The sequence below is a fragment of the Cervus elaphus genome, chromosome 13, assembly GCF_910594005.1.
Source record: "Cervus elaphus chromosome 13, mCerEla1.1, whole genome shotgun sequence".
In the NCBI taxonomy this organism is placed as follows: Eukaryota; Metazoa; Chordata; class Mammalia; order Artiodactyla; family Cervidae; genus Cervus; species Cervus elaphus.
Window position 1 is genome coordinate 15,200,378 of NC_057827.1, and position 72,089 is coordinate 15,272,466.

At 37.3% G+C, this 72,089-nt stretch overlaps 1 long non-coding RNA gene across 2 annotated transcripts; it reads right to left on the reverse strand.

Moving 5' to 3' along the window:
- Nucleotides 1-37,995: 37,995 nt before the first annotated feature.
- LOC122706726 lies at nt 37,996-56,930 on the reverse strand. 2 transcript variants are annotated; one of them, XR_006344446.1, is made up of 4 exons: nt 56,500-56,930; nt 55,214-55,348; nt 43,484-43,650; nt 37,996-38,374 (listed from the first exon to the last, which is right to left on the reverse strand). It is a non-coding gene; the product is annotated as an uncharacterized LOC122706726 (long non-coding RNA). The 2 variants fall into 2 exon arrangements; XR_006344447.1 differs by lacking the exon at nt 55,214-55,348 and having other exon boundaries at nt 56,500-56,928.
- Nucleotides 56,931-72,089: the final 15,159 nt, after the last annotated feature.

A 72,089-nucleotide genomic window follows, 5' to 3' on the forward strand; every position in this document is an offset into this window, starting at 1 on the left:
ACCATTTGATAAAACTTGATGTTAAATTAGTCCAACGCATGAAAAGTTAGCTTGAAAATCACTCTTTGGCTTGCAGATATTATTGAAAAATATGATTTCTATGAGAAGCTTTTATTGGAGGGAAGTATATGATTTGAGAAGTATGGCTTATTTTGAACACACACACGTGCACACACACGCACATGCACGCACACACATGCACACATGCACACATGCACACACACTCGCACACACACGCACACACACGCACACACACACACACACACACTCCTAACAGGGCCACCTGCACAGCCTTGCAGGCAACTTGCAAACATCTCTGTGATCTCACCCTCCTACTTGTCAGGAAGACTGTCCCGGCCACGGCCATGTGCATACTTTACAGGAGCTTAGCATAGAAAGGATGTATTTAACAGTTTATAACTGTCTCGGTGACAGCAAGTTCTAATTTAAAACTCCTGTGTAATACTTGTTAGGAAGTTTTAATATCAAAAGGCCAGCCAAGGTCTTTCATGAAAAATTTCTAGACAGTGAAAGAAACTAATTCTTTTTAGTGATGTTTGGCTTCTCCTAGGCTGTAAAGGATCTTGATTTCATATTTTATATCCATGGTTTGTTAATGAAATTTTCTCACAGAACAACCAGGGAAAGGAAAGATAGCATACTATATGATAAATATTTGATTGAGATGTTTACATAGAATGCAAAAACTATCACTAAAATTTTAGAGTGCTTTCTGTTGTGCTTTTTGGGAGACCTCTGCTGATTATATTCTTTTATACAAGACAAAAGGTGAAGGGGAGACGGAAGATGAGATGGTTAGATAGCATCATTGACTCAATGGACATGAATTTAACCAAGCTCCGGGAGATAGTGAAGGACAGGGAAACCGGGTGTGCTGCAGTCCATGGGGTTGCAAAGAGTTGGACACGACTTGGTGATTGAACAATAACAATACAAGGAGTGAGCTGTCTGGCTGACACTGGACTGCTTTTTGGATTTACATCGCTTATAAAAGGATTGGCATGTTCCCCGGGCTCCTGGCTCCTCTTCTCAGCTGACCTGGATAACCTCACCTCTACACTTTTACATATAAGGAATCCCAGTGCTTGTCACAATTACTGTGGAGGTGTGGTCACAGGTGAGGACACATATTTCCCTCTCAATGATCAAATCCTGCTTGGCAAAGGGCCATTCATCTTGGCAAAGGGCCACTGTCTTGGGGCAGTACTGGGTTGCACACCACAAAAACTCAGAAATGTGATAGCCTCCTTCCGCAGTTGCCTTCTGGGAATATCTTTCTGTCTCCACAAAGCAAGCATACATGTATCTATAGGCACTGAAACAGAAGCATATGCATGTGTGTGAATAAATGTGAAGATGTGTGAATAGAACCAGATAGACATGCACAGACAATATTCCAGTGAGGTTTTCTCGTTAAAAAATTCTTATTATAATTCTTCCATGAACTTGTGAAAATGACCTAAAAGATGGAAAACAGTTATCCAGAGTATTTATTGTTTTTGCAGTAATCTCCAACTACTTGATATCTTATTGAATATTAATCTTTCCTAAATGAATTACCTGGGCAAACATTACAGGACTATTCACAGGTTGATATCTAGAGAGTCCAACTAGATTATAGAATTAAAGGCAATCACTATTAAAACATGATGTATTCATTGTTCCTTTTCTCATTTATATGACATGCTATTTTTAATAGTAATATATGGCTCTCTGATTTCTATTTTTGTCTTAGTGAATTGTATGCATTTTTGGTAAGCTGTCTCAACTATTCTTTGAAAGGAATTTTGTGTGGGGGTGTGAAAAGATTGCTGGGAAAAAGGATAGTAAATAAACAAATAACATCTGATCTGTGTGGAACACTTCAATTTTTTAGACGATGCATTTGACATCATGTTAGTTCAATGGATGACACACATTGATATGATTACCATTTTCCTTCTTTCTCAATATAATGAAAAATGGGAATAATCTTTTATACTAATGAGTTTGTGTTTAAAAGCCTTATTGATTTCTTCAAGCTAAGACATTGCATTTCTTTATAATTCATGCTTTACTAAGATTTATTAACAAATACAGTAGAAAATGGATTTTCCAGACACCTATTAGGAGGTGGATGTCAGTCCAGAGCACACAGCCTCTTGAAGTTTGTGTTAGGAGAAACAGTGATGATATTTTTGGCTGAGTGATAAGTGATGTGCAGCTGAGAAGTTAAACCTGGGATCTTTGGCTGTTCTCTTCACCATGGGCATCTCATCGACGGTAACTGTTCTGAAATCTCCCACGGCGCCCTCCTCATGGTGCTTTCCCCGTCGCGGTATGTTAAATAGGCAGTGCTTCTCCCCTTTCCTCTATGCCCTTCTGCCCTCCCTCTTCTCTCCCGAGCCTCCCCTGGCCACACAACGCACTGTCCCTGATTCTCCGTGTGTAACTAAAAGACATCAGAATCATAGACATGTTTCTTCAAATAAAGATGTCACTACTTGACAGAATTCCCTCGTGTTGTGGCACTTGAGGGCAATGGTTACATTTTCGCAGCTGGACAAAGTACAGATTTCTCCACATGTGGACAGAAGGTCACGGCGAGCTGCCCTTCCCTCTCAACTGCTCTGACGTTTGCTGCGTTTCTGAAGTCAGCCCTGACGACTCCAGCGTGGTCTCTCTCGTTCCACTGGGTTTGCCCAGAGTCCACTGCAGGCGTCTGGGCAGCTAGCGATGACTGGGGTTCTGTCCTGCCCCTTCTCTACGTTACTTATGCCCCTTCCTGGGGGGGACGAGAGTCCCCGCACTCTGACGACTGTAGCACCCGGCCTGTATTAAAGGCCTGCCAGACTTAACATTCTGAATAAAGTGACATGAGGCTCAAGGGGGATTAACATTTTTGAGCACTTAATATTTTTCAGGAACATCATTAAACACTTCACATATGCTCTTTACTACATCCTCAGAACAGCTCCAGGCATGGGTGGTCTTCCTCCCAATTTATGGATGAGAGCATTGAGGCTCAAAGTTTGGTAGCTTATAATTTGAAAAGATACATGCACCGTAGTGTCACTGCAGCACTATTTACAATAGCCAGGATCCAGAAGCAACCTAAATGTTCACTGAGCGATGAATGGAGAAAGAAGATGTGGTACATTTATACAATGGAATATTGCTCAGCCATAAAAAAGAATGAATTAATACCTTTTGCAACAATGTGGATAGACTTAGAGACTGTCATACTGAATGAAGTCGGATAAAGCTAAATATCATATGATAGCATTCATATGTGCAATCTAAAAAGAATTGTACTAATGAACTTACTTCCAAAACAGAAATAGAGTCACAGATACAGAAAACAAACTTTGCTTTCCAAGGGGGATGCAGGGGAAGAGATAAATTGGGAGATTGGAATTGACAAATATACACTATTATATATAATATAGATGACTAATAAGGGCCTACTGTATAGTACAGGGAACTCTACTAAATGGCCTGTAATTACTTTTATGGAAAAATAATCTAAAAAAGAGTGGATATATGTATATGTATAACTGATTCACTTTGCCTTACAGCAGAAACTAACACAACATTATAAATCAACTATACTCCAATAAAAACTAATTAAAAGAAAAATTTTGGTAACTTGCCTAGAGTTGGGCTGCCCAATCTCGTCTGCCCAATCCAGTCCATGTCACTATCATGCTTACCACGGAATCACAGTGCCTTGAAGAAACAATGTTTAGCATAGTAGTTTGCCCATAATTACTCATTACTGTCAATTGGATAGGAGCAGCCAGAATAATTTTGGCAAATATAAAGTAGGTAACACCATTCTCAGGTTCAAAGCCCACCAATGGCTTTATATCATACTCAAAAAAAAAAAAAAATCCAAACTCCTTAATCCAGTCTACAAGACCGAGCTTCCCCTGGCGTCTGACTACCTCTCTGACCCACATCCCACCTGTCTGGTCTCCCCTTGCCTGACACAGGCTGTCTCCAGCCTCAGCCACAGTGGCCTATGTGCTGCTGCTGCTGCTGCTAAGTCGCTTTAGTCGTGTCTGACTCTGTGCGACCCTGTAGATGCCAGCCCACCAGTCTCCACCGTCCCTGGGATTCTCCAGGCAAGAGCACTGGAGTGGGCTGTGGTTTCCTTCTCCAAGTGACCTACATATTATTCTCCTAACACATCAGTTGGCTTCTTTGGTCTTCCAAATCATTGCCTGGATTTCTCCTTCACTTAATTAAGAACTCTGCTGAAAAAGGATTTCCTTGACGTTTACTGTCTGTAATAGTCCCTTCCATCTTTCAGTCTCTATCCCATTACCCTGCCTTGATTTGCTTCTGAGAATTTTATCACTACCAGATACCACTTCATGTGTGTATGATACTTTTATTTCCATATGACTTATGAGCACTGAAGTTTAAGGACCTTATATATCTTATTTCCCACTGTACCCAGGATCTGGAACTTAGTAGGTTCTCAACATATCATTAAATGGGTATTCAATAAACTGACCTTCTGTTAGAGCCATGTGGTTGATTGATGGTTAGTTTAGGTCTTGATGCTGAGTTGTGTTGTTCTTGTTATATACTCAAGGAAGAGCGTCAGGGGGCATTCACTGGACTGCTATATAGTTGAACATCTAGTCAGGACATATGACCCAAGAATGTGTAATTTCATTTAATGGGAGAGACTGTTTGAAATGGATTCTCTATGGAAAGCCTGAGGTCTAAGTTGTTTCGCGCATTGCTCAACTCTCGCACGTGGGACAGATATCACATTGTGAGTCCCCAGGTTCCCGTCTCTCAATATATAAGTAAGCAAGAAGCCACACAATAAAAGGAAACTAACATAGATTGAATGATGAATAACAATTATCTATATATCCTAAACATACTTCTTCATTTGTCTTCCCTAAGATATGTATTTACCGTCCCCCTCTACAAATAAATCAAGAGCCTTCAGGCTACAAAACTTGCCCAAAGACAAACCTACTGAGATTGGCAGATGGGACATTTTGTACAAGATTGTCAGCTGAGGCATAGAAGTCAGGATCTGATCCAGACCCACACACCTCTTTATCAGATGTCGCAACTCCATTCACTTTCCCCCAAGTCACTCCCCCTTCTGAGTCTTCCCCCGCCCCCAACTCCCACACAAAAAGGTACACACACAACAAAGCAACCTCAAATCTGTGGAGGACAGCCAAGGATTTGAGGCTGAGGTTTCCTGTGCCAAGAGTTGCCCCAGTAAGCCGAGAATATAACACCTCCTTTTGGCTTCCGTAAAGCTTCAAGACAAATCTTAAACCAGATACACTCCTTTTAATCCTATTGTTACCATCTCGTGTGGTGCCAAAGTAAAGAAAAGACATGCCTTTAAAATGGGGACTCTAAGAAGATATAAGTAGGATACAGAAAACACACACTCAGAGCAATTCCCAGGAGGGTTAAAGCATGATCTCGCCTAACCACACTTCCTCCTTCCCATCACCCCCTTCCTGTGCAGTAATAAGTAAATAAATACACCAACAAGCTACACTCTGCTGTCTTCTTTCAAGAGCATAATATAATGCAAAAGTTTAGTTGTTTCTTTCTGCTTTCTTTCAAGGGAAAATAGTGCACTTACTGTGACTCAGACCTGAGGGCAGTTCCTTTCTATGTATTATTTCATTTATCTTTATCATAGCCTCTTAAGGGCAAGCATTAATGACAAATGGACTGCAGCTCAGAGAGGTGAGTTTATTTAATGTCAAACAGCTAGTAAGTAGCTCAACTGGGATTTGGATTCAAATCGGATGATTCCAATACCCGCATTTTTTTCACTTTCTTCTACATGCAGTACTGAATGAATATGATGTGTATGTGTGGGTTGGGCAGAGAAAGGTGACTGCAGTTGATTATTATTATAACAAGAGCTCAGACAGAATTCTTTTTTTTTTAAGTCAGGGACTGATATAGATGGCTGTGCTGAGCACACATGGTGTTAACATGACACGTGTTGAGATGTGCTTGTTGGAAGGTGAATATCTTTGTGTTTTACCTGCTTCCTGACCCACTCATGCAGGTCGGCAAGAGTTGACACAATCAAGCAATAAAGAGCCTGACAGGAAGTGGCCTGTGTGCAGTTCTGAGCTCTCTGGCTGGGAGACAGGACTTCCTGGTGAGCAAAGCTAACAGCGTATGAATTAGTGCTTTTTATCAGCAGGAGTTCCAGACCCCTTCGTTTCTGAGGTGAAACCACCAAATACCAACTCAATCATGTCAGTATGATGACAGTCCTTTGTCTACACAGCGACATGGGATTTCTGGGGAGAAAGCTAGAAAGAAGCCGATATGCAAAAATGTTTATTAAAGCAACAGGAGAATAAAACAGTTAATTCTTTTTCAAAAGTACCTGACATAAACAACTGGAACCTAAACTACAGAAAGCTGAGAATTTCATTAACTCTGTTGCAGGATTTCTCAAACCCAAACGACTCCCAAAACCAAGCAGCCATCAACAGCACAGCTCTCTTCTAAACCGCCACTGTGGAATATCAATTACCTTGACGACACGGAAAATCAGGACTCAATGTCCACCCCTGAATGCACCTAGATTCAGAATGACAACTTGAGAACATAACTTACAGATTCACTTCTACCTTGATTTTTCAATGAGAGGTATTTTAGGCACGTAAAAAACATTCATTTTCCATTCCCATATTTCTTACGAAATGAATGTTCCTAGGTATGCACTTGATTCTCATTCTGGTGTCAAGAACCCAGTGCAAATGTCTCACAGGGTAAACTTTAGAGTCTAGTCTATTTTTTTTCCCTCTCAACTTCTTGCAATATGCTTCACTAGGCTAGAACTTTATAATGTGATTTGATACTATCATTTGTCATAACTACTGAATCTGAGTGATTTCTTTGATTGAAGTCTGCAGACTTCTTAGTACCAAGTGTAGAGATGCTAAAATGGCAACCTTGAGGTCAGATATTAAAACGTACAACCTCTTCTCCTCTTGTAATGCTTGGTTGATAAGCAGTTATTGTCCTGAAAGCCAGTCATTGGAGTTGAAAGATAAATATTATTCCATATCTTATTGAATAAAATATATTATATCACAGGTGATGGAGACAGATTGACTCAATAAATTCTAATAGTGTATGCTGAGAAATAGTGGCAATAAAAATGCTGATGACTTGACACAGGGAGAATATTGAATGTCATTAACATGCTATTTCCCCTCTTCTGGGCTCCCTGTCATGTTCTTTACACTGCTATAATCTCTATCGCTGGATTTTCTTTGCTTTATCAGTACGAGAATACATGGCATGTTTAGTACTTTAAGTTATCCAGTACTCCACTGATTGCAGAAATGAGGCAGTAGCCTAAACACAGAAAATTAATATAAAATTTTATATTTAACCATTTCATCAGCCTATATTTGAGCATGCTGCAAGAATGTGAGCTGCCACTGAGCACAACTATGTGGTCCTTCCACAAAGTTTTGTCCAAACTCTCATTTTGTGCTGATTTTCATTAAGTGAATCACTTTAGAATAATGAGTTAGAATTTACTTCTTGGATTTTATTTTAAGACAGTTTAGTGACATGGATCTTATTTTCTGAGATGCAGTAAGGTGCAAGGCATGAAAATTTTAAAGCTTATTTTAATCTCAATTGTTTTTGTACATTGTTTAGGATGGACAATAAACACACACACCATTTGTTAATAGAATTTAACTTTTGAGTTACAACTCCTAAACTGATATAAAAAATGTGTATTATGTTAGGAGAGTGGTGGCTCATCATTAATGAGAGAATATCCTCTATGAGGACCTTTCAGAGGCTTCTTACTCAATTTGAGTAAGACTTCCCACTCCAATTACTCTGTCTTCTCTGAAGAGTTCTGGATGAGATGCTCATATTTGGCATAGTTCCTTAAATTGTCCACAAATACTCTAATCTCAAAATATCTTGAACTGACATTGTCTTTTTCCGGAAAAGCCTTTTCCTCTCCCTGTCCTATTGCAGTGAGTGATATCACTCCCTAATCTGTACCCCCAAACCAGACTTTCACATCCTCTCTGTCCTCTTCTTTGCCCAAAGCCTCAATAAGCAAGCAGTTACCAAGGACACAGGTGTTTCTTTCTGACAGTGTTTAGAATGTATCTAGTTCTCCAAATCCTGTTTCTATTCTCCTTCAGGTCAATGTCATCTCATCCTCAGATTGCTACAATAGTCTCTGAATTCTTCTTCCATCTTCTAAACTGCTCACATCCCCAACCCCCAACCTGTCAGTCATTCTCCATAGTGAGACAAATCTGATCATGCCTTATCTTAGTGCAAACCCCTTCAATGGTTCCTCATCATCAACAGCAGCTTATCCCCAGGGGCACCAATATGTCTTGTCTTTAAAGGCTGTAAAGGGGTGTATTTTATTTACTATTGTTATTGTCATTAAAGAAACTAGCAAAATATTCCTTCCTCAAAATTGAAATATACTGAGAGCCTCCAATGGTGACTTTAAAGTCAAATATGACTGATATTGGTGGATTTCCAACTGGTCTGCTCATGGTGTCATTCACACCTCCATCACATTGAGCAACACCCTGGAGTGCTTCGGCTGTCATCGTGGGCAGGTGAATTGTTTTTCATTCTTAAACTTATTTATTTATGTTCACAAATTACATGGTCAAACCCTTAATACCATGGTTAAAGAAAGGAAGCCGAGAAATACAATGTTAGAATATGAGTTAATAAGCAGTATTAAAATTGGGTGATGAGTGTCAATGGAGCCATAATGCTCATTTCATTTAATCATGATATGTATAAACTATAGCAATATATGTACAGTAGTCAAAAGATGTCTTCAGTAATCTTGATGTCTCCAGTAATCTAGTTATCAAAATCAAATGTTAGAAAAATTAGGAAAAATACAATAACATTTTCCCATATATTTTTAGAAAATTTTGTCTTTTAGCATATTGAGAATAAGACAGTCTATCTGTACACATGATCGAATATCACCTGCCAGTAGCATCCTGAAGTTTATAGTTTAGAAGCAAGCCATAATATTCATAAAACAAATTAACCATGTGTATGTTTGAGTGTGTGTGTGTGTGCATGTGTGTGAGGGAGTATATAAAAGGGACAGAGAGACAGAGATTTCAAAACCCCTAAGTGCCAATTATTCCAAGAAAGCAGTTTTATCCACTCCTTATGTTGTAAGAAATATTTCATTTTAAATCTACATTGTATTTTGCATTCAGTACAAAAAATTATGTGGTATACACATCTTGAAAATTATTTGTTCACAATTTTTCACTTAATTAATTTCTAGTAAATAGCAAGAGTGGCATTTGTTCTGGGAAATAGTAAAATTGGTCTTTACATATAATTACTGTTAATAATATTTTTTAACAGGATGTTAGAGATTTTTTCCCATCTCCTTTTCAGCCAAAGCCCCAGTGGTTGATGGAGAAGGAAATGGAAACCCACTCCAGTATTCTTGCCTGGAGAATCTCACAGACAGAGGAGCCTGGTGGGCTACAGTCCATGAGGTTGCAAGAGTCGGACACAACTTAGTGGCTAAATCACCACCACCCAGTGGTTGAGAAAAAATATAATGTTCCAAGAAATGTCCCAGCATAAAGAGAAGAGCTGGTCTACCATGGCAGTCTGAGATAAAATTTGCTCTGCCAGTTATTGACAATCCATTCCCAGGTCATAAGAGTAGGTGGGTGAGACAAAAAAGGAGCACATCTTCCACAGCACAGAGAGGCGCTTTTCTTATCTCTGCGTGAGCAAAAAGCCTTCAAGTGGCCTGCTTCTTAGAATTCATTGGTGTGTTACCATCACCTAGAGACTACTAAAGGCAAATTCAGGGACATTCTGAAACTTCTGCAGATGACTATGATGGTATGTATCTCCCAAGTACCAAATATGGACCTTTGAGAGGGAGCTTGCTAGAACTTCCCAAAAGAAAGAACACTTGGAAAAAAATGGGGGGAGGGGACAGGGAACTTCCATGGTGGTCCAGGGGTTAGGGTTCCACCCTTCTACTACAGGGTGCATGGGTTTGATCCCCAGTTGGGGAACTAAGATCCCACAAACCATGCAGTGTAGTCAAAAGAAAAAAAAAAGAAAGAAAGAAACACCACTTGGGAAGGTCACCTGGACAGGTGAAGAGACCCAGAGGAGGATGGCCATTTTACTTTCTGAAATGATTGCTCTTATGTCTAAAGAGGACTAGAAATGTTAAAGACCTGTATGATAATGTCATCTAGGAGTGGGGAGTGACTAACCTTCAGAACAAGTAGTGAGAGAATAAGATTATTTCTGCTTGGTCCTAATCAAGTCCAGTTTGATCATTTATGTAGTGATTACTAGTAAGAGTTTTGTGTTTTTTCAAGTTTGATATCATAAGTCAAGTTCCCGAGAAAGCAATGAACCAGATATCTGTGGACTGGAAAGTTTGGGACATTTTCTGGGACATTCTTTCAGGATCCATACTTGTGGGGAACTAAAGGAATCAGGATTTAACAGAAGGAGAAGTTAGATTGTGATGCATACATAGAATAAGTCTTAGTTGGGCTGGGATCCTCCTTCGGATTTCTCTAAAGTTAAAACAAGGAACAGAGCTTCTTATATAGACTAGGCATTGCACGGGCTTTACTCCAAGGAAGGGCATTGAGCTTAAATGAGGCAACATTCTTTGTTCTAGGAAACTCACCCTGTCAAGATGGAGGTAGTGTTTCAGCAGCAACTGAGTCATTGGAACTGCCAGTGATGGGGAAAATATGTGATTCAATCCTATAGAGTGTGTTTGGCACCACATAACATTTGTTACAATCTATGTCTTATACTACTAAGATCTACCTGCTTCATATAAGCTTAGGGATCATGTTTTTCACAATATGGTGGGCTCCTTTCCTGAAGAAACCGATGGGAAGAAATACACAGACCCCACACCGACACTGTTCATGAGGTCATGTAACCAATATTCACTATTTCATTTTTGAACTATCCATTCTAGTTTTTCTTCATTTTAGGAGGATCCATTTGTTGGTCTAGGCAGCTTACCTAGGCAGCAGGGTAGGTAATATGTTCTTATTTATGAAAAGTGTGAGTGTCTGTCACCATGCTCTTCTCAGGCTAGGCCGCTGCTTTTGCCCATTTGCTATCACATCTTAGGCACAAGAATAGTAAGACATCCCCAAGTAGTGACTAAACTTATTCTTCTCTGCCCCTTTTCTGTAAATGCATGTTAGTTACACCAGTCAGGGTGGCATACTTCCCAACCACTGGTACCATATTATCTGCCAAGTCTCATGGCTCAATGTCAGGGCTATTTGCATCATATCCTGAGTCTGCTGCAAAGCTCTTTCCTTCCCCTGACTCTTCACAAAACTGACAGCCTTTTAAGTGATTTGGGACTTCATTATCTGTTTCCCATATACAACCACACTAATAGTTGGGCCCATGAAGATGTTTTAGAATTCTGAATATCAATGTCAGCTCAAATACCGTCTACAAAAACTCTCATAATGTTGAGACATTTTCTTTTTTTTAACCCAAGCAAGTGGCTCAGTTTTTAAAGAGACCAAGAAAACCATTCATACATGGTTTTAGCAATACCACTTTCTGTGGTGTTGCTATAGTTTTTTCTGATTCTTTCTTCAGTCAGCCGGTTCTGAACTATAAACTGGGTCACACGCAGTATCTGAAGAAGGAAGTGGATTTTTGATTGGAGTGGTTGTCTTGAACCATATACAGTTTGTATTTCTTTTGATCATATAGATGGCACTCTTGTTAATTGCTCATCAATCTTTTTCCCAGGAAGGTGGGATCTATTATCTATTCTCACAGTTATCTGTAGGTCCATTAATTCCAGTTGTCTTTTTAAGTTTCTAACTTATTATAATCTTTGTATAGAACTTGCCCTGGTGGCAAAGTGTCATTACCTATCCTCTAATATTTCTGAATTCCAAGATCCCATTCTATCATTGAGCCCATTTCTATAATAGTATCTGCTATTGTCAATGCTGGTTCACACCACTCAGTCACCACTGAACTTCTCCATTCCTCTCATCAGTTTGCTTGCCAGTTTGATTAGCAAGGTGATCTCTGATCCCTTCTGCAGAACACAGTCAAATGATGGGTTTCCCAGTCTTATACACAGCACCAACTTTAGCACGTCCATTCTCTGAGCCCTTTGATCCCCTATTGTATAATCTGCAATGGCAGTTCTGTCAGTTCTGCTTAGCCTCCTGAGGGTAATTGATTTCCCCAAGCTTCTAAGAGACATCCTAACAATGTGTTAAAATCACCATCTGAGGTCTTTGCCAGATTGTTGTATCCAATATTTCGAATAGTGATCCCATTTTGGTAAACTGTCCAAAATTATATTCTGTCCCACTTATTTTCAGTACCCTCTGAATCCATTCTCCATATAATCACTTTGTTTCTGACAGTACATGTTGACTATCTCTTATAGCAAATTCCTTTCCTCCCTTGGTGGGCTCATAGATTCCCTAGCTAGGTATCATTGTGACTCATCCCTAGTTAAAGGGGTCAGGAAAGAATAAGAGGCAGATCCTGAAAGGCACACGTTTTTTTTTTTTTTTACAAGACAGAAAACCCTTCATAGTCTTCACAAAAGACATGGGCTATAGGTTTTAACAGGGAGGAATAGATCATTTCCATTGGCCTAGATGGATTTGGAGATTCAAGGTTTTTGATACAAAACTTCAGATGTTCCTATCCTGAAAGTGAAAGTCACTCAGTCGTGTCTGACTCTTTGTGACCCCATGAACTGTACAGTCCATGGAATTCTCCAGGTCAGAAAACTGGAGTGGGGGTCGTCTTTCCATTCTCCAGAGGATCTTCCCAACCCAGGGATTGAAACCAGGTCTCCAGCATTGCAGGAGAATTTTTTACCAGCTGAGCCACAAGGGAAGCCCGAGAATTCTGGAGTGGGTAGGTTATCCCATCTCCAGAGGATATTCCCAACCCAGGAATCAAACCAGGGTGTCTTGCATTGCAGATGGATTCTTTACCAACTAAGTTATCAGAGAAGCCCTCTTCCTATCCTAGTTCTTACTAAATATACAATAGCATTATGCCTTAAAATTTTGCATACCTTATTTAAAATATAATTTATTGATAAAAATGCTGTCATCTGAGTCTTCAGTGAATCATAATCCTTTTGCTCAATGATGATGGCTGCTGACCGATCAGCATGGTAGTTGCTTAAGGCTGGAGTCAGTTCAGTTCAGTTGCTCAGTTATGTCTGACTCTTTGTGACCCCATGGACTATAGCACGCCAGGCTTCTCTGTCCATCACCAAGTCCCAGAGCTTGCTCAAACTCATATCCATTGAGTCAGTGATGCCATCCAACCATCTTATCCTCTGTCATCCCCTTATCCTCCCACCTTCAATCTTTCCCAGCATCAGGGTCTTCTCCAATGAGTCAGTTCTTCACATCAGGTGGCTAAAGTATTGGAGTTTCAGCTTCAACATCAGTCCTTTCAATGAACATTCAGGACTGATTTCCTTTATGATTGACTGGTTCAATCTCCTTGCAGTCCAAGGGACTCTCAAGAGTCTTCTCCAGCACAACAGTTCAAAAGCATCAATTCTTTGGCACTTAGCTCTCTTTATAGTCCAACTCTCACATCCATACATGACTACTGGAGAAACCAAAGCTTTGGCTACACGGACCTTTGTTGGCAAAGTAATGCCTCTCCTTTTTAATGTGCTGTCTAGGTTGGTCATAGCTTTTCTTCCAAGGGATAAGCATCTTTTAATTTCATGGCTCGGATGGCTATAGCAATTTCTTAAAAGATAACCTGAAGTTTGCCACAGCAGTTGATATTTCCTTTTCTGAACTATTTTTCTGTAGTATGCAATACTGTTTAATAGCACCTTGCCCTCATTAGAAGTTTGTTCAATATCGGAGTCAATTCTTTCAAATCCTTCCACTGGTTTATGAAATAAATTGATGTAATATTCTAAGTCCTTTGTTGTCATTTCCGCAATCTTCACAGCATCTTTGCCAGGAATAGATTCTGTCTCAAGAAACCACTTTCTCTACTCATCCATAGGAAGCAAGTCCCCATCCATTCAAGTTTTACTGTGAGGTTGCAGCAATTCAGTCTCATCCTTGAAGGCTGGAATCATCTTCTGCCTAACTCCTGCTAATGTCAATATTTTGACCTCTTCACGTGAATCACAAACATTCTCAAAGATATATAAAATGGTGAATCCCTTCCATAAAGGTTTCAATTTACTTTGCCCAGATCCATCAGTGGAATGACTATTTGAGGCACCTGTAGACTTTATATAATAAGACTTGGAATTTGAAATTACTCTTTGATCCACAGGCTGTAGAATGGATGCTGTGTTAGCAGGCATAAAAAACTTTAATCTCATTGTTGACTTCCGTTAGAGCTCTTGAGTAGTCACATGTACTGTCAATAAGCAGTAATGTTTCAAGATGAATCTTTATTTTTTTTTTTTCTGAGCTGTAGGTCTCAACAATGGGATTAAAATATTTAGTAAAGCATATTGTAAACAGATGTGCTGTCATTCTGGCTTTGTAGTTCCATTTATAGAGCACAGACAGAGTAGATTTAGAGTCCATAGTTTTAAAAAGTCCACTGGGAAGACCCAGAGGAATCGGGTGGAGTGGGAGGGGGGAGGGGGGATCGGGATGGGGAATACATGTAAATCTATGGCTGATTCATATCAATGTATGACAAAACCCACTGAAAAAATAAATAAATAAATAAAGGGGAGAAAAAAAAAAAGAAGGAAAAAATAAATAAATAAAAGTTGACAGCCAAAAAAAAAAAAAAAAAAAAAGTCCTAGAACTCCTAGAGGAGAACATAATAGTAAATGAGAAACGGCTCTCCTTGAAAGTCACCAGCTACAGTAGCCCTGAACAAGACAGTCAGCCTGTCATTTTGAGAGTCAGCCTGAAATTTTGAAGCCAGGCATTGACTTCTCCTCTCTAGCTATGGAAGACTTAAATAGTATCTTCTTCCAGTGTAAGGTTGCTTCTTCTACACTGAAAGTTTGTAGTTTAGAGAAGCCATCTTCATGGCTCATGGTTTTAGTTAGGCCTTCTGGATAACTTGCTGCCAGAGGTCACCGTTTCATCTTGCTCTTTCATGTTATAAGGACAGCGTCCTTCCTGATACCTTATGAACCAATCTCTATGAGCGTCACACTTTTCTTCTGTAGTTTCCTCACCTGCCTCAGCCTTTCTAGAATTGAAGAGAGTTAGGGCCTTGCTCTTAATTAGGCTTTGATTTAATGGACTGTTGTGATCTACCCAGAGCACTCAGAATTTTCCCCAATCAGTAATAAAGTGGTTGCTTTTTTTTTTTTTTAAACCATTTGTGGGTTCACTGGAGCAGCTTCAAGAAACTTTTCCTTCATGAACTTTTCCTTTGCTTCATAAGTTGACTAACTCTTTAGCTTTCATACTATCTCAGTTCAACATGTCTTCCTCACTAGGCTTAATTATTTCTATCTCTTATTTAAATTATGTATTTATTTTCACTTGAAAACTTAGAGGCCATTACAGGATTATTAATTGGCCTAATTTCAAGATTATTGTGTCTCAGGGTGTACGGAGGCCTGAGAAGGGGGAGAGAGACTGGGGAACAGCTAGTTGGTAGAGTAGTTAGAATCCACCCATCATTTATGTATTAAGTTCACTGTCTTACATGGGTGCAGTGCATGGCACCACAAAACAACTGCAGTCATAACATAAAAAATCACTAACCATCATTGTTGTTCATTATTCAGTCAGTAAGTCATGTCCGACTCTTTGAACCCCATGGACTGAAGCACGCCAGGCTTCCCTGTCCTTCACTGTCTTCCACAGCTTGCTCAAACTGATGTCCATTGAGTCAGTGAAGCCATTCAACCATCTCATCCTCTGTTCGCCTCCTTCTTCTCCTGCCCTCAATCTTTCCCAGTGTCATCATATTGAATATAACAGTAAGGAAAACGTTTGAAATTCTGTGACAATTATCAATTCTGTGAGAATTACCTGTGACACAGAGACACAAAGTCAGTAGATGCTGTTGGAAAAATGGCACCATTGCTCCATGCAGATCGCCACAAACTTTCAATTTTTTTAAGAAAAGAATTGCAATTATTTACAACATACAGTAAAGCGAAGGATAATAAAAGAAGCCATGCTGGCATTCATCCTTCAGAACTGAGGCACTCATACACAGTTGCTGGAAATATTACTCTTTTGACTCCATCTTCAGGAATTGCCCTCAGCTGAGGAGAACTACTGAGCTCAAATCTGTACATTTCCCCCGAGTGTTGGCACAGACCCTCTGGCTGGTAATATAGAGGCCAAAGGTGCAGGCTTCTTGCTTCAAGGCAGGCACTTTTGAAATGATGATCCATCTCCAACACTCTCCAGGGCATTCTGGGATTGGGTTGATACCCTCTAAATTGCATTACTTCCTCTGTGCAGTCCTTCCTTCCCTCCTCCACAGGACTTGGTCTTGCAGGCACTTCTCAATAAACTTCCTGCATAAAATCTCTGTGTTTCTTTCAAAGGACTTGGTCTAAGATAACAAACATACTCTGTAGTTACTGGACTTTGAATATCATTAGAGATTGTTTCAAATATTCTTATCCAAAGTGAAGTATTTATTTTACTTGGAAATGTTATAATAAGCCATGGAAATTGACAAAAAGATTGGAAAATTTTTCCCTCAGAGTTTCGGAGATTATGCTACTGTAAAATGAGTTTGTAAGTCTAAGTTGGTTAATGCTAGACTATAGGATCATTTCCTGTCACTTGCTTATCACATTCTATCCTTCTCACATCACACGTTATTTATTTTCTCCTAATTGTATCTGTTTACAGGTCTTTTACTATACTATTTGCTGTTCCCTCTTCCTTCACATAGCTAAGTGAAGTGACACCAGAAGTGCAGCTTTTCTAATAATTTTATATTGAAGTATTGTGCTGGGAAGGGACCATCTCCAGAACCAATTAATTAGTATGGTGTTATCGTGCTGTTATAACTCTTATTATCATAAGCTTGTCCTCTTTAGTTATAACAGCAGGGGCTCAGGTCGGCCAGATTCAGAGCTTCAACTTCAATAGAAAAATTATGACAATGGTGTGAGAATCAATAAAGTAATGTCTAGAGTACTCTCTAGTTGGTTTATAAATTTTCTGATAAGTATGAGTGTAGAAGGTCAAAGCCAGACTTGAGATGTCAACCCAACTCACCTCAGCTGCTCAGGGTTTATTAGGGAGGTTCTATTAGCCATAGGCTTCAGAACATCCTTGAAGTTGGATAACTAGCTCAGGACTGTGAGACACAAAGATAACAACATGAATAAAAATTTCTTTCCTCTTTCTTTTATCAAAAATAAATGTCTATACATGTCAAAATTAATCACATTGCACACTCTCTAATTGATTCAGGATTATGGCAGCAGAATTTAGAAAACGACTGGAAATGCTCTCCACCAGCAGTTCCCAACCTTTTGGGGAACAGGGACTGGTTTCATGGAAGATGAACTGGGGATGGGGTTGGGGGTGGGGAACAGCTATAAATGCAGATAAATCTTCACTTGCTCACCTACTGCTCAACTCCTGTTGTGCAGCCCACTTCCTAAAAGGTCACAGACAAGTACCGATCTGTGGCCCAGGAGTTGGAGACCCCTGTTCTGAGCCACCCTAAGGAGTGAGATTCTTTCCTTGAAATGGTTCTGTAACAACAAATGACTTTTTGCTGTTGTTGTTCAGTCACCAAGTTGTGTCCGACTCATCTCGATCCCAAGGGCTGCAGCATGCCAGGCCTCCCTGTCCCTCACCATCTCCTGGAGTTTGCCCAAGTTCATGTTCTTTGCATTGGTGATGCCATCCAACCATCTCATCTTCTGTCACCCTCTTCTTCTTCTGCCTTCCATCTTTCCCAGCATCAGGGTCTTTTCCAATGAGTCAGCTGTTCACATCAGGTGGCCAAAGTATTGGAGTTTCAGCTTCAGTATTAGTCCTTCCAATGACTATTCAGGGTTGATTTCCTTTAGGATTGACTGGTTTGGTTCTCTTGTGGTCTAAGTGTCTCTGAAGAGTCTTCTCCAGTACCACAATTTGAAAGCATCAGTTCTTCACTGCTCTGCTTTCCATATGGTCCAACTCTTACAACTGTACATGACTGCTAGAAAACTTTGATTTATGATTTAGAAAAGGCAGAGAAACCAGAGATCTAATTGCTTTTTGTGTGGAGATAAGTATGGGATTTCTATTTAAAAAATCAGAAGCTCTAGTGGAGTATGTTTATAGCTTTGATTGTACTACCCCTATAAACAGATTTGTGAACAACAGATTTAGTTCCAGAGAATAAGGCACAGCTTCCACCCAATGATTTTAAGAGAATCAACCCCAAATGTGCTATATGTAGTACTGTCAAGTCAGTTTGACAAATGCCTTCTGGAAGAGCACTATAATCTCTCCATAATGGAATTTTGTTTTTCAGAAGACATTTGGTGGACACATTATTTCTATTTTGTCAATATACCATCTTTAGGTATATCACTTCTCTCTACCCAATGTGGTCCTGGTTGGCCCTCACTCACCATGTCCCACAAACTCTGACCACTTTTTCTGACACAGGGTTGGTTTGTGATACAGACTGAGCCAATAATTAAACTCCATCTCCTTAGAGAGAGTACAAGGGGAATCTTCCCCGAGATTGCCTCATGCTTATTGGAAGAGGCAATATCTCTTTATCTCTACATTATACAGCTAAAAAGAGGTAAGCCAGAGATGGCCAGTGGTTATCTTACTCACATAGTAAAAGAAACCTTCATTTCAAAGAAATGAGAGTTTAGAAGGAGATGCAAAGAAAGATTACTGACAATATTCCTGGTGTCCATGGGTCTGATTGAACATTTAACTGACTGTTCTGGACATCTTTTAGTGAGTCAATGAAATTCTGTTCCTGCCTGAGATTGTTTGAATTATTTTGCCACTTTAAAAACATTCAGCCTATTTTAACAAATTATTTGGATGAATTGTATTTGAGTTGAATCTACTACTACTTAATTCCTCCAGTCTACATTCTCCACACCTAGTTTGAGTCAGGATAATCTAGGATTGCTGCATATAATTGCATTTTTTGTTTGTTTGTTTGTTTAACCAGAGACATAAAGTGACAGTGAAGGTCACTCAGCCGTGTCCGACTCTCTGTGACCCCATGGACTATACAGTCCATGGAATTCTCCAGGCCAGAATACTGGAGTGAGTAGCCTTTCGCTTCTCCAGGGGATCTTCCCAACCCAAGAATCGAACCCAGGTCTCCCACATTGCAGGTAGATTCTTTACCAGCTGAGGCACAAGAGAGATATAAGTCAGGAAGATTTTCCTACATCAGTGTCTTTAAGTGAAGAATCTGCTATGGCCAATAGCTCAGAAAATGCCCACTGGATACAGATATACTGGATTAATAAAAATGTAAAAGTACTAGGTAAATAATTTCAATGTTATATAAGTGATGATAAAACTAAGAAGACAGGTTTCCATTCAGTTTTAAAAAATCCCAAAGAGGTATGTGATGAACAAAGACTATAAGAATATGACTAAGGTAGCCTTGTAACTTCATTCTTATGAAAATAGAAAGGATTTCCTTATTCATTAATGATCTACTTTTCTAAGTAATATGTAATTTTTGCCTCTCTGCCAATGGGCATGGCTAAATATTGATGCAATCACATAGGGTGGAATATCAGTGAATAGGAGGCAACATTTTATATTAATACTATATTTCTCTGGAGTCAAAAACCAGTAATACCCTGGGGTTTTAGGATTTCTTTTCTCAGTTGTGAGCATAACAGCATGAAAATGAATGAACAGGGAGGAACTGGGAGAAGGATGGGGTGGGAGACTGGGGTTAGCAGATGGAAGCTATCATATGCAGAACAGATAAACAGCAAGGTCCTACTGTACAGCACAGGGAACTATTTTCAATATCTTGTTATAAACAATAATGAAAAACATTAAAAATGTATACAAATGTATAACTGAATCACTTTGCTGCATAGCAGAAATTAATACAACACTGTAAATCAACTATGCTTCAATAAAAATAAGAAAATGAATGAAGTTAGCTGTAAGATTACTTGTATTTTACCTGATTTTCATCTAAAAAGTGTTCATTTCATATGGTTCAACATGAGCATTCAGTGATTTTAATTCTAATATTATTACAAATGTGACATGAACATTACTAATGAAAGAACACTTACTACAAAACAGGAACTGGAATAAGTCCTTAATTTACTTACAAACATGTGAATTTTCACAGCATTGACAGTTGTAAAGTACCAATGAAAGAAAATGGAAGTGAAAGTCACTCTGTTGTGTCTGACTCTGTGACCCCATGGACTATACAGTCCATGGAATTCTCCAGGCCAGAATCCTGGAGTGGGTAGCCTTTTCCTTCTCCAGGAGATTTTTCCAACCCAGGAAAGGAAACCAGATCTCCTGTATTGCAGGTAGATTCTTCACCAGCTGAGTTACCAGGGAAGCCCAATAGGTGTAAAGCCCAATTGATAAAGTTCCAATAGGTGTAATTATTTTCTTACTATACAGATGAGGAAAATAAGTCTCAGAAAGGTTAATTAACTGGCCAGTGTCACAGAGATGCATATATGGTAGCCAGGACTTGAACCCAGTGAATCCAGTTCCTGAGTCTTCACCATTAGCTGCTGTGTTATATTATGCCACAAAGTAACACTCCAGGTTCCAGGCTTATATTTCTCCTTTTCCAGTCATAATGCAGATACAATAAAACAAGGTAAGATTTCTTGAAGCTTTGTATTTGTCCTCCTCTGATTTCTCATTCAGGACATCAATGAAATGAGACCACTTTTGGTGTCAGCACGTTCAGGACTTCTCTGAAACTCTGGATGATCCCTGGGTCAATGGAATAACAAGTAAAACTCATTACTTTATTTAATGCCATTGTTGTTTCAGATATCTCCTAGTGGTCTTATTTCATGAGAGAGGGATTTCTACTCTAGGCTTTTTAGAAAGGCCGACAAAAGTCACCTGACACTGGACAGATGAGATTGACAGCAATTTACAAATCACGTGAACTCTCAGCTTGGGGGAGAAAGACGGTGCCTGCCCCACAGGGCCACATGGAAGCTGCATTTAGGGACAGAGTGAAAAACTAAGTCTTTGGGAGTCAGTCTTTGTAGCATCAAGAGGATGGGGTGACCCATGGTGTCCATGGGAGGATGTGATTGGCAGGAAAGTAAAATCTGCTAGTCAGAGATAGGCAGGAACTGTGTCTGGTCCTCTCAGAGAGAGGGTTGTTTGGCTAAGGGGGTTCGTCCATGAGAGCATCGTGGGGAGGAAAATCTGCAGTTAGGTCATTTAAGGCCCTCTCAGCTTCCCTGGTACTTCCTTGGTGGCTCAGACGGTAAAGCATCTGCCTGCAACTCAGGAGACCCAGGTTCCATCCCTGAGTTGGGAAGATCTCCTGGAGAAGGGGAAGGCTACCCACACCAGGACTCTTGCCTGGAAAATCCTATGGATGGAGGAACCTGGTAGGCTACAGTCCATGTGGTCGCAAAGAGCTGGACACAACTGAGTGACTTCACTTTTCAGTTTCCTTAGAAATCAAAGCAGCAGAGAATATTGGGCCTTGATTTTAGGCTTTAAATGCTGCTGTCTGGATTGATGGTTCTAGCAGGAGAAAAATCTAAAACAAACAAAACAAAATAGTCCTTGATATGTTTGGATAAAACTGAATGTGAGAAAACATTTTCTCTATCCAAAAGAGGAAGGAGGCTGACTAATCATAAACAGTGGTCAGAGGCATTGCTTTAGTACTTTGTAATCTTCAGGTTCTAACTTGTCCTTAGGTTTTTATAAAAGCACAGATGAAATGATAGATGAGAATTTCCAAATCATTTATACAGATGTTCATATTTTTAGGATAACAGACAAGACAAAGATATTTTTAAATATTTTAAAATGTCTCCTTTGAAGGTCCTGTAGCATAAGCTACACAGCTACGCGATCTTGGGCAAGTTGTCCCATTTTCTTAGGCTCGATTGCTTGTCTCTCAAGCAAGATCTAATAATATCCATTTCAAGGGATTACATGGAACTTGAATAAAACAACATATGAATGGGCTGCCACTTCAGAATACTCAATAAATATTAGTCCTTTCTTTCTTCCCCCTCCACTTACCATTTGGTTTTTGTCTCTTTATATTATTGACAATTATTAGATGCTGCCTTACTTTCTGTGGTGTGCAGATGCAGCTGTAATTGCTAGATCATCTTATCAGGCCATTGTAAATGTAATATTTGAGTCAATCAAAGGCATCATCTTAGCATTGAGTACACAACTACGTGTACATATTACTTCTATGCCATGTCATCCATGAAATCTCCAAAGTCTCAACATTGAAAACAAGAAGCTACCAGAGTGGAACAGAGATACCTCTGCTTTCAGTTGTCTGCAGATTGCATTTGTGATGTTTAAATCCTAAACATTGACTAATGGTGCTGGTGGGAAGTGAAATGTCAATACCTCCAAGAGTTAATCAAATGTTTCGTTGCTAGATGAAGCAGAGGAAAAAAGGAAACATACGATCATGGCCTATCTTTAGAATCCAAGAGAATCCCATGGCACCTTTCTGCTAAAGTTAAATTTTAACCTAATTTGTTCATCATATATAGACTTCCAGATGTACAAGCTGGATTTAGAAAAGGCAGAGGAACCAGAGATCAAATTGTATCCTCTGTTGGATCATAGAAAAAGCAAGAGAATTCCAGAAGAACTTCTGCTTCATTGATTACACTCAAACCTTTGACTGTGTGGATCATAACAAACTGTGGGAAATTCTTCAAGAGATGGGATTATCAGACAACTGTACCTGTCTCCTAAGAAACCTGTATGCAGGTCAAGAAGCAACAGTTAGAATCAGGCATGGAACATCAGACTGGTTTAAAATTGGGAAAGGAGTACATCAAGGTTGTATATTGTATCCTTGCTTAATTAACTTTTATGCAGAATACAGATGCAAAATGCCAGGCTGGATGAAGCACAAGCCAGAATCAAGAGTGCTGGGAGAAATATCAATAGCTTCAGATATGCAGATGATATCACCCTATGGTAGAAAGTGAAGAGGAACTGAAGAGCCTCTTTATGAAGGTGAAAGAGGAGCATGAAAGAGCTGGCTTAAATTCAACATTTAAAAGTTGAAGATCATGGCACCCGGTCCTATCACTTCATGGCAATAGATGGGGAAACAATAGAAACAGTAACAGACTTTATCTTTTTAGGCTCCAAAATCACTGTCGATGGTGACAGCAGAGCTGTGAAATTAAAAGACTCTTGCTCCTTGGAAAAAAAGCTATGACAAACCTGGACAGTGTGTTAAAAAGCAGAGACATTACTTTGCTGACAGAGGTCTGTATAGTCAAAGTGATGGTTTTTCCAGTAGTCATGTATGGATGTGAGAGGTGGACTGAACACTGAAGGCTGAAGACTGAAGAATTGATGCTTTTGAACTGTTGGTGTTGGAGAAGACTCTTGAGGGTCCCTTGGACTACAAGAAGATCAAACCAGTCAGTCATAAGGGAAATCAGTCCTGGATATTCACTGGAAGGACTGAAGCTGAAGCTGAATCTCCAATACTTTGGCCACCTGACGTGAAGAGCTGACTCATTGGAGAAGACCCTGATGCTGGGAAAGACTGAAGGCAGAAGGAGAAAGAGATGACAGAGGACTAGATGGTTGGATGGCATCACTGACTCAATGGACATGAGTTTGAGCAAACTCTGGGAGATGGTGAAGGACAGGGAAACCTAGTTGGGAAACCATGGGGTTGCAATGAGTTGGACACAACTGAGCAGCAACAAACACCTGTTTTATGCTAGTAATTCTATCAACTTCTTACTAAACCTCATGATAGCCCATGGACACCCCAAACTTAACATGTCCATGATGAAATTTCCATCTTGTACCCATTCCTCACATTCTTTCTCTTCTCTCCATTTTAAGGAAGGGAACCGCCGATGTCTATCAAACTGAATCAGAACTAGGGCTTCATCTGGGGCCCCTACTCTCTCTTATCCTTCATAACCAATCATTCCTATTGTCCTGTCAATTCTTACTCTTAATCCACTTTGGTTTTTTATCCCATCACCACCTTTATCCAGATTACAACATTCAACAACAGCTCTGTTGTCCTATGCATGTTTCACATAGTAACCAACTACCTTTTCTTATTTAAAAGCATTTGACACAACAGGAGATAGGACAATATCAACATGATGGTGAAGATCCTCTCTAGCCTATTCTTCCAACTAATTACAATTGAGATCTTTGGACAAAATACAAAACTGACTATTAAAGGGTTCTGAAAAATAAACAAAGCAGGTGTAGTAGAGCCAAAACTTGGAGAAGTAACTCTATAGAGCTGTTTCCTGGCATTTCCCTCCCCCCTACCCTATCATACATGATCTCTCAGCAAGGCAAGAGTAGTGGAGTCTTAAGCTAAAATTTTAAGTAAAATTCTGTGTTTCTGGCCAAAGGAACAAAGAAAAGAGGACTCTTAAGGTGAGATGTTATTGAGAGATGGATGCTCAAAGGAAGAGATAAGGAGCTTCTAATTCTCCTGTATAGGAATATGCAAGTGTTAGTCCACACCTTGAGTTCGTCTTTGTAGGAGAGACCAACAGTAGCTTAACTAAGGCTTAGATGAATGAAGAGAATTGAATGACACACACAAACCTTTTAGTGCAGTCCCTGAAGAGTATACATATGGAATAAATACAAACCAAAGATGGTGAATGCTTGCAGAACTCAACTGAACTCTGCACAAATTCTAAATTTGTGAGCTGTTCAGCCTAAGGCAGAGTCAAATCCTCATAGCAAACACTTAGAGAATTTAACCTAATAATTGAGCCTCTTCCCACAGAAGAGAAGGCACAACCTAATTAGACTGATTGCTTGCTGAAAGGAAAATAATAATACTTTTCAGAGAACTTTAACAAAGTACAGTGCCCAACAACTTAACATTTCCAAAATTCAGGGTGTAATCCAAAATTAATTGATTCAAAAACTAAACAAATTTCTACAGTAACAAATAATAAAATGTGACAGAAAATAATAAAATGTCACAAAATTGTAAAGGTAAAAATAAACATATGCCAAGCCTGAGGTTAGTCCAAATGCTGGAAAAATCAGACACATGCTTTAAAACATACTTTAAATTTTATTGATATTTATGTAAAGAAAAATACATTGAAATGCATAATAAAAATGAGAAATTGTCAACAGAAATAGGAATTTTACAAAGAGCTAAATGTGAATTTTAAAGCTGAAAACAGAATATAAGAAATTTTTAAAAAATGCTAATTGGATCCAATAATAAAATAGTGACCCAAGAAGAGTAAACAAGCATAAGGGCATATCAATAGAAATTATCCTAAGGCTGGAGAGAGAAAAGAGTTAAAAAAAAAAACAGAGTTTTGGTTTCTTTGTATGTGTAATTGAAGTTCAGAAGAAGGGGGGAAAGATATTGGGGTTGAAATAGTATTTAAAGCGATTAACAGTAGGAAACTTAAATTCTTTAAAAACATATTTATAGGTTGAAGATTGGCAAATTTCAACCTAGATAAAACCAAAGAAAATCATGTAGATATATTATTATCAGTTCACAACTAAAGATAAAGAAAAGTGTCTAGAAAACGGCATGACATATAGTGGAAGAAAAATTTGAATAAATTTCTCTTTAACATCCTTAATGCACTGAAAGAAAGAAATAGCAACTCAGAATTCTATCTCCAATAAAAATATTCTGCAGAAATAAAAGTGAAATAAATAAATGTAAAAATAAACTAACACTAAAAGAAAATTTATGAAATTCTAGAGGAATTTCTTCAAGGTGAAAAGAAAATGATACAGAGATTAGAATTTTTAGGAATTAAGGAAAAGCAAGAGAAATATCAAGTAGCAGGATAAATGTAAAAAATTATCTTTATTGACTAAAACAAAAATGTATACTTGATTAGTAAAGCAAAAATTAATACATTTTTTAAATTCTTGAGGTATATAGAAGTAATGAGTATGACAATTTTAAGATGAAGATGATTGTGGTGGAGAAAAGAAATAATATAGCTGAAAAGATTTCCATTTTACATAAAGTGATACAATATTAAAGGTAAAATATTAAGTATGTGTACTGAAATCTCTAGAGCAATCACTAAAATAATACAAAGAGATATTGACAAACATTCAGTAGATAAAATACACAGATGAAATAAAAAGAAAGTAATAAAATTATGGACATAAATCCAACCCAATCAATGATTATATTAAATGTTAATAGCTTAAATATCTTGATTAAAAAAAATAAAAAGCATAAAATAGTTGTCAGAGTAGCTTAAAAAGCAAGACTCCACTATGCACTGCCTACAAGAAATTTATTTTATTTTTAAAATTAATTTATTTATTACAGTTGGAGGCTAAGCACTTTACAATATTGTGGTGGTTTTTCACATACATTGACATGAATCAGCCATGGATGTACATATGTGCCCCTGTCCCTAACCCCACTCCCACCTCCCTCCCCACCCCATCCCTCTGGGTTGTCCCAGTGCACTGGCTTTGAGTGCCCTGTTTCATGCATCAAACTTGGACTAGTGATCTATTTCACATATGGTAATATATGTTTCAATGCTATTCTCTCAAATCATCCCACCCTTACCTTCTCCCACAGAGTCCAAAAGTCTGTTCTTTATATCTGTGTCTCTTTTGCTGTCTCACATACAGGGTCATCATTACCATCTTTCTAAATTCCATATATATATGCATTAATATACTGTATTGATGTTTTTCTTCCTGACTTACTTCAGTCTGTATAATAGGCTCCAGTTTTACCCAACTCATTAGAATTGATTCAAATGTGTTCTTTTTAATAGCTGAGTAATATTCCATTGTGTATATGTACCACACTTTCTTATCCATTCGTCTGCCAATGGACATTTAGGTTGCTTCCATGTCCTAGCTATTAAAAACAGTGCTACGATTGGGGCATATGTATCTCTTTCAGTTCTGGTTTCCTCAGTGTGTATGCCCAGAAGTGGGATTGCTGGGTCATATGGCAGTTCTATTTCCAGTTTTTTAAGGAATCTCCACAATGTTCTCCATAGTGGCTGTACTAGTTTGCATTCCCACCAACAGTGTAAGAGGGTTCCCTTTTCTCCACACCTTCTCCAGCATTTATTGTTTGTAGACTTTTTGATAGCAGCCATTGTGACCAGCATGAGATGGTACCTCATTGTGGTTTTGATTTGCATTTCTCTGATAATGAGTAATGTTGAGCATCTTTTCATGTTTGTTAGCCATCTGTATGTCTTCTTTGCAGAAATGTCTGTTTAGATCTGTATGGCCCATTTTTTGATTGGGCCATTTATTTTTCTTGTATTAAGCTGCATGAGCTGCTTGTATATTTTTGAGATTAATTCTTTGTCAGTTGCTTTGTTTGCTATTATTTTCTCCCATTCTGAAGGCTGTCTTTTCACCTTGCTTATAGTTTCTTTTGTTGTGCAAAAGCTTTTAAGTTTAATTAGGTCCCATTTGTCTATTTTCACTCTTATTTCCATTATCAGAATCTTGATGTGATTTATGTCAGAGAATGTTCTGCCTATGTTTCCCTCTGGGAGTTTTATAGTTTCTGGTCTTATATTTAGGTCTTTTAAATCCATTTTATTCTGTGTGTGGTGTTATAAAGTGTTCTAGTTTCATTCTTTTACAGGTGGTTGACCAGTTTTCCAAGCACCACTTGTTAAAGAGATTGTCTTTTCTCCGTATATTTTTGCCTTCTTTGTCAAAGCTAAGGTGTCCATAGGTGTGTGGTTTTATCTCTGGGCTTTCTATTTTGATCCATTGATCTATATTACTGTCTTTGTGCCTTTCTGTCATACTGTCTTCATGACTGTGGCTTTGTAGTATAGTCTGAAGACAGGCAGGTTGAATCCCTCCAGTTCCATTCTTTCTCAAGATCGCTTTGGGTATTCGAGGTTTTGTGTGTTTCCATACACATTGTGAAATTATTTGTTCTAGCTCTGTGAAAAATACCATTGGTAGCTTGATAGGGATTGCATTGAATCCATAGATTGCTTTGGGTAGTATACTCATTTTCAGTATATTGATTCTTCCAATCCATGAACATGGTATATTTCCCCATCTATTTGTATCATTTGATTTATTTCTTCAGTGTTTTATAGTTTTCTGCATACAGGTCTTTTGAAGAAACATATTTTAAACATAAAAATAACATATTGAAAGTAAATAAGTGAAAAAAATTGCCAAGAAAACAGTAAGCCTTACTATTTATAAAAATAAAATTAAAGAGTACTAGCAGATATAAAAAGAAATATTTTTTAAATTAAAAAGCAAAAGTAAATTTAGTAAAAGTAAAAGTAAAAAGTAAAGTAAAAGTAAAAAGTAAAGTTAAAAGTAAAAGTAAAAGTAAAAATTAAAGTTAAAAAAAAAATTCAATATGACAAATGGGATAATTCAGAAGGAAGAGATAAAAATGATTAATATACATGTGCTCAGTGATACAGCTTCACATGACAATAAATGAAAAATGACAGAAGGATACAGATAATTTCAAAATTATTGTAGTAGACTTTAATAACAGTTATTTCTCATGAATTAATAAAATTAGATGAAATCAGTAAGAAAATAGAAGACCTAAAACTTCTTTCAAGCACCTTGTTCTAATCAACATTTTCAATCATTGTATCCAATAACTTTACCTTACACATGGTACAGTCACTAAAACAGATCATATATTAGGGTATAGGACAATTCACATTAAGTATAAAAGGATCAAAATCATATGGAGTATTATTACAAAAGGATTAAATTTGAAATCAATTAAAAAATGTAGGAAAAACCACATATCTGAAAATTAGACAGCACATTTCTAAATAGTTCATAGTTCAAGGAGAAAATTATGAGGAAAGTTAGGAAATATTTTTAATAAAAATATATGATATCAAACTATGTGTGGTATAAATAAAAGATATTTGTTATTTTTAATTATTTTAGTGAAAAAAAGACTCACCTTAATAAGCTAAAATAAGCCTGGTAAGCAAAGACTTATTTTACAAGAAATGCAAAAGGAATTTCTTCAGTCTGAAAGTAATGACATCAGATATTAATTAAAATTCACAGAAAGAATATAAAAGAATTTGAAATGATAAACACGTGGATAAATACACAAGAATGCATAATTTTTTTTTCTGTTTTCACTTCCTTCTTTCAAAGGCACACAGTTACATAAAGCAATCATTATAACCCAGTATGGTTGAATTTACAAGATATAGCAATATAATACATGTGACATTAACAGTAAAAATAAAGGTGGAGGAAATGAAGCTATACTGTAACAAAGTATCTATATCTTATAAGAATTAATCTAATTTGTGATAATGATTATGTAATCATAGAAAATAATTAACCATATGTATGTAATCACTAATGAAAATGAAAATGGTGATATAGGTACATAACTGCCATATTGCTATTTGCTATACTGCTATTTATAATTTTTGTTACTTTATCTGTTTCTCCTTTGTAATGATCTTAGCTTTTGGAAATATATATATATATATATGTATATACACACACACACACACACATATATACCAAATATATATAATAGTATGTATAATACCAAATATACATATATAATACAAAGTATATATATAAAACATCACATATTATTATACCAAGCTTTATATAATTATATTAAATATGTATAAAATTATATGTATATAATATATAATAATAACAAAGGAGAAAAGGAGACTCTGAGTAACAAAGAGAGACATGGGAGATATTAAACCAAATAGTAACATGACAGATATAAATTCAATCAGATCAATAATTATATTACGTATAATTGGATTCATCCTCCAATAAAAATAATCAGCAATTGTCAGATTCATTAAGAAGGCAATGTTCAACCACATGTTGTCTATAAGAAATACAGTTTATATTTAATGACACAAACAGGTGGAAATAAAAGAATAGAAGACACACCATGGAAATAATAAACCGTGAGAGAAATGAAGTAGCTGTATATAAATATCAGACAAGATGGACTTTGTAAAAAGAAATGCTGCATGAATTCAGTATATATATATATGTGTGTGTGTGTGTGTAAAACTCAATGTGCAACAGCTACCATACAACTTAGCCATTTGTAGCCCAGTTGGTAAAGAGTCCACATGCAATGCAGGAGGCCTGGGTTCAATCCCTGGGTTGGAAAGATCCCCAGGAGAAGGGAAAGGCTACTCACTCCAGTATTCCAGCCTGGAGAATTCCATGGACTGTGTAGTCCATGGGATTGCAAAGAGTTGGACACAAATGAGTGACTTTCACACACACACACCCCAATGGCTCAGTGATTAAAGAATCCATCTGCAATGTAGAAGATGAAGGACACACAGGTTTGATCCCTGGGCAGGAAGATCCCCTGGAGGAGGAAATGGTAACCCACTCCAATATTCTTGCCTGAAAAATTCCATGGACAGAGGAACCTGGCAGTCTACAGTCCATGGGATTGCAAAGAGTCAGATATGACTGAACGACTAAGCACACACACATATTTAACTCAATAATAAGTCAAACAGCACCATCAAAAATGAGCAAAATACTTGAATCTATTTTGCCAAATAAGAGATGAGTGGCACTATATGTAAGCATATCGAAAGTTTAGTCATCAGGGAAATACAGATTCATACTACAATGAGATACAATTACAAACCTATTTGAAGTGAAGTGAAATGAAGTGAAGTCGCCCAGTCATGTCCTTCTCTTTGCGACCCCAAGGGCTGTAGCCTACCAGGCTTCTCCGTCCATGGGATTTTCCAGGCAAGAGTACTGGAGTGGGTTGCCATTTCCTTCTCCAGGGGATCTTCCCGACCCAGGGATCAAACCTGAGTCTCCTGCATTTCAGGCAGATGCTTTACCCTCTGAGCCACCAAGGAAGCCCCACAAACCCATTTACTTTACTGTCATCCAAAAGATTGACTGTATTAAGTATTGGTAAGGATATGCAGAGTTGATATTTCCATATGCAGTTTTTTTGGAAATGTAATGTGGTACAACTACTTTGGAAAACAGTTCAACATATTCTTAAAAATTAACCTACACCTACCATACAACCCAGCCATTTCAGTCTTAAATATCAGGGGAAGGAAAACCCTCAAATAACATCAACATGTGAATGAATAGACACATTATGTTCTAAACATACAATAAAATACTATTAAGCAAAATTTAAAAAAAAAGGAAGAAATAAACTAAGAAACACATAAGAACAGGAGACTAAAGATGTCTTAATTATTAAGCTGTGTGAACCAAACCAGGCCAAAAAGGGAACATATTGTATGACTCTATAAATGCATACTATGATTTATTTTTTTTAAAAGGCTAGAACATACAAACAGGAAGACATTTTATGGCTGTCTGGGATGGGGGTGACAGAAATGACAGATTACTAAAGGTGCTGAGAAAATGTTTGGTGGTGATGGATATGTTCATTATCTGTGGTGATGGCTTCTACAGGGGTGCACTTATATCGAAATGGATCAAATTTTACTCCTTAAATATGTGTAACTATACCTCAGTACAACATACCAAAAATAGATAAGTAAAACTTTTATGGTATCCTACTGTCACCTGGAAAATTTTTCAATTTTTTAGCATGGCATGTATCAAAAGCCTCTATATTAGCTTGAATTAGTCCTATGTTTGAGTGGCAGACCCTGGTCTAAACTCAGGGTCAGCAAGCATTTTCTGTAAAGGGTCAGATAGTGAATAGTTTAGGCTTTGCAGGCCACATGATGGTAACTACTCAACTTTGCCTTTGTGACATCAAATCAGTTATAGATGATATCTAAAGGAATGACATTAGCGTGATCCAGTGAGACTTTGTTTACAGAAACAGATGGTGAACTGAACTGGAAGGGTGGGCTGTAGTTTGCCTATCCCCAGTTTGAAAAATAGTTTTTGTAAACATAGGCAATCCAAGAATAGGATGATGACTCCATTTACCGCCTGCTTTACTATCCTTAATGTGTGGTGTCTACCTCATGGCACAAGACAGCCACTCTAGTATCAACCATATCTGTATTTCAGCAAATGGGAGATGAAAAGAAAGAAAAAAAAAGCATGCCTTTCTCTTGGAATACTCCTAGAAAGTTATGCACACTTTAATTTATATTTGTCTGTCTGGAAATTAATCACATGGCTGCACTTAGATACAAAGGAAATTGAGCAATATAATTTTCATTCAGGATGACTAGGTATCCAGATAATTGTCAGGGTTCTACTACCAAGAAGAAAGTATTAGGTAAAAATTCTCTTCTGCATTTTTCTAAATATAATAGGTATATAATCCATAATTATATGAAGGAAGGAAAAAGGAAAATACATTTTTAGATAGAAATCGTAAGCTAAGTTTTATTTTGTGTCACTTTTAAATTTTGTAAGAAACATCTTAGCCTTAAAGGATATTTGTTTATGTAAAGAAATATAGGATTTCCCTAATGACATAGAGATGATGTCAGACAAGCTTGTGTGTTGGATTCAGATGAGCCTGTATGAGAATTCTGGCTTTCACGTATTGTTTATGTGAAAGTTAATAAATGTCCTTTGAATCCTAGTTTGAGAAATGAAAGTGAAAATATTAGTCGCTCAGTCATGTCTGACTCTTTGCAACTCCATGGACTGTAGCCTGCCAGGCTCCTCTGTCCATGGGATTCTTTAGGCAAGATTACTAGAGAGGGTAGCTATTCCCTTCTCTAGGGGAATCTTCCCAATCCAGGGATAGAACCCAGGTCTCCTGCACTGCAGACAGATTCTTTACCATCTGAGCCACCAGGGAAGCCTTTTTTACTAATCTGTATAATGGGCAGGTATAGTTTATTTAATATATTCACCTCTGTGTATTGAGACAAGGAGAGTGCTGCTTATCCTTTCAACACTGTAGTTATGATATAACAAGACAGGATGATTTCTAGTGTCTGAAAGTGAAAGTGAAAGTCACTCAGTTGTGTCCAACCCTTTGAGACCCCATGGACTATATAGTCCATGGGATTCTCCAGGCCAGAATACTGGAGTGGGTAACCTTTCCCTTCTCCGGGGGATCTTCCCAACCCAGGGATCGAATCCAGGTCTCCTGCATTGCAGGCGGATTCTTTCTCAACTGAGCCACAAGGGAAGCCCAAGCATACTGCAGTGGGTAGCCCATCCCTTCTCCAGAAGATCTTCCTGACCCAGGAATCGAACTGGGGTCTCCTGCATTGCAGGCAGGTTCTTTACCAACTGAGCTATCCAGTCTCTACATTTTATTAAGTCTTCATAGGCAGAGTACAGAAGAATTTGAGGGTCTGAAGATCTTAGGTGTGCCATAGACATTTTTAAAATTCACATCACTCTAAGTCACTGATAATATCTCACTTACATATAAACTGAGCCACTCATCACAAACCCATTCCTGAAACCTACGTGCCAACAAATCTCCAGAAAAATACTGAGGCCGGGGTCTTAATTTTCAGCCATTCTTACATTTGTTGCTAAGAAAGGCATTGCTATTACATATGTAAATGAGATTATTACCAGCTTGTGTTTTGAAAACAATTTGCAACTATCACTGTATTTTATTTTAAGACAGCTTAGTTTGGTAATCCTTGTTTGACAGGTGAGAAAGTCAAAACATTGAACAGGTACCTGCCTCATAACAGCAGACGCTTATTGCTGAAGCTTATTGCCATCGAGGGAGTATAAGGAATATAGGAAATACTGGGTTGGTTAATTTCAAGAAATTATAATCAGGATGGTCCACCCTTACCTTTGCAATACATAGGTGCTGGTTGCTGGCTGTCTTAGTGGCTTCAACCATGGGTACAGCATTGAAACACATTTGCCTTCAAATTCTAGACCCTTCTTGTCCACTCACAGGTTTAGTAACTATAGAACCTACATGCATAATCTCGAGGAGTAAAGACACTAATGGGTAAAATCTGAATGAGCGGTGTAGTCATTCCTGTAACCACCTTTCTTCCACCCTTCAACTGGTGGATGCAGCTTGCAGGCCAAGAACAAAGCAAAATCTGGGGCAAACTGCCTACCACCTCCGGCTGGTTGCCCACCACCTCCGGCTGGTTGCCCACCACCTCCAGCCTGCCCACAAGCTCCCTGGAGATATATGACCCTTCTCTGCAGTCATCCCAACCACCTGCTCACCCTCACCCAGCAACAGGCTAGCTCCAAATTTATGTTTGGAAATTTTAAAAAAGTATCAGTACCTGACTTCACAGGCTTCCCAGGTGGTGCTAGTGGTGAAAAAATCCGCCTGCCAATGCAGGAGATGTAAGAGATGCAGTTCGATCCCTGGGTCGGGAAGAGCCACTGAAGAAGGAAATGGCAACCCACTCCAGTATTCTTGCCTGGAGAATCCCATGGACAGAGGAGCCTGGCGGGCCACAGTCCTCGGGGTTGTACAGAGTCGGATATGACAGAGGTGGCTTAGCCCCTGGCTTGGACCTCCAGAGTTTCTGACTTAACTGGATTGGGAAGGGGCTTCAATTTGATAGGTTTTCAGAGCATCCCAGGTATTTTAACTGTGCAGCCGAGGTTAAGAACCGCAGCTCAGGGGGTCCCAGGCTGGGCCCGTGGGCTGCCTCACCTTCCCCGTGGATTTCAGACTTGACCTTTCCTGTTGCTGTCTGGCCTGCTCTGACCGATTCTCAGTTCAGAACTCCTGCCCACTTCTGCACTTTCTGGTATTTGTGTCTCCCTCATTCTCTGGTACTTTTCCAGCTTCCGGCTAAATGCCTGCTCCACCTCTCAGGTGTGTCCGAGTCAGACCCAGGCTTTGCCTCGGCCTTTCTTGCTGCCTGGGTCCTGAGTCTGCCCCTGACAACCACTGTCCAAAGCTTAGCACAGCCTCCAAAACTTTGCTCCTTAGGGATGCTTCCCTGAGGCTCCTCCCAGCCAGGGGCACCCTCAGAACAGATTTTCCCAGCCAAAGTACTGGAGTGGGTTGCCATTTCCTCCTCCAGGGGATTTTCCTGAGCCAGGGGTTGAACATACATCTCCTGCCTCTCCTGCATTGCAGGCAGGTTCTTTACCGCTGAGCCACTGTGAAATGCACACTGATACTATACAGTGTTTCCTGATGTTCCTTTGCCCTGAGAGAGATGGAGGGGGTGTGTTTTGGGGGTGGGGGTGTGGGGGGTGTGGGAAGGTGTAGGAGGTGGGGGGGTGGAGTGGAGGAGGTGGGAAGGGGAGCAAAATTCCAGAACATATTTCCCCAGTGAGTTCCCCATTATTATTAAACACAAATAATTAAGTTGATAAGTTTTATATTGTCTAGTATATTTTTCATATTCTATTAAGTCTAGGGCATTTTTAACTTTGTATTAAAAAATTTAATATTTATTACTAAAGGTATAATATAAACCGTTTAATATAATTTAACTATAGTGCCTATATTTTTGAGGAAATTTAAAGGAAAAGCTATTAGCTACACAAAACTCCAAACTTTGACCTTGTATTGATTGAAATTTGGGTCTGTAACTCATAACAATTTTTGAAAGAAATATTTATTTGTTATCTGGTATAAATAAGAGAAAGAAGGGGGGAAGCAGTTACTTTTCACACCTACAAAAATGGAAAATGTTATATCTTCTGCCAAAGTATTCATCCTACTCAGAGTTAGTTGAGAAGAAAAGCTGGAGTTAATTTTAATTTATTTATATAAAGCTACAAATTAATAATGACTATTCCTTGTCTTCCCCTTCCACTCATGCAGTATTTCCCAATGGAGTTTATTGGGAGGCATGGGAGGGAGTGTCTCATTGACTCAGATTACTGTCACCTGTTTTATCATTTTATGGGAAAGAGTAAATGTATAGATGCCTATTTATTATTTTATCTCAGTTCGCAATGTCAAGAATGAGTCTTATTATGCAATGACTGACATTTACTCAAATTTCTGAGATAACATTTCATTTACGTAATTCCAAGAGAAATCATCTAAATATAGTAGCCTGTCCTGTTTCCTGTCAAAAATTGATCAGAACATGAAAATATCAATTGATTGCTTCCAGTTGATGCATTGTCTTGTACTTAATCATTTGTCTATGATTTAACGTTGAACTCATTTTATTTCATTCTTTTTTCTGTGTTGATATCAATAACATTGCAGTGAATGACTCTGTGCTTGTTATTTCAAAATAAATATTTTGAATTTATCCTTTTGTATAGATTTAAACACAGGCCAAATATCATTAAATGTCTTAGCCTAATTGATAGGCCTATTGAATACATCCAGTTCTCTAAGCTTCCCAAGGGGATAAGGGAGCCCCATTTAAAAACCGGCCCATGTGTTGGCAAAAAATGCTCAGACTGAGGAAGGAGAAGAAACCTAGAGTATTTCGGCGCCTACTTTATGGTGGGTTGGTCCAATTTCAAACACTGTTATTAAATCCCACTGTTATTACTGTTTTTATGGTGTTGACAACTTGAGGTGAAGTTGCGTGAGAATTCTTTACAGTATAGAGTGTGTGTGGTGTGTGTGTGCTCAGCTGTGCCCAACTCTTTGCTACCCCATAGACTTTAGTCCACCAGAAAATTCCTCTGTCCATGGAATTTTCCAGGCAAGAATACTGGCATTGGTTGCCATTTCCTACTCCAGGGAATCTTCCCGACCCAGGGATCAAACCCGTGTTTCTTGCATCTCCTGCACTGGCAGGCAGATTCTTTCCAACTGAGCCCCCTGGGAAGCCCCATATATAGAGAGTACCCAGTGTGAACTTTTAAGGTGATTCATAAACTGGGAAGGGGAAATATGTGGTATGACTGTCCTTCTTGTTTGGGGACATCTGCTCTTTGGCCTCTTCCAACTGGTCACTGTGCCCTGTGGCTGTTGGGCTAGGTTGGGTAACCAAAGGAAGAGCTTTGCAACAGGTGTCCTTTTAAAGGTGTTGCTATGGCCTCTTGAGGACTTTCTTTTTTTTCCAGTTAGATATCTATCAGACTTTGTGGTTCATGTTCTTCACTGGTCATTCTCTCAGCTGTGATCAGCAGACTCTGAGATACTAGGTGGAACTTTCCACATGTTACTGTGGTGCATGCAACAGCTTCTTCATGTGTCTGTGCTACAAAAAGATTGTAAATGCTTTACCAGCAGTCATTTTATTGGCTCTGAAAGGAGGTATGATCCTGTTCTAGTAACCAACTAGAATCTATCCCTCTTCAAAATTTACATTGTATAATTCATAACTAATCATAACTATTCTTCTGTTATAAGACTATTCCATGTTTTAATGACCATGATGAACTTTTTTATGTTCATTGATTCCTTTTATTTTTTTCTTCTCTTTCTCTCTCTTTTTTTTGTTCTCATCACATTTACTTCCTTTGTTGACACCATTTGCAAAGGTTGTCCCTCTATTACTTCCACTGGGAGAGCTTCCACATAGGTGATTTTAGGCAAGATGTACTATGGCAGAATTTAGTCCCTGAGTTTGACTGAAGTAGCCAAAACTTATTATGTTGCCATTGTTGTTTCTGCAAATTCTATCCCCTCTTTTCAAAATAAAGGATACAGTCACTTAAACTTTTCCAGCCAGGCTCCTCATCTCCACAATGACATTCTTCATGCCCGGGGTGGGGGGTAGAGGGCTCTTTATTTCCCCTCTCCACAGAGCATGGTCCCAGCTGTGTGGCTCCCTTCATGAATATGCATGAAATCAGATATGACATTGCCCCGCTCCCATTAATAATCTTGTCATCTGACTTGTGCTCCAGAAAGCTCCAGTCCTGGGCTTCTCAGAGCAAATGTAGCCTGAAGAAAAATAAGACAAAACAAAACAAAAAGACCCTATCTTTTTGTTTATCTTTTTTTTTTTTTTATTTGATTTGGATTAAGTATTCCAACATTTGGGCAAGGGCTTGTGAGAGGAACAGAGGAGGCGGGAAGGGAGAGAGGGCGAAGGCTCAGAGGAGAAGTCAGCCCCCGTGTGAATGGCGTGGCTTGTTGGGAGTCGGACGCGGTGGGTGTAATGGCATGCGAAGTGACCTTGAATATAGGCACTGTGGGTAGCCCCAGCTTTTTTGTAAAAGAAGCATTTGCAGTGGAGGTTTGGGTTTCAGGCCTCCCAGTCATCAATCATCTCAGCCCATTCTTCTCTTTGACAGCTCAGTACAAGGCCTGACATTTGACACCCAAGACCCCAGGACTTACACACAGACACAAGCTGAGTCCCTAAGGGAGGGGAGGAGGGGGAGAGAGAAAGAAAAAAAAGCTTATTTTATTTTATTTTTTAAGCAGCAAACAAATTCTGTCACAGTAATTCTGCAGAAGAGCATCACATTGAGTTTTGCTACTGCTTTGTGATTTTTCATGCTGCCCAGGATCCTTAAAATAGCTTTGTGTGGACAGTTTGGGGTAAATATCTCAGCCTGGCGGGCCACTTACCATTTGGCCAGATTGAATCCAACCTCAGCATTAAAGGATGGATTGGTGGACAAGGGGGTTATCACTTTCTGGACAATGGCCCATGACATTGTGACCTGAGTGCCATTACATCATACTGTCACTTCAGGGGGAAGGCCACCCTCAGGGTACTTTCCCTTTGGAACATTGGAAAAATAAAAAAGAAGGATAATAACTCAGGTTCAGATATGAGCTCACTGAAGTCTGGGGTCAACTAATGCAAGTGTTTCAGGGATCAAATAATGGTAATTGGTGTTAAGAATTAGGTAATTTATGGTTCTAACTTTGAAAGAGTCTAAAAGGTTTATAACATGCAAGTCCCAGGATTTCATGGGTGAAGGTCCAGGTGGCTGTGCTTCTAATCCCTGTTCATCGACAGCCAGTTAAGCTGAGTGCCAAGCCCTGAGCATGTGAGGCCAAGGGTATGCCATTAAATTCTTACCCAAGTCTGAGATCTGACAGATCAATCTTTCAATGACTTTTGACAATGATTATATACCCAGCACTATACTGATATCATAGAAAATGCAAATACTTTAAGAGGCGATCCCAGCCCACACAAACACTACTAGACTATTTGGAGAGATAAAGCATATGTTGATAAGATAGTGCATAGCAGGGTGGTAAAAACAAATGTATTCTGATAAATCAAGGAGACTGTCTCTGGGATTACTCAGCACATCTTTCATTCTGGAAACATCAGCATTTAACACACACAGACTTGAGAAAAAAACCCATGGTTCGTCTCAGTTTAAATGTAGAAAAATATTTTGGGGATTGCTTAGGAAATATAAAAAGCTTCCTAACAATTATTAGCAGTATAGGTTTAGGGGTCAATATTAGGTATGGTTCAGAAAAATTGAGTAGAGACTATATAATACAGTGGTGAATGGCATGGCTGAAATAGAAGTGTTTTTTCTCTTTATCTTTAATAAATTTCCCAATAATTAATAATGGGCATGAATAACTTTTATTAATAAATAAATGTTTTGAATATTGAAAACAGTAGGGCTATTCAGTTGGTCCCTAGAATCATATATCAGCTTCATTCCATTCTACGGATTTTCTCTCAGTGTGGAAAGTCTGCTAACATCTTCCTTTCATTCCCCTCCTGGAAATAGTTAATAATGTTCATGCTTCTGCAAAAGCAAAGGTGAGTCAGCCTCTGAGCCTGAGTGAAGCTCTTTAAAGTAGACGGGGGCTCCTTTTCTGTATTTCCACAATGCCCTGTGCACTTGAATAGCGCTAACAAGTTGTATTAATTTGGGAGTAACTTTTCGACCTTGCTCATTCAACTGGGTGCTTCTTGAGGGCCAGACCCTGTCTTTGTCAGGCAGTTTACACATGTTTATTCCTCCTGAGGGTAGGTCCTTACCGAAAGAGGCATTTGATGTCCTACTGAAGACTTAACAAGTATATGAATAAAAATCTGCTTTGATATCTCCTTAGACAAGCTTTATCACTATAGTATCACAAATCACACTGATTTGTACATCTGTAGGCAGGCACACTGGGGGAGGAAATGGAAACCCACTCCAGTATTCTTGCCTGAGAAATCCCATGGACAGAGAAGCCTGGTGGGCTACAGTCCGTGGGGTTGCAACTAAATCAACACCACCACCAGGCAGGCACACATTCCTTAGTCTTTGAGCTTTTCTTTGTTATCACTTTTGGCAGTAAACAAATTTATTTTTCTGACTTTTCATGAGCTTCTTGTCAAGAATGGATGAATAAAAACTTACCAGACTCTCATCTTTCATTGAAAATTGCCTGTGCTTTGGTTCTTCCATTAAATTTGCTCCTCCTTTGCCTTTCTTTCCTTGTTCTTATTTTTTTAAAAAATATGGCTTTCTTTTTTGAAAAGCTTTTACATTCTCTAAGGAATGATACTGTATTTTTTTGCTTTTTTAATTCTCCAAAATAAAGTGTCATTTATAACGATGTAAGTTTCAGATAGTTAATTCCTGTCCAAAATAGCTTTTATTCCTCAAGTTATTTATTTACTTTTTCAAGTATCTTGCTATTCTCTCAGGATATTCATCTGTGTTTGGATAAATCTGTGGTACTTTTATTTGGTGGGCTTCTTTTTCCCCTAGAAAACTTCACCCACTGCTGTGAAGAATCCAAAGTCCAAATCATGATGTTTCCTCCTACTTCGTTAAAGAAGTACAGAATCTGCAATATTGCAAAATGAAAGGTCTTAATCTTGAGGGGAATTCTCTGATCCATAAAATAAGAGCTTTGCTTAGCCATGAGCTTGTAGAAGTAGTGTTTTTCATTCTGTACAAAAGCTCTACAGTTAGTCTGAAAATGTCACACAGTGGAGATGATTAGTTCTAATGTCAATAGAAGGTACCACTGAAAGCAAATTCAGGACAAATGTCTTGGTTTTGTTTTAAAAGCTAGCTATTTCCTAGTGTGGGGAAAAAATGAAATCAAACATTTGTAATTAACAATACTGACTACCATCATTTTGATACTTTCAAGCTATGGAGACAGCTGACTTTCAGTGCAATCAGGGTGAAGACTGCATTGTTGGGTGGAGGAACTCCATGGCTATTTTTCTCCTGTAGGTTCACCATGTGTCACTACAGAATTGGAATTCAAGAGGTGAGCCTGTATTTCTAATCATGTTGATATTTCCCATGTAGCTTCTTAGTCAGCTCCTTGAATTCTTCACACAAAACTATAAAAAGGTCATCAATTATAAGGACCTTATATAAATACTGGGCAGTTTTGTGATTCTATTCTGAGCAACGTTTATATACATCTGCTCAAATAAATTAATTTTCTTGTCCCAAATGACTCATTTAGTGGAAATAGAAGTTTTCATGCCAATGCAAATAGAGAAGGGAAAGAGGGCACAGGGAAATGAGGAGAATGGGAATTCACTTTGTAATCTAACAGTTTATGAGTGTTGGCAGATAGTTTTTAAATGGAAAAGCATTAAGCAAATATTTATTAATATATGGGGAAGGAAAAGAGAGAGATAGGGTTAGGAATCTAATCTTCTTACATGGAAAGTAACCATGTTGAGGGTTTGGTATGCATACAGACATGCCTGCATTCTCGTCCAGTTTGCACTGTTTTCCTGGCTTGAGAATCTGACTCACTTCAGTTAATTTCTCAGAGCCTTGTTTCTAACATATGCAACATCATAAGTGTAGTTTTTCAAACTGTGATCACTGGCAGCTAAGCGACACAACACTTCTATCTTCTGTAGGTGCTAGGGGCAGCTCCACATGTATTGGGCATCCCATAACAGATGAAGAAAGACTTGCAAACTTTGCTCAGTCATGTTACAGGCTAAGGTGAGTCAGACAAATCCTTGAAACTCCACCTGAGGTCTGGAGTCACGGCCTTATGGATTTTAATAGCAGTTTCTTTCCTGCCAAGAAACAAAGTTTCTAAGCCAATCTTCCACCATGTTTCCATCAACCCATTGCAATGTGTCATATAGACTGCTCCAAAAACTATATTTTCTTCCTATCACTTGTTTGATCTCAATGAACGTCCTCTTTTGGCATTTATACCCTCCCCCCATCATCTAGCATTGGTTATCCTAGTTTTGTGGTATTCATTGACACTGTCATTTTATGAATTATCCATCCCAACCTTATCGCCAGCCCTTTGATCTCCCCCTTTATACATGACCTTTTTAGAGCATTGGCATTTTCCTCCAGCTTATGCCCACGATTATTTTTTCAAAATTCAGTTCATCTTTCTCCATCCAAGAATCTTCCTGAATGAAATGTACCTTCTTTGACTTGCTGCTTAATTTTGTGTTCCTCAACTTTTTGCAGAATGGATGCATTTATGTTTTTCATATTTCTTTTCCCTTGCCATTTCTTAAAGCTTTTCTTTCTCTTCTATTGAGAATGCAAACTCTTTAGGAGATAGCATTACATTTTTAAAACATATTGTATTCATTATATGGCCCAGCAGAGTTCCTTATATAGGATAAAAATTTTAATAATTGATTCTTAAATATAATTACAATTAATTGACTGCTGCTACAGGTTCCCTTTAGCTATTACTATTATTTTTGCATGCATTCTGCTTTTTCTATCTCCCTTCCCTAAATAGGTAGAAAGATTGATTTATTGATTTGCCTACAAGTATTGGTATTCATCTATCTGTATTTTTAATTATATCATGGCAATGCCCCTGAAAACAAAAGTTCATTTTTAATCGTGGCATTTCTTGGTCCTGGAATGGGTCCTTACGTATAGATTCAAGGTAACACATTTCTAATGGAAATTAACGAGCTGAATTTCACTAGCAGAACTTCAAGTTTCACATCTTTGTTTTTTTCTAATTCCAGTCCCAGAAACCTAGCTGCATCATGTGCTTCTGTGAACTTGTCTCATAAGACCTCAATACAGGTTCAAGGAATAAAATAAAGTTGTATTATTTCAGTTGTAGTCTTATAATTCTTAAAATGCATTATTATTGTATAGATGAGTGATTGACTTGATCTCTACCTCACTAAGTAGAATAGGGAGTTTGATAATTCACTTCAGGTCTATTCTTTGAGTCCTGCTACACAGTTTTGGGCCCTTAAGTATAAGGATAGCAAAACCTGGATTATAATGAAGAAAGAATGTACTGTGTGCTTTGAAAAGGAGGAAGATAAAGAGTAGAAGAGAAGATTAGAAATACTGGTTCTGTAACCACAGTATTTGGTTTGAATACCAAGCCACTGCCCCCTTGGCTGTCTATGCTTCAATTACCTTATCTATAAAATGGAAATAAAATGCAGCTTCATGGGGTTATTTGGAGGAGCCAGTGGTATATGGAAACAATGTGCTTATACAGTCTCTGGTGGATTATGGCTTTTATCCCATCCATGCTAGCTACTATTTTTATGATTCTGACCGTGAATTCATCAGGTGGATAGTCCTCGTGCTTTTGCTGTGGGTCAGTCCACTTGGGTGAAGCCACAGTCAAGTGCATGCTTATTAGGCCAGCGCAAGTTCCCGGCTTCCAGCACCATATTTCTTAGTTCCATCTGTGTGGGCTGAGTGTGAAGGAGGATGGTGAAGCTGAAGAGGAAAAAAACAAGGACCCTGAGCATTAAACAGAGTCTATTCCCCACGCCTACTCCAAGAGATTAAAGAGATGGATTCTCAAGCAGTTCTTCAGACTGACTAATTTATATGTATATTGAGGACTCAGCCAGAGAATTTTTTTTAAAAGGAGCTGGGGGAAAATATGATGCTCTCACAGTCCCAGCGGTGTTGCCACATTCATTTTACTAGCGCGTTTATCCTTTAGTACTCTCATGGATTGACATGAGGGAGGAATTCGCATGTCATGGAAGATAACATCTCACTGTTGCCAAAGGAGTCTATTCAGACATGCATGTTAGTGGGTTGATAACTTATTCGGTATTGCAGAGGACTCAAAGATAGACATTTCGCCTTTTATCTCCATCTCTGTGCTCCCTGCATACTAAAGATAGTGCAAAACAGCCAGATACATCTTAACTAACCCACGCAGAAAAGAAGGACTTTTGCTAGCCTGCTGCCAGGGCTGCGAAGTGAAAGGAACAAGGTGTCACAGGGCCTAATGACAAATGAATTAAACATGTTTATGTCTCAACTTGAGTGGTCTGTGAATGTATTTTTAAAGCTCAAACCTAGTGATAATTTAGCAAGAAAAGGTGTAAAATAAATGGGATGCAGACATTTTGCAGCAGTCTGGGGTGGAGGGATGGGTGATAAAAAAGCAAATAGTGAGGTTGTGATAAAAAACAAAAACAAACTAGGTAGGTTAACTCACATGGATATTTATACTAGTTGACACACATTTTGAGGAGAAGGAGAGAAAAATGAAAACTTATTTCAACAATGGCTCTAAGTATGTATTAAAACAGAAACCATTCTAATTGCCTCTGTATTCTCAGAAAGGTTAAGATGCAGGATTCTCTATTAGACACTGTACAAAAGGAACATCTATCTTTTTGTCAGCACCAATCATTGAGTATTTACCCTTTACTCAAATAGTATGTGTCCTCTCTCAATTACCTATGGGTGGTAGTAAAGTGGGATCATTTAAGATAATGTTCAAGATAACATTTCAAATATACAAGGTGAAGTTGACCGTGAAGACAGTGATTCCATTATTTTAGATCAGCCAGATGATAGCAACTCTGACACGATCCAAAAACTGAAGCCCAAAAGTGAAATTTTGGTCAAAATTTCTAACTCACTTTTTGTGTTTAGCTAGAATTTATAGCTATGCTATTAATATAAAATATAATTATCTAAACAAAAATTAATATTTTAGAGAAAAGTGAAACTCTTAATGGCCACTGTTGCTCTGCTTAAAGAGCTTGAAAAATGATTCAAAGAATGTGAACCAAGATGATAAAAAGTGATTCAGTTGGAAGATTTCAAGTGATTTTTATATTTTGCTTTCTAGCTCTTTTCCAGATTTTCCAAATATTCTAAACTTAGTATGTATTTTTATAACCAAGAGAAATGTGTAAGTGCTTCTTAAACATACTTTATTTATTAAAGCCCATTGTTTGCATGATCCATATGGCCCCAAATTATTTATATATATATATATATATCAAACATATTTTATTGAAGTATGGTTGATTTATAATGCTGCATTAGTTTATAATCTAGTGTTCTACTTAACATTCTTACATGTTCCTTTTAAACATTTTTGAAACAAAGAAATGTTATGTTTGAAAAAGTTTTCCTCGCGCACACAATACTTAGGAAAATATACCATGTTTTTCATGGTCAAGTAGATCAAAAGACTATTTATTTTGAGGTCTTACCAGGTCTTCAGTAGAGCTAATTGAGTATACAGAAATGGGTTCAATTTTTTTCAAATGAGATTTATAGGTGGGTTCAGATGGTAAAGAATCTGCCTGCAATGCAAGAGACCTGGGTTCTATCCCTAAATCAGGAAGATCCCCTGGAGAAAGGACTGGCAACCCACTCCAATATTCTTGCCTGGAGAGTCCCATGAACCGAGCAGCCTGGGCTACAGTCCATGGGGTCACAGACAATTGGACACGATTGAGCGGCTAACACTTTCACTTTTCATCTGTAAGTACAGTGTGCGTGTGCGTGTATGTGCATGCATGCTCAGTTGTGTCTGACTGTTTGAGACCCCATGGACTGTAGCTCACAGGTTCCTCTGTCCATAGGATTTCCCAGGTAAGGATACTGGAGTGGGTTACCATTTCCTACTCTAGGGGAATCTTCCCCATCCAGGGATCAAATCCATGTCTCCTGCATCTCCTGTATTGGCAGGCAGGTTCTTTACCAACTGGGCCACCTGGAAGACCACCTGGAAGTAGAGTACTAGGTGTTATTAATATATGTAACTTAAAATATTATACACCTAACAGCATGCAATCTGTTCACACTCTTTGGAGGGTTTGTGTTGGTATTATGAAGTATATGAGCCCTGCCTCCCCTTTCTAACTCCTTCTTCTGCTTTCAGTTGACTTTTTAAAAATATGTTTGTATCTGTCTACAAATGACTTGGAAAACAAGTGTTTTTCTCATTTGAGCATTATAGGGAACTAAACTGAAAATTCCAGGCACCTATAAACTTGTGTGATCTCATTTAGCTACATGTGCTAGGATAGAAAATATTTACTCTTCAGCTTTGTGTCATGTAGAACTAGCTGATCTTTAATGGAAAGTTCCTTTGTCTCAGTCCCAGTACTTTCCATCATTTTCAAGATGGGCATAAGATTTCTTTCTTTCATTTTCCAGGTTAACAGTGAATGAGTTCTGATTGGTCAGGAGCTTCATTGAAATCCTTGAGTGCACAGGGTATTTCACTAACTCAAGAACTATTTAAAAATAAACTATAACTGTAAATGCAATTTTATAGTAAGGCCATCAGCTTTGAAAATATAAATCTATAATATTTATATATGGGCTGCCATTGCACAGAAGTCATAACCTCCCATGAGAATGTGTATGTGTATGCCTTTGCATCCCACCTTGAATGATTTTAACTTTTAGCTTTTCTTCATGAGCACCCAGATTAGTGTCTGTGACTTATGGCTGCATCAGTTCATACAGAAATGCATTGTACCACTGCAAGGGAAGTAGTTCATCTTCTACATGACAACACTTGCACATCTCCAAAACCTGAAAGGACTCTAGACATGCAAAGTCAGAATGGCTTTAGAAAGAATTCGGGGCCTAATTATAAACCTGACAAGCAGGAATTTACAGAAATAGAACAGAGCCATGCTGGGTGATATGTCTTTGTTGATATGTCTATTTATAAATTGACATTGGACTAAAACACTGAATACATGGACCTACCCAAATACATGAGCACATTATTAACTAATATTCTACGAATTCAGAAGTGTATTGATTTGAAAAACAGCTGGTTAATAATCATTGGTCTACCAAAATTTTTCTTTGAATTTGCAGATTAATTAGTGGGTTTGAACACAATAGCATCAATATGTTCAATATTTTAGTTTCTTATTTAGAACTAATGTTAAAGTTCCCTGAACATACAACATTAGAAATTACTCCTCTGTGTAATTACTCTTATTTCCTAATCACTCTCATTTGGAGTTGATTTATATTTATAAACACATAGAATTTGAAAGTACCAAAATATACTAATTCAAAAGAAATCCCCTTTTGTGGATAAAGTATTTATGAATATCAATCATGTGGAAATTTCTTTGATATTTCTAGTAAGATCCAAGTGCATTTCAGTTCAACCATTAGTTGTATCAGGATGAAAATAGCCATGTGTTATGGTCAACTTCACATCCAATGAATTGTGTCTATAAATTTACACTTCCTTAATACCTCTGGCTATAGATTTGACCCTGATAAATGTGACACCATTGGAGGTTCATTAAAAACATGGCCCACATTAGAAAACATCCATTAGATAATATTTTATTCAATAGCAGCTAATTGTATCTTGGTTTAAATAGCTTTTGCTTATGATGGAGCAAGAAAGAGAGCAAACAATACTTGCACACACTTTAATTTTCAGTAGATGATTAGTAAATATTGTTCAATGAAATATTTTTGTGTCATTCTCCACTATGGCATTAAGCCACATAACTTCAACTAGAGTCTTTATGTAGTTAATTCCCAAATATAAATCTGCAGCTGCCATGTTTTTAATGAGCTGTTTGAATTCAACTGCATGATGAACTTTCTATATGGATGTTTCTCCAGGCTGGCAATATCAGCATGTCTCTTTCAAGCTTCTGCCTTCTCTTTTGTGCTTTGCACATGTGAAAGTCAATACCCCTGCCTTCAATTGTTAAATCCTCGTTGGTTGCTTTCTCTTTTCTTCTCTCTACATGCCATGAGAGGCGAACTAAGTTTATTTTGTCTGTCTTTGCAATTCTTCCCATGCCCACCTTTTCTATTTCCACTCTTACTATGTATGCTCAATCTCTCAACATTTACTGTACAGACTTCAATAACTTTCCAGTTGATCTTTCATTCCACCATCTCCTTTGACCTTAGCCCACTCTAGCATAACTACAAATTAATATCTCTTTTGCATATACTTGGGCTATTAAAAACTTTTTTTTTTTTTAAACCTTCAGTTGTTCTCAAATCCAAACTTCCAGAATAAACCTTTCCACAATTTGCCTCAGAACTTATTTTCTAAGGAATTCTGCTTTTAGCTTTGACATAAAAAGAGCTTGGAAATAGTCACTCCCAGATTTCTAACAAGCAAAAGCTGGACAAGATGAAAATCAAAACAACTTTTCTTAGACCCCATCAGAGAACTGACATGACAAGGGAAATGGCCATCCTGAAATTTGAAGACAATGAGGCATCTTGAGAGACATAATGCAGATATGTTTACCAGGAGCAGAAGTCTCTGGGTCCATAAGGTGATAGGAACATGAAAATGGTAATGTGACAAATTACTGGAGTGAGAATGTGGATTAGTAGGAGGGAAAATACTTAGAGGCTACAGTCTTAGAAGGTGCTGACACCTGTATTGGGCTTTCAGTCCAGGAATGCTATGAAGATCCAAGAAAGGCACTCCCCTCAGGGGTGCTGGCAGAGGGAAAAGGGAACAGAGAACTTTATGAAATATGTCCAGAGTCTTTTCCATAACAGAATTCTGCTCTTCCTGGAAAGGACTTTGCCAGAGCACAGTTCTAAGACACAGTTCTGCTAGAATAAGGGAATTCCTCTGTACTCCAGCTCCATACAGCCTTCCTGTTGGACCTAAAGTGGGAGGGGGTGGATTACAGGCAACTAGGGACTTAATCAGAAAGGTATATAGCATTTCTACCCTCTGTATCCTGTCACCACACCAATACGGACTCAGGAGAGTCATGGTAGATTACAGCTGTGACATGCAGATTCTCTCTGAGAAGAAGTACATGAGAAAGATCCAAAGTCAAGGGAAAGGACAAAGTTAAGGACTAGAGGAATCTGAAGCCTAGAAGTACAGAAAACATGAAACACAGCCTAAATCCTCACACTAAAAATCTGTTTACCTCACTCAGTTCCTATTCCCTGATACTACATCTGCAAACTTATAAATAAATAAATATTTATATTTATAAATAAAAAACCTTATAAAGAAATAAAGCAAAAATAATAAATCATACAAGAGGCAAGAAAAAGGAGGGTGAAAAAAAAATAACCCATCAGAACACAGACTCAGATATGATACAGATGCTGAAATTTTCAGACAGGAAATTTAAAATTATAGTTTCATACATTAAGGTAGCTAATGAAAAAATGTAGGCAGTATACAAAGATAAAATTAAAAACAAAACCAAATAAAACAAAAATAGACACTGAAAAAAAGAATAAAAAAGAAATGCTAGAAATCAAAAACTCTGTGTTAAAAATGAAGAATGCCTTCAACAGGCTTATTAGTAGACTTGACATAGCCAAAGAAAGAATTAAAAGACTTGAAGATGTGGCAATAGAGACTTCCCAACTGAAAAGTAAAAAACCAAAGATAATAAAAACATTTAAAAACTGAATGACAATATGAAAATTACATAAATGGAGTACTACAAAGAATGAAAAGAGAATGAAACAGTGGTATTTGAAGAAATAGTGGCTGAGAAAGTCTAAAACTGGCAGACACCAAACCACAGATCCAAATGCTCAGTGGACATTAAGCAGCATAAATACCAAACACACACACACACACTATATTCAAATTTTAGATAATTAGATACACAAAACTGAAGGAAGCTGGAGGAGGAAAAAGCATCTTAACTTAGAAGAATAAAGATAAAAATTACATCAGACTTCTTTTTAGGAAACTTGCAGTCAAGAAGAGAGTGATGTGATATATTTAAAGTGTTGAAAGAAAACACTATCAACCTGGAATTACACATCAAGCAAAATTATTCATCAAAAAGGAAGGAGAAATGATGACTTGCTTAACAAAGAAAAGCTGGAAGAGTTCATTGTGAGCACACCTCCTCCAATAAGAAATGTTAAAAGAAATTTTTAAGCAGAGGAAAAACTATTCAATACATAGGTCAGAAATTGGGATCAACATAAAGAAAGGAAGAGGATAGAAAGAAAATTTATGATTACTATTTAATTGATCAAAATTATCAGTTAAATACTAAACTGATGCTAAAATAATGACTAACACTTAATTGAGTAATTTTAGTATATATGCATACACACACACCCACCCCCCCCCAATGAGTTACATCAATAGTCCAAGAGATAAGAACTGGGAATACTGTATTATAAGGTATCTATGAAACGTGTGAAGTATGCAGCCTGTACTTGAATGTGGACATAGATTATTACAAAATTTGTATTGTAAAACCTAGGGTAAATCACTAATTTTATAAGAAAAGCATAAATGACATGATAAAAGAGAAGATAAAATGGAACCATATAAAATGCTCAGTTAAGACCAGAGAAGGCAGAAGGGGTCGGGGGCAAAAAATGAATTCAACAAGAAAATAGTGGAAGGATGATAGATATTATTCCAAGCATATCTACGGGTACTTGCTCTCAATGTGAGCGGTCTAAAAACATTTAATTGTTAGAGTGGATTAAAGAAATCAAATAAATCGAATAAACTCCCATTTCCATCTTTTGGACTTACCTACTCCTATCTTAAATAGAGTACACTATGACGTTAGAAAACAAAAATATAAACGGTAATCTCCTAAACTCTGCCCACAAATCGATTATAACATGTAGATTCAATTTGACTGATTGATGGAGAAAGAAATAGCCACCCACTCCAGTATCCTTGCCTGGGAAATCCCATGGACAGAGGAGTCTGGTGGCTACAGTCCATGGGGTTGCAAGAGAGTCAGACATGACTTAGTAACTAAACAGCAAATAGAAGTCGTTGAAGTGAGTAGATATTTTACATTTGTAAGCATTTAGGAGTAATGTTTTCTCTCTAATATTGAGAATTAGGTCAACAGAAAACTAGTCTATTATATTATGCTCATTAAAGGTTTTAATAATGTATTTATAAAGATATGCTGTCTGAGACGTGTTTGCTGTAATGATAACTAAAATAAAATATCTAAAAATATAATTTATATCCTTACCAAATTTTATCTTTTTAATTAATATGAGTAATGACTTCTCTTATTGCATCTAAGTGGCAGGTAAAATTATTGTATGTTGCCATTTGTTATGGCTCTTCTAGAAAATGTTAGTTAATAGTAGTATAATCCTTGAAAACTTCCTTCCAGAGTTAGTAGAGGTCTGGGTCTGTAGCCTGCAAAAGACATATAGGGTACATGTTTAGGTGAGCTTGTAAAGACTTTGAGAAAGCAAAGATGGAGAATAAAAAATTCTATTGATGTACTTCTGCTACAGGTTTTGTCTGTTAACCTCATGGAGAATTATAATTAAACTACCAAAATCTTTCTTGGCCAACGTGTTCTTTATTTTGAAAGATAAACAAAAACTGTCAAATAATAGATTTTTGAAATGTAAAAAAATACTGTTTTTATAACTCTATTCAATACACTTTTTTCCCTTCTAAATAGGTCATTACACTTCAAGCATTTCTTTTAGCAAGAGATGTTTTATTCCTTTTTTTTAAAATCTAAGCATAATCAGCAGGAATTTAAATAACTTTATTATTTGCATTTCAAATTACAGTTGAAGAAACTGAAGTTGGTTTTATAAAGCACAGCAAGGAAAGGGAATTAACAAGGAAATCAGTTTTACCTGAACCATATTTTTAAATTTATTTTTTTATTCAAGGATAATTGCTTTATAGAACTTTGTTGTTTTCTGTTAAACCTCAACATGAATCAGCCATAGGTACGATTAATTTGTAATTTCTTAAACTCAGTGTAGTCCAAAAAATTATGTTTCCATTCTCCTTTGAATTTAGAAAAAGAATGAGTAAATTATGTAGTCAAGTTGGAGAGTATGGACTCATGCACATTCTTCCACAGAAAGAAAATAAATACTAGGTGATTATTTCAGCACAAATAGATTGATACAGCTACTCATTTCAAAATGCTAACTTTATCTGTGAACAGCAGATGCAGACAAGTATGGGTGCCTGATAACAAGGATGCAAGATGGATACAAATGTTATCAGCAATCTCTTGTGCATTCAGAACGTGAGCCCCTAAGGCTGAGTTGGCACACAAAGGTAAATGCAAAATTTTCCTTTTCTTCAGAAATTTTTCAGTCAAACTCTGGTTTTCTTCTTGATATTCTAGATATCATTCTCAGCATTTTTTTTTTAATTTGAATGTTTGTATGATCACCTGGCAATCTTGTTAAATGCATGTTCTGAATCAGTAGATTCTGGGTAGAGTCTAAGAATTTGCATTTCTAGCAAGCCTCTAAGTAATGGTGATACTGCACTTCTTAGGACCACACTTTAAGATGTAAGTTTTTAATTTATTTTTAATTGAAGGATAATTGCTTTACAATATTGTATTGGTTTCTGCTGTATATCAACGTGTGATCAGCCATAGGTATACTTATGTCTTCTTCCTCTTGAAACTTCCTCCCACCTCCCACCCCTCTAGGTTGTCACAGAGCACCAGTCTGAGCTCCCTGCATCATACAGTTAATTCCTACTGGCTATCTATTTTACATATGGTAGTGTATATTTCGATGCTACTCTCTCCAAGGTTTTAGAAAATTACATATTTAAGAGGAGCTTAGTAATGTACACATTGTTATAAACTATTCAGTTCAGTTCAGTTCAGTTGCTCAGTCATGTCCGACTCTTTGCGACTCAATGAATCGCAGCACTCCAGGCCTCCCTGTCCATCACCAACTCCCAGAGTTTACCCAAACTCATGTCCATCGAGTTGGTGATGCCATCCAGCCGTCTCATCCTCTGTCATCCCCTTCTCCTCCTGCCCCCAATCCCTCCCAGCATCAGGGTCTTTTCCAATGAGTCAACTCTTCGCATGAGGTGGCCAAAGTATTGGAGTTTCAGCTTCAGCATCATCCTTCCAATGAACACCCAGGACTGATTTCCTTTAGGATGGATTGGTTGGATCTCCTTGCAGTCCAAGGGACTCTCAAGAGTCTTCTCCAACACCACAGTTCAAAAGCATCAATTTTTCGGCACTCAGCTTTCTTCACTTTATATTAAATAGCATTTTTTGCTCTTTGGATACATAATAAAATTCACAAAGACTTCCTCATTTATATTTTGGTAGCTTTTGATACTGTAGATAATAAAAAACAAATTGCTTTGTTTTGGTCACTTAGGGGATTTTTTTCCCTTTGCAATGATTTAGATCAACCCCCTTTGTAGTGAATCAGATTTGGATTCCCAAAAGTTAAATTCTGTGTTTATCAGTAGAAGGACAATCTTTTCCATTCAGGCAAAAATCACTTTTGGATTTGTCTCTTCGCTTTGCTTTAACTCACTCGTAAGTCATCATCCTCTGTTACATGTGGAGAACACAAGGTGCTTTAGTAAGTAAGCAAGTGTTAATTTCAGAGTTAATACCTCACTATATTACAAAAACAAATATAGCTTATCCTTGACTTTGAGGCTGAATGATGTAGCCAGATAATTTCAAAGTAGTTTTTGAAATAATTAAATATGTAGGCTACTTGGGGGGAGAAGTGATCTGTTAGTTATCCTCTAGTTAGAAGAGAATTATGGAAAGCTTAGTGAAAGAGGTTGAAAAAAAAAAAAAGAAAGAGGTTGAGCAAGGCTTAGAGGGCTAAGAAGGACTTGGCCATCTAGACAGGGCTGTCAATGACATTGAAAAGGAAATCCATGCAGTATTCTAGAAGTCTGTGAAAGTCTGGTTGGTTTGAGGCAGTACAAGCATTTGTTACTGATGAGACAATCAGTGGAAAAGAAGGCAAAAGGTAGAAAGGGAACAGGCTACAAATAGCGTCAGGCAGTTGCAAGTTTATGTGTTTTATCCTGGCAATAGGAAGTCATTTATGATTTTAAGTAGGGTAATGATGTGAAAAAAAAATGTTTTACAGTGAGTTCTTTATCTTCTCTTCAGTGTTATGCAGAACAGATTTCTTCTACAAAATATAAGTTTCTACCATAGCCTTTTCAGAGTTTAGTGCTTATTAGACTTTGCATATATATATGTACGTATGCATGCAGAAAAGAAAGCTAAAGTGTTAATCACACAGTCGTGTCTGATTCTTTACAACTGCATGAATTGTAGTCCGCCAGCCTCCTCTGGCCATGGAATTCTCCAGCAAGAATACTGGAGTGGGTAGCCATTCCCTTCTCCAGGGGATCTTCCTGACCCAAAGATCAAAACTGGATCTCCTACATTGCAGGAAGATTCTTTACCATCTGCGCCACCAGGGAAGCCTGATATAACTACGACTGTGTGGTACACAAATGTCTAGGTTTTACCTCAGTTGTTAAATCTTAATTAAAAAAAAAAACTTGCAACTTATAACTATATTAAAAAAAAAGATCGAAGTGTTAATTCATTTAGAAATTACTAAAATCCTGTACTAAATCCTGTACTTCTATTCATAATCTCTTTAAACCCTATTTCTTTCTAAGTTACACTTTCACAGGTAAAATTTTGCCTTTGCACAAAATCATAAAACTTTCTGCTGTGTCTAAATTAAACTTTACTAAGTTTAAAAAAGCAGAATAAATGACTTTATTGTATTCTTTAGAAATTATTCATATTAATTATAACAGATTCTAGCAATGGGGCTACAAATAAAACATTAGAAAAATTTTTCACCAAGTTTTTTTAAACAGGTTTAAACATACATAAATTATACAGATTTGTATAATAAACATCTCAATACCCTTTATATAGATTCACCAGCTGTTCTAATTTTTCACATTTGTTTTTTCTACATACAATTGGGTCAGGCTGAAGTATTTGAAAATAAATTATGGGTATCATAACACATTCATTCCTAAATATTTCAGAATGAATCTCCACCAGATAAGTAAATTCTCCTTCAATAAGTACAACAGTGTTGTGATAACTTAAGAAAAGTAGCAGTAATAACAATACTATAATAGTACTAATAATGTCCTTTAGGAAGTTAGGGCTAGGGTTAGAGTGAAGAAGAGAAAACTTTTCCACCCTCCATACCCAGGTAAAAATTTGATTCTGCAGAAATTATAGAAGTTAATGCATATTCACTTGAGTGAGGGACATGGACCTACCTTGAGCTCAGGATCCTATACAGATAACAATCAGGGACTGGATAATTCCAGGAGATGGATAGAACACTCTTCTGCTTAAGATCCTCTCCGGATACAAAATAGAATTTGGTTGCCATGGGAAGAAAGGCTGGAATACTGAGAAAGAGTCACTCTAAAGGCACATGCTCTGCATAAGGGTGAAGCTCAACCAGGACAATCAAGAACCCCTTTTTTTCCCCATAGTGAGCCCAGCATTGAATAACAAGGAACAACAGTCTACTAATAGTAGGCAAGAACTTGGAAAGACCCCTCTGTGGGAATTAATTATGTGCAGGAACTACTAAAATGTTAGAGTGGAGCTGGGACACTTAGGAAAAAACCCCATGTCACCCCTAACCCTTCATTAAGAACAAGGTGCTAATAGTCCACCACGGCAGGACTTGGAAATCTGTGGTGCCTTAAAGATAACTTTAGGAGTAAAGCCCCAGTTCCAGCTTCTTGTCTTACTATATTTCATGATAATATTTCACACTAAGAGCCAGAAAAAAAAGTGTGCCTGATTATGGCTCTAAGTGTTATTTACTTTAGTCTCTACATTTTTATTTATAATGTCTCCAATCTCATAAAAGTTATGAGACAACTAAATAAAGCAAGGAAAACATAATCATTCATTTTCAAAAGGAAAAGAAGTTAGAAACAGACCAAGAGAAAACAACAACTTTAAAATAACTATGAATAATATGTTAAAAGATCTGGTGCAAAAGTTGACAATATGAATGAAGAAATGATGTATTTTAGTAGAGATATGAAAGCTATTTAAAGGCAAATGGAAATGTTAGAAGTTAAAAAAATCAGAAATGAAGAATTATTTTAAGAGACATTTCAGATAATTGGACAAAAATGAGGACTGGATGAGTTAAGTTAATAATAGGTAAACAGAAATTATCCAATAAGATCACAAATAGAAAATAGCGGGAAAAATAAACAAGCAGAATATGCAAAAGCTATGAGAAAATAACAAACAGTCTAACAAAAATCTTCCTGAAGGAAATGGGAGAGATTTTGAGCAAAGAATATAGTAGAAAAGATAATAGCTAAGAATACTCCAAACTTAAAGAAGGGATGCTAAGCATGGATTGAAGAATCTGAGAGAACCCAACCAATATAAATACAGAATGTAACAGAAGACAGAAAAAAAAAAAAATTCTAATCCAGTTGCTGAGAACCAAAATTAAAGTGAAAAATCTTAGACAGCTAAGGTCACATATATTTTAGAGCTTAAGAGGAGAAAAGTACATGATATTTACCATTTCTGGCGCTCCATCCTCATTCTTGACGTTATAAGTTTCCTCTGGCATTCTCTCCTCAGTCTGAAGGACTTCCTTTTAACACTTATTTTAGGGCAGATCTGCTGTTAATTAATTCTCTAAATTTTCTTCATATGAGAATTTCTTTTTGCTGTTGTTCCCGAAGGATATTTCCAGTGGATATAAGAATTTGTTTTAGAAGTTGCCTTTTTGTGTGTGTGGGAATGGGAGGGCACGTTAAAGGAATTCCAGTGTCTCCTGGTTTTCATGATTTCTGGTGAGAAGTCCACCGTCATTGCTCCCCAATATATAATACATTTTTTTTGCCTGTTTTCCTGATTTTCTCACATATCTTTGGTTTTCAGAAGTTATATTACTGTATTTGTGGGTATAAACGTCTTTGGCTTTTTTTGTTGTTGTTGTCTGTCCTAGATTTCTCTAATCTTCTTGAGGTTCTAATTTATAACAATCACCACATTTGGGAAGACTTTCTGCTGTTATTTTGTTATTTATTTTATCTTTACCAATCCCTCCCTTCTTTCCTCCTGGGGTTCTATTATTACAAATGTTAGGCCTTTGGGTATTATCCGATAGGACCCTGAGGTTGGATTTAAAATACTTCTCTGTCACTGTTGTTCTCGGGTCTTTGGGTTGCGTCATCTCTGTTGATCCATCTTTAAGTTCACTGAGTCATTCCTCTGTCGTCTCCATTCTGCTATAAGCCAAAACAACATTTTACAATTTTCAAATATTTTGGTTTATAGTCCTGTTACCATTTGATTATTTTTAATAGTTCTTCCTTCTATGCTGAGAATTTATACTTTTTTTTTTTTTATGATTCTTTTAAGTGTTTACCTTTATCTTACAGAGAATGGTCACATTGCTGCTTGTTAATTCCAAAATCGGGGTCATTTGGAGATTGGCATCTGTTGATTATCATTGTTGAGGATTGTTCAAATTTTTCTGGTTCTTTATATGCTGAAGAGCTTTGTATGCCTCCTAGGAATTCTGAATGATATGTTGTGAGGGTTTTGGACCCACTAAAATCCTCTGGAGAATTTTGAATTTGTCTTTAGCAGCCAGTCAACCCAGTCAGCTCCAGATCACAAATTCCCTTTCATCTTCTGTGGGCAGTTGTTAAAGCATCTGTTTAGTCTGAAAGGATTTACCGTGCTGTTTGCAGCTATCCCTGGGGATGCACCACCAAAGACGCAGTAGGACTTGGGCAGTACTTTGCATCATAGTTCAGCTCTTCTGCAAACATGTTTGCTACGCTTCCTGGGTGTGTTCTATGCATACACAGCTTGGAGAGAAAAAGGGGCCTCCTGCCTGTTCATACACATAATTAGGGTATTTTCTCTCTCATTCTCAGTATTTTCCCAGTATTCTCTAGCACTAAGAGTCCCCTTTTTCAGCCCTCTGGCTAGGAAATCAGTGTTTTCCTCTCAGAATTTTAGCCCCTGTGCTGATACTCATGGGGAGAAACACCAATTTAAAAAAGTAATGAGTATCTCCCCCATGTTCTTCAAATAACATGAATCTCTTTTCCTGTTTCCTCTATACAGATTGATGTGTTTTTTTCTGCAAGGTTTTATGTGTCATATCAATCAGCTGTTTCATCCAAATGAGCATGAAGTGATCAGAATAATTTATATAAACATTTACTCTCTTTTCATCAGGAAATCAAAATGTAAGAGGCATCTTATTTATCTATCTTAAGCCACTTATAGAGATGTATTCTATAATTACAGAATTCTGTATAGGCATATCCAGAAATTTCCTACCTAAGCTATCAGGAATTGACTCAATGTTTAGTAAGTTCTTCCTACTTAGACTGTCTAAAATATGTATGAAATAGGACATTTTTCTGTATTTTTAAGAGATATTTAGAATTTCTTAATACATTTTATTTTAGGTGGCTTAAAGATCAATATACCATTTTGAATTAGTTTCATATAGTGCTAAAGATTTTCCATCATATATTTCTTATGTTAATATTTATTTTTGCTAATGTAGTCCAAAGGTTGTGCTAAAAACCTAATTTGGATGCTCTTATCCATCATGTGAGAGTGACACAAGAGCACATTTTTTTTTGCTACTGAAATTAAAGTGTCTTATTATAGGGTATTTATGCTATGGATGTTCTTAGTAAAGTGGAATTTTTATATCATATCATTAAATGAATATTAAAATGATACAATGGAAAATATAGATTTTCCTATTTCTTTGGCATAGAGAAATTCTAATGTGAAGTACAAGCGGCATCTTGCAGAAAGACCTAAATTGAAGTCTTTGATTTAAAATAAAGGCTATATGATTTTTAAAAGATCTACTTTAAATTTCCTTAACTATTTCACTAATTGAAGTGATTAAAGAATAGAGTAGAGTTTCTATATACGGTTACCATCTTCTTATGTTTTTGCAAATATTGTATTCATAAATAAAACTAAACAGCTGACTGATGAACTTGGACACAAAAGAATACCCGTCTAGGTATTACACCTTACTTTTGGTAATCCTAGATTTTTTTTTTTGACATATCTTGTTGACTGGACGTTATCTGTTCCTCTCCCTTTCTGGTAAGACCACTCCAGATCACTTTTGGGAGACCAAGCTCTCTGATACGGTGTGATCTGATTCCTGCATAGGGGAATTGTTCTCAAACTTTAAGTGCACCAGGCATACCTGGGGTTCTTGATGAAACACAGATTTTTGGGCCCAATCCAAGAATTTCTGAGTCAGTAGGTCTGAGGTGGGGCTTAAAAACTCGCATTTCTCACAAGTCCTTAGGTATTGACAATGTGGCAAACCCAGGGGCAACACTTGGAGAAACTCTAATCTAGAGTAAATCACTCTAGTTTTTCAGTGCTGGAAACTAGTTCCACTGGTATCAGCTGAACCATCATAGCCTGGATCATTGTAATCCTCTCCATTGTAATTCTATCTACATGCAATATTACTGTATCAGAAACACAAAACTATAAACTTGGTGTATGTTGGTGTTGAAATGCAAGTATGTTGTTTGTTAGAAATCTAAGCTTAGTCAGTTGTGTACTGTAGTCAGAATCACAATGATAGCAAACGATATTATGTCCAGTGAAATAAGTGATATATTCCCATCTTTGTTAGGAGGGTAAATCAGAAGGTCCTCTGTTTGCCTGGCTAACCTCACTTCACTCAAGTCTTCCTGGAGCTAGTCATTCACCAAGATGGGTTATAGATCATTTCTTATTCAGCTCTCAAAACATTCTGTGAATATATCTATCATTGAACTTTACTACTTAAAAAAACTTATCTTTCTATGTATCTGTTTTCTTCATTGGACATTTGGTCTTTGAAGGCAAGGGTCATTTCTTATTTATCTTTTAACTTCAATGCTTGGGGTAAAATCTAGTGGGTGGCTGGAGCCCATTAAATTTTTTGTTGAATAAAAGAAGAGATTCATGATGGATGATGAGTGAAAGGCAAAGTCAAAAAATAACCTGTCCAAAATGATTTCCTGAGAGAGTGAGTGTTTGCATTTCTTCATACACTCATGCAAGTCTGCACACGAGAAGCTATTATCACCATTACAGTCCTTTACTGTTTTCTAGAAAGTGTCCATGTGCTTGTGACTTGTACGGGGAATGACAAATAAAATCCTCAAGGGGATAAGAGGTGATAGACTGGAAAATTTAAATTCTAGATGGAAAGGCACAATCTGAAGGAAAACATGTCCTAAGTTTAAAATTCATTGAAAGCATGGGTGGGGGAAGGTAGATTTAACACACAGTAAAATAAGCTAGAATTGGGTGCTTCCACTGGGATTTAAGAAACTACGTTAGCACACCTTAAAAAAATACTACTATGCATTGTGATGCATACAGAGCACATTCATCCTCTACCTACATCTTTGTGCTTTTAGAACATTCTCTCCCTTTAAATACTAAGCTATATTTCAAGACCCAATAGCAGTTCCTATAATTTACCGGTTCCTGTTCCCACCTGCAGTGATCTCTCCCTCCATTGAACTAATATAACACATGCTTTACTTATCAAAGTTCTGTCATAATATACATAAGCATCTGTGGATTACCAACTGTCTCTGACAAGATTGTGAGTTCTTTGGCGCTGTACATCAGGAGTGACAAATTGAGTGCAATGTGCATATTGCTTCTTACCAAATAGCAACATCTCCCTGAAGTCCTGGGATAAGAATAATGCTGAAAGTGTATAATATTCTCCCAATTGTACTGAGGATGAGAAAATGTCATTACTTATACCAGATATGGTATTGCCATGAAATTTTTTACCCCTAAAAATTTGTAGGGCAAAATTTGTAGCAGAGAAGGACCAACAATATGTAAAATGAAGAAATTAAAAAGAATGTAACAGTTACTGAATTACTTATATAAAATATATGTTGAGATTTTAAAATATATTCAAAAAGTTCAAAGTTAATTTTACTCCTAAATAATAGATTTATAAGAAATAGTAATGAATTCATGGGTGCACATAGTTAATTTTGGGGGAATATATTCTCCACCAATATACTCCTTGTTTGTAATACCCAAAACAGAACTATCAGGTCTTTACATATGTATATAAGGTAAGCAAACACAGCTTCACATAAATATTCAACTTTAATCTGAAAGCTCTGGACAAGATCTTTCTGTAATTGTTAGTTTTCTATTATGCATAATCTATTATACAGCTATTTTTAAAATGAGGAATTCATGCTGTAACTGAGAGAATATTAGGGTTTAAAATGGGAGTGAATTTAATAGCCTATCTCATATATTTAATTCTGTATTCACAAAGGACTTCATAGCATGCACAAGAAATTTTGAATTTACTTTGGTGATCTTAAAATCTGGACAGTATTGACTAGTTACCCAATAGTTGAATCTTCTTTTTTTTTTGGGGATAAAATTAATCTAGGGAATTCCCTGGTGGTCCAGTGGTTAGGACTCTGTGCTGACTGCAGAAGGCCCAGGTTTGATCTTGGTCAGGGAACTAAGATTCTGTAGCAACATGGAATGCCCAAAAAATAAATAAATAAAGTTAATCTAGTTGCTCTTGTGATGGAAATAATGAGAATTCTTACTCATTTTCAGTGATGAGAAATTCCCTCTTCTTATGGATCTCAGTGACATCTGATTAAAACATGAATGGGAAATGCTATTAAATTCATTTTTCCCTAGAAGTAAGAACATCATGCTTACCCATGGGCTTGGACTCTTAAGCCCTGGAAGTCTCTAGTATGTGCATAAAAGAGAGCTTAATTGTTTTTACTTCTTTTGAATGATGTTTTTATTTCTTTGTCTTTCTTTAGTTCTTATTCATACATGTGTGTCCTCAGCTTAATGTTTATTACAGTTTTTCTCTGTGCCAGACATTTTGCTCAGTGGGAGCTACACAGATGACAATGACGTAGATCTTGCATTCAAGAGATCACAGACCATTAAGAAGCCAGATAAATAAACAGGCAGTTAGACTAAAATTGAAGCATCATGATAGAAGTGTTTTGTAACCCTTTAATCTTTAATATTTTGTGTCTCTCAGGATTTAGGGCCCCTAATATCAATATAATCTGTTTTCCTAGTTAGATTTTTTTTTTTTTAGTTTTATAGTTCAACTTTTTTTCCCTACCATCTTTCTCACAGCAACAATATCTCATTCTTGCTGAGCATCACTGAGTTTAAAACCTTTAATTATCCCTCATATACAGTACCTACTTCTTTGATGTAGTGATAATAGCTGTAATGAGGCATGAGAGCAAACCTAAACAAACGATATATGTCCCTTCCAGGGTCTGGATTAATTGATACATTTAAAGCACAAATTACCTGTGAAGGAGAGGTACCTAGGTGGAGTACAGTAACTGGCTCTGATTTAAGACTATTCTAAGCGAGACTGTTCTGATTCAGTCACACCCTCAGTGTCTCCCCCTGGACATGCCTGGCTCAGATTAAAGGACAGCCTCCTCCTCCTTGCTTTTTCGATGTAGCTTCTCATTACTCAGTATGTGTTTTGTCCTTATAAAAGTCCAGAATGTGGGCAGATCAAGTTCAAACGGATGGAAATTAGGCAAACACTTGGCCGCCTCATCTCCTAACCCTGAAAAATTTTTTTTGAAAAAAAATTTCAAAATCTCTGATTTCTGTAAAAAATGGGGGAAGAAAATGACTCAGAGCTAGCGTGTTCTGAAGAACATGTATTTGACTGAATAGTGAAATCTTTGGACAGGCTAAAAGGAGAGACATTTTGTGATGACACCAAAGAGCATGCACTGCCATATATTCTCCCTACAAATATAGACATTGTACTTCTAAGTAAAAGTGAAAGGTTGAAAGCATAATATACTTGCTTTTTTGTAAATTTTTGTTCATTCAGCAATGTTTCATGTTTTTTATTGTCTGTACATTCTATATGATGAATATCTTCCCCACAGAATAATCAGTGCATCTTTCCCATATTGATATACATATTAATGATTTAATCCATTCTCTGTTATACATTGAGTTTGTTTAATTTATAATATTATTTTTGAAAAAGATAAATATTTTGTACATCTTTGGCTACCTCTTTTGAGTAAATGCCTTTAAAAAGAATTATCTTCTCAAGTATAATTTTTTTTCAGTTAAAAAAACGGTCATATTTTCATTCAGAAATGTTATTTGCATTCCCAATAACCATCTCTGAGATTGTCCTAAAAAGTTAGCCATTTAGAAAGCATTCATTAGGAATTTAGAAAAATTAGAGGTCTATGTTATGTGCTGGGGTTATTTCAATAGGACATAAGTCCTTGCAATATTTTAGACTATGTGTTCAAGTTTCCCAGTGGTTTAAGGACTATGCTCATTGTCTATTTCAACTTGTGTCAGTTCAAATTTGTTAACAACAACATATTTGTAATATCACTGCATAATCATTTTAAAGTCGCAGGATCTATAGTGATGTTCTTTTTTTTTATTCCTAATATTTGTAATTTTTGTCTTCTCTATGTTGACTTTTCTAAAAATTGTTTTTTGACTTTGCTTATCTTCTCTATTGTATGTCAATTTTCTATATTATTAGTTTATGCTCTTATATTTATTATTGCCTACTTTTGGGGGATTCATTTCTTGTGCTTTTTCTATCTTTCTGACATACTTGGCACTTTGACTTTCACCCTTCTTTTGAACTATAGACCTTAATGTGAAAGATTAAACAATAAAAAGATAATGTAGGAATATAGGCGTAATGTAAAAGGATTCTTAAACAGAAGCCAAAAACTTTAATCCCAAATTAAAATGATAAAGAAAAGTTATTACATTAGCTGAATTGTGTTTATATTCTCTAAAAGAAACCATTGGGAGTGAAAAAGGAAGGTACAGAAAGGAAGAAGCTGTTTAAAATAAACATAACTAACAAATAATCTTATTTGAAATGTATTAAGAACTACTAAAAATCAATCTTAAAAAACAAAACAATACAGAATATGGACAAAGAACTCAAACAGGTACATCAAAGAAGAAACTACTGAAAAATATAATAATCATATAAAAATTTCTTCATATGTTAGTAATCTGAAACATGCCAATTAAAATTACACCGAAATGAGTAGTTCACATTTACCACAAAGTCTAACAAGATTGACAATTTTACAATAACCATAGTGTTTGTAAAAGGAATTATGGATGTTATAATTATTGAATGGAAGATAGCTGCAGACAGGATATTTTCTGGCTTTTTTCACCTCCTTGGCACAGGATGCTGAGTTATAATATATGGTGTTTTGCCAGAAGTGAGAGATTTAATTCCATGAGAACTTTAATTCCAATGACCTTGTGCTTCATCAGCAACCCTGTTTCCTTTCCTGCTGTTTTTTGGAACTATGAATGAAATGCAGAAAGACAGAAGAGGAAACTTTGGGCCTCAAAAAGTATCATTTGCACAGAACAGGTATATATATTCAGCATTCTTCATGGAACAAAAACTGCTCTTCTGAGATAGGAAGTAGATGGTATAGCATCTGTAAAAAAAAGGCTTTGATTTATTTTAGGACCACTGGTGGCTCAGACCGTAAAGAATCTGCCTGCAGTGAGGGAGACCCAAACTCTATCCCTGGGTCAGGAAGATCCTCTGGAGAAGGGAATGGCAACCCACTCCAGTATTCTTGCCTGGAGAATCCCATGGACAGAGGAGCCTGGTGGGCCACAGCCTATGGAATCACAAAGAGTTGGACACGACTGAGCAACTAACACTTTCACTTCTTCACTTTCATGAAAATGAGACAAAGCATGAAACAGCCATTTGCTAGTTTTCCCAGTTCAATTTAATTGAGTGTATAGCCAGTAGAAATTCTTCTCAAGATATTGTAGCAAGTTTTTGTTTATTTGCTTTAGTTTTTTGTTATTCCCATTTTGACACCTGTTGATATTATTTTGAGGCATCTATTTTTCACCTATTGTAATAGTCATACTATATTACTGAAATTATTTGTCTTTTCCACTAGATTCTTTAAGTTCCATCAAGGTAGGAGCTATTAATATGTTTATTTTCTTGCTTATCATAATTTCTAGGCACAATATAGATACTTGACTTTATTTATGAAGGAATAAATGGATCAATCATATATTCAATTTTATCATGAAGTTTTAAGAGAATTCATCCATATTGACATTATATTCTAAAAATTATACTATTAATATTCTTGGCATTCAAAGGAAGCCTTCACATATAGCTGCATATATTACACACTTACAGTTGAATAATGTATAGTATTACATAGAGTTTATTGAAGCAAAAACATTCTGAGTTTAGTGAAAAAGGGAAAAGGTACACTATGTTAGGGCTTCCTTAGTGGCTCAGAGGTTAAACTGTCTGCCTGCAATGCAGGAGACCTGGGTTCGATCCCTGGGTCGGGAAGATCCCCTGGAGAAGGAAATGGCAACTCACTACAGTATTCTTGTCTGGAGAATCCCATGGACGGAGGAGCCTGGTGGGCTACAGTCCACGGGGTTGCAAAGAGTCAGACACGACTGAGCGACTTCACTTTTGCTTTCACACCATGTTAGACAAATGATAAATTATCTATCTTGAATGAACAAGTTCAAAAAGATTCAAATAAAATAAAAGATTCAATATAATAAAAGTTTATGCATGTGTGCGTGCTAAGTCTCTTCAGTCGTGTCTGACTTTTTGCGACCCTATGGGCTGTAGCCCTTGAATTTTGGGCTATAAATTATGGGCTTATTAAGCATAACAGAGCGCTTCCCTGATGGTTCTAGTGGTAAAGAACCCACCTGCCAATGCAAGAGATGTAAGAGACGCAGTTTCAGTTTCTGGATGGGGAAGATTTCCTCGAGGAGGGCATGGCAACCCATTCCAGTATTCTTGTCTAGGAGAATTTCATGAACAGAGGAGCCTGGAGGGCTACAGTTCACAGGGTTGCAAAGAGCCACGACTGAAGTGTCTCAGCAGGAATGCACACCAGCATGATCGAGTAGTCAAACTTGTTTTATTAGGCACTGTTATGACTTAAGTAATATTGCGGGGAGAATTAATATCATAGCCATTAACATAATGAATTACGATTAGGCAGGAAAATGGGATGAAGGCCTTGTAAGAAAATAAAGAATTGGCAAAACATCAGAGAGAGCTTCCCTGGTGGCTCAGTGGTAAAGAATCTGCCTGCAATGCAGGAGTTGCAGGAAACGCAGTTCCATCCTTGGGTTGGGAAGATTCCCTGGAGGTGATTCCATGTTAACTCACTCTGGTGTTCTTGCCTAGAGAATCCCATGAACAGAAGAGCCTGATGGGCTACAGTCCCTAGAAGCGACTGAGCACACATGCATAGCATGAAAGATGTGGAGGAAAAGGAAAGAGGAGTTAAATATGGTTCTTGGCAAGTAGATTGTTGAGACTTAGGAAATTCTCTCTGCTGGGGTTCTCTTTTAATTCTCCTGCTACTACATGTGTTCTCTAAACATGGGGATTTATCTTCAGGTCTCTTTTATCTCTGTCCTCATCTGTTCCGTCTCTGTTCCTCCAACTTCCTCTTTTTCTAATTCTTTCACGCTTTCTTCATCTCTTTTCCTTACATTTCTTTATTTTATTGTATATTTTTCTCCTTCTCTTGCCCCTTTCAATTTCAATTTAAGGTTGAAATTCATCCATCTTTCCTTCATTTAGTCAACAAGTCAAAAAAATTAATTACCTATAACATGGCAAGGTTCTAGTTAATTCGAATGCAAAGATTATTAAGACATGATACCTTGCCTCAAGAGAGTTTACCAACAAACAGTGATAAACATTCATTCATTTCTCTGTTTATTCAATCATTATTTATTTACTGAGGATATATGGTTGAATAATACATGATCTATATTAGCAAGGAATTCCAAGTTTGGTCTAAGAATATTTAAAATACTTTTAGTCTTTATCATGATAATATGTGGAAGAATACAATCCATAGGGCTGCACTGATTCTAAGGGGATAGGGTTAGAGGTGGGGAAAGGAATATCACTATTTTCCTTCTCTATACCACTTTTATCTCAATGAGAAGGTATCATTTTATAATTTCACAAATATTATTAATAAAGCCTCAAATACAAAGTTATGATTCTGGATGTTTGTGTCTTCTCATTTCTCAGGGTCCCTTTATCTTCACAATCACACTCAATTATGATTCATTTTATTTCTATGTACTTCAGTTCAGCCTTTCACCATTTGATTCAGGGTCTATTAAGAGGGGAAAAAAAAGTTTGTCAGGCAATTTTAGTCTCAGCATATTTCTACTCTCACTTAAAAATCGTATTGTCTACAAAAAATTGTCCTATACCTGCTTTTTTATTATGCCTTTATTTAGAATTTGCTCCAAAAATTATTGCTTGGGTGATCAAATTAATCATATTTATTTGTTGTATCTTAGAAATTCTTTGAAATACAATGTCCTTTTTCACAAACATTTCAGTCAATAGCTAATAAGTTTCTTTTATATTTCTGTAAATTCTATGTAGCCAGAAACAATCGGTAAAGAATCTGCCTGCACTACAGGAGACTCGGGTTTGATCCCTGGGGAGGGAAGATCCCCTGGAGGAGGGCATGGTTACCCACTCCAGTACTCCTGCCTAGAGAATCCCATGGACAGAGGAACCTGGTGGACTACAGTCCATAGGATTGCAGAGTTGGACGTGACTGAAGCATTTAACCAGCAGCAGCTGGAAGCAATAAGCTTTATTCTAGAACTCTGTATATCCTCTTCTCTCCCAATTACTTTTCATCTCTAAGAGAGACAGAAGTTTACCTTGACAAACTTAAGCTCTTAACAAGAAACCCGTCTGGGATGAATGTGCAATCACTTCCATCACATCTTTCCTTTTCTTTTTTGAGCAACTGTCCCCGAATTTCAAAATTGAAATACAACCACATCATAATAAAGACATACATTTGCAGGTTTCTGTGGAACTCCATGGCAAAGAACATGTCTTCATAAATGCGTTTGAGCAAGAGAAAGCATTGCGGTCTGACTGGCAAGCATGGCTCTCCTTCTCAGATCTACGAGCTTCTCCGGCTTTGTCACCTGCCCAGTAACAAATGTAACAGCTGCTGGGGCAAGCACACGGTTTGCTGTTGTAAGTGACACTGCACTGGTTTTCTTTACTCTTCAGGAGGATCTTCCCATGCCAAGTCAATTTGTAATAGCTTGAATCTTTCAGCAGTCCTTTGGTCTGACTCCAGAGTCCTTCTGAAATATCTTATGAGGGTGACCTCTTCACATAAATGTCAATATCTCAGAAACCTAACCTAAAATCCAAGAGGTTTTTTCAGCTTCTGAACTTTACTCTTGGGGCTCTACATACGGTTCTTTGAATCCATGGAGGACTACTTGGTAACTTACTGATATGTGATTCAATTTGTTTGGAAGCTTTGGCTTATAGCCCCACAGAAGGACAGACACAAAGACTTGGACGATGAGAGGCAGATGGGAGCTGGCAGTGCTACTGCAGCCAATTAAGATTTTTAAGTGAGGAGGTGGGAAAGAGGGGAACACAAGCTGTACAATGCCAAGAATGAAAATCAACAAATAAGGAGCAAAACAATAGTCCAGCACTTTCTTTGTCATAGTTAAAGAATCTCAAATGTGGAATGAATGTGGAAGAGTTTGTCACAGATGTGGATGGAGGGAAGTGAAATGGGTAGACCCTGATAACCAAGTGTTTCTAGAAACAAAGAAAATATAAATTCATTATAGAAAATTTATGACTTATGAAAGATATATTTTTGTTTTTTTTTAATATTTAAATTCTCTTTAGGGTTAAATTATCCTAATATTAATCTTACCTAATGTTATTTTCTGGCCCACTTTTGGTTTATCTGATCTATATAAAAGTGAAATGTATTGATCGGAATCATAATCTTTTAGACAGTAACTTAGCATCAATATTTCTTTGCTTAGGGTGACTGAAAAGTAGTAAGATGTAAGAAAAGCCTTTTATCTCTCAAGAAACTTACTCTCTAATGGGAGAAAAGGCACTTCTATACTTAAAAATAAAAGATAAGAAAGATATAAAAGCAAGATCTATTCACTACCACCATTGTTTATACGTTAAACACATTTATGCACGTACACACACGCACATGCACACACATACACACATTCACACCCCTCCTTTCTAGATCATCCTAATTGTCAGCACTGTCATTGTTAACACTATATCTTCAATAACATTAAACATTTCCCATTTTCTTATTTTAATTAGTAAATAATTTTTAAGAGCAATATTTTAGGTTTACAGAAAAACAAAGCAAGAAGGACAGAAAGTTCCCATATATGCACTCCCAACCCCAAGTGTCCCCTATTACCACCATCTTGCACTAGTGGGGTACTTTTATTACAACTGGTGAACTAATATTGATATATTGTTACTAAAATAAATCCACAGTTTCCATTAAGACTCACTCTTTATGTTGTAAATGCTAGGGATTTTAACAAATGACTAATATCATGTACCCAAGATTTTATTAAACGGAACAGTTTCATAGCCCCAAGTAGCTCTTTTTTTAAATTAATTTTTTATTGGCGCATAGTTGCTTTGCAGTGGGGTGTTAGTGTCTACTGCCCAGCAACGTGAATCAGTTGTCTGCTCCCTTTTGAACTTCCTTCCCATTCAAGTCACAACAGTGCGTTAAGGAGAGTTCCCTGTGCTATACAGTAGGTTCTCATTAGTAATCCATTTTATGCATAGTATCAATAGTGTATCTATATCCTCCCAATCTCCCATTTCTCTCACCCCCTCTCCCTCTTGGTATCCATATGTTTGTTCTCTATGTCTGTGTCTCTATTCCTGTCCTGTAAATAGGTTCATCAGTATCATTTTTCTGGATGCCACATATATGCATTAATATATAATATCTGTTTTTCTCTTTCTGATTCACTTCACTCTATATGACACTCTCTAGGCCCATTGACATCTCTACAAATGGCCAAGCTTTGCTCCTTTATATAGAAAAAGCATTGTTAAACGTATCTCCTGTGTGCAGTGGAAGTATGCTTCTTAGAGTAGGTAGTCAACAAGATGTGGAATGGCTAGGGCACTGGATATGCCCTTTAAGAAACAATTTTAATAAAGACTGCTTGTTTTCTCCAAAATAGACACAGGAGTCTTACACCCTAACCAGCTGTTTGAGAGTATTTATTTCCTTTTGCTGTTTCCAATATATTACTAAATTCTAAAATTTTTGCCAAAGGGCTATCTTTGTTCAGCTGGCATTTCCCCCAGTTACTGGTAATATTAAGCATCTTTTCATATGTGTAATTGACTACTTATGTTTCTTTTTATGGTAATTGCATTTTTTATATAATTTGTTGATGAATTGGGATTGAGTACTTTGTAATTTTCTTATTAATCTTTAGGGTTTTTATATACTCCAGATATTTATCCTTGACTGTTAGGTAAGTTGAAATATTGCATTTCAGTTGTGGCTTGTTCTTAACTTCACTTATGATGCCTGTTATTGCACATAAGTTTGAGTGAAAACTGAAGATAAAAAGGAAGTCTAGAACCTAACATAGTAAAATGGCAAGTGGTTGGGAGTGGGGGATGGAAGCCAAGAAAACAAAAACATATGCTATGGTCCTAATTTGGCAAGGAGCCCGACCTTGTTCTGGTGACTAGTTTTCTCTGGATTTTCTGAAGATCTTAAGCCATATTCCCCCCTTTTGCTTCTTTAATTTTCTGCAAGTGAATTTCATTTTGTTTTCCTGCCACCCAACCATATCATTCCGTGAGATGTGCCCCTGCTGTTCAGATTTCCTCATTCAGAGACCCTGTCTTCTGTGTTTGATGCTCTATAAAGAACTGTGTACACTCACAGCTCTCTATAAATAATTGAAAGAGTAATAATTTGCATATACAGTGGCCTGTAATTGGTTGTGATATACTCACTGGTAATTTTGCATGAGGGATGCTCCAGTAAAATAAATTGTGCTTGTCTGTGTTTACTTTGGACAGGTGAAGTACTATATGGCATGTTGAATTTTTATATCAAGTTTTAATTAGGTCATCTCGCTTGAGTTACCAAAATAACCTGCTCTCCCCAATAATGAGAATGGAATTTATTTAGAAATGAATATCAATGACTCATCCCTATATTTCAGATTAGGAGAGAACTCTTCTAGGTAATAGATTCAAGTTAAATATTTTGCATCCTAATCTATTCAGGCTTACTGATTGATTCTCTGCCAAGAAGAGTCCCTGCCAAGCCAGAGAAGGGAGATATTGAGGTCAGGACTCCGTTGCATACCCAAGAGAGCACACGGAACCCACTCTGCAGGGATGCAGAGAGTGATCAACCTTCTCCTTTTCTGTAAATCTCCCTCCAGCCAGCAGTAGGTCAGATTGAAGTAGAACATACTTCCAATACCATCTCACTTTTGGCACATTACATTTTCACTAGGTGAGTCCTCTGTTTCAAAATGACAGGCTTTTCATTTTTTTTCACAGAATAGAACTTTACGAAGCAAATTCTTTGAAGCTTATTATTTTCAGTTTCAGTCAGTTCAGTCAGTTCAGTTGCTCAGTCGTGTCTGATTCTTTGCGACCCCATGCAGCACGCCAGGCCTCCCTGTCCATCACCAACTCCCGGAATCCACTCAAACCCATGTCCATTCTGTCAGTGATGCCATCCAACCATCTCGTCCTCTGTCATCCCCTTCTCCTCCTGCCCTCAATCTTTCCCAGAATCAGGGTCTTTTCAAATGACTCAGCTCTTAGCATCAAGTGGCCAAAGTATTGGAGTTTCAGCTTCAACGTTGACTATGATGGCTACTCCATTTCTTCTAAGGGATTCTTGCCCACAGTAGTAGATATAATGGTCATCTGAGTTAAATTCACCCATTCCAGTCCATCTTAGTTTGCTGATTCCTAGAATGTCGATGTTCACTCTTGCCATTTCCTGTTTGACCACTTCCAATTTGCCTTGATTTATGGACCTAACATTCCAGGTTCCTATGCAATATTGCTCTTTACAGCAACGGACCTTGCTTTTACCACCAGTCACATCTGCAATTGGGTGTTGTTTTTGCTTTGGTTCCATCCCTTTATTCTTTCTGGAGTTATTT